Here is a 71,084-nt window from a genome sequence, read left to right as displayed (position 1 = left end):
CCCTTTGCCTAGAATAGAGGACTTGTTTGACCAGTTGAAAGGAGCTTGTGTGTTTTCCAAGATAGATCTGAGGTCAGGTTATCACCAGTTGAGGATTAAACCCAGTGATATTCCAAAGACTGCTTTCACCACTAGATATGGACTTTATGAGTATACAGTTATGTCTTTTGGGTTGACTAATGCTCTAGCTTACTTTATGTATCTGATGAATAAAGTTTTTATGGAGTATTTGGATAAATTTGTGGTAGTCTTTATTGATGATATCTTGATCTACTCCAAGACTGAGGAAGAACACGAGGAACACCTAAGGCTCGTGTTGCAGAAGTTGAGGGAACATCAGCTCTATCCCAAGTTGAGTAAGTGTGACTTCTGGTTGAAGGAAGTGTCTTTTCTTGGTCCTGTCATTTCTAATGGTGGAGTGGCTGTTAGTCCGAAGAATGTGGCAGATGTTCTTAAGTGGAGTCCGCCTCAGACTGTTGGAGAAATCAGAAGCTTTCTTGGAATGGCCGGTTACTATCGGAGATTCATTGAAGGATTTTCCAGTATTGCCAAGCCAATGACTGCTTTGTTAGAGAAGGGTAAGCCATTCAAGTGGAATGAACAGTGTCAGGCCAGCTTTGAGGAGTTGAAGAAGAGGTTGACTACTGCACCAATTCTGACTTTGCCTGATGTGACTAAAAGTTTTTCTATCTATTGTGATGCTTCCAAGCAAGGTTTGGGATGTGTATTGATGCAAGAGGGAAAAGTGATTGCCTATGCATCTAGACAGTTGAAGAAACATGAGGTGAATTATCCAACTCATGATCTTGAGTTAGCAGCTGTGGTCCATTCACTGAAGATCTGGAGACACTATATTCTGGGTCATAAGTGTGAAATCTACACGGATCACAAGAGTCTGAAATACATCTTCACTCAGAATGACTTGAACCTGAGGCAGAGGAGATGGTTAGAATTGATCAAGGACTATGAATTGGAGATTCATTACCACCCTGGCAAAGCTAATGTAGTTGTTGATGCTCTGAGTAGAAAGAGTCAAGTGAATATGTTGGAAGCCACGGAGTTACCGATGGAACTACTGGTAGAATTTGAGTATCTCAATTTGGGGATTGTTGCTAACACCCAAGGTACTTCCATGGACATAGAACCAACTCTTGAGCAAGAGATCAGAAAAGGTCAGAAAGAGGATGAAGAGATCAAAAAGATACTTAAGCTGATAGAGGAAGGTAGAGCACCTGGATTCAAAGTTGATCAAGAAGGGATTGTTTGGCACAAGGACCGATTGTGTGTGCCTGATATTCAGAGAATCAAGGATGTGATACTGAAGGAGTGCCATGAATCTGCTTACTCTATTCATCCAGGAGGTACTAAGATGTACCAGGACTTGAAACAAAACTTTTGGTGGTCTGGTATGAAGAAAGATATTGGTGAATATGTGGCATTGTGTGACACCTGTCAGAGAGTGAAGGCGGAACATCAGAGGCCAGCAGGATTGTTGCAACCGTTGAAGATACCTGAGTGGAAGTGGGATGAGATCAGCATGGACTTCATAGTGGGATTGCCGAGATCTCAACGAGGTTATGACTCAATATGGGTTGTAGTAGATCGAGTGACCAAGGTAGCTCATTTCATACCGGTCAAAACTAACTACCCTGGAGATCAGTTAGCAGAAAAGTATATGGAACGGATTATGTGCCTGCATAGAGTTCCTAAGAGGATTGTGTCTGATAGAGGTACACAGTTTACATCAAAGTTTTGGGAGAAGTTACATGATGCTTTGGGAACCGAGCTCAGATTCAGTACAGCTTATCACCCTCAGTCCGATGGTCAGACAGAGAGAGTCAACCAGATAGTAGAGGATATGCTCAGGTCTTGTGCTTTACAGTATGGAGATAGCTGGGATACTAGTTTGCCCTACGCCGAGTTCTCCTATAACAATAGTTATCAGACTAGTCTCAAGATGACTCCTTTTGAAGCCTTGTATGGAAGGAAGTGTAGGACTCCATTGTTCTGGAACCAGACTGGTGAAAGGCAAGTGTTCGGCCCTGATTCATTGAGAATAGCCGAAGAAAGAGTTCAGTTCATCCGACATACTCTAAAAGTAGCCCAGTCTAGACAGAAGAGTTATGCTGATGTGAGACGAAGGGAGCTTGTGTTTCAGGCAGGTGATTATGTATACCTGAAAGTGTCTCCAATGAGAGGTCTAAAGAGGTTCAATGTCAAGGGAAAGCTAGCTCCAAGATATGTTGGTCCTTTTAAGATTTTGGAAAAGAAAGGAGAGGTGGCTTATGAGCTTGAGTTGCCTGCTAGTTTATCCAATGTGCACAATGTTTTCCATGTCTCCCAATTCAAGAAATGCTTGAGAGTGCCTGAGGAACAGTTGCCACTAGAGGAACTGGATTTACAGGATGATCTAACTTATGAAGAGAGTCCTATCAAAGTCCTGGACACAACAGAGAGAATTACCAGGAGTAAAACTATCAGGATGTGTAAAGTTCAATGGAAACACCATTCTGAGGAAGAGGCAACCTGGGAAAGAGAATACGATTTGAAATCCAAATACCCTCAGTTATTCCCTGGTTCATCCTAATCTCGAGGACGAGATTCTTTTAAGGGGGTAGGTTTATAACACTCCGAATTTTTTGAATTTCAAATTTAGTTTAAATTTGATTTAATTTTGGCTCAATTTGATTTTTTGGAGAATTATTAAATAATTTACAAAATTAATTAAAATAAAATATAAGGTAGAAACGTGTTTGATTTTTGCATTCATGCTGCTGCATAATTTTTGCTTGATTTTATTTATTTTGCTGATGCTTGTTTTGTTTTGTTTTGGAGCAAGAAAAGAAAAAAAAGAAAAGGGAGAGCCCTCACCTGGCCGATTCTCGGCCCAGCGCCCCCGCACCCCTCCCCTCTCCCCTCATGCCCGAGTGGGCCGCGGCCCAGCCGCGCCGGCCCAGCAGCACCACCACCCGCAGCGCCCCAGCCCGCCTGCCGCCCGCTGCCACTGACGGGTGGGCCCCACCCGTCAGGGTCGCCCCCTACCTCCGGCCGAAACGGATTCGACGCAACGGCCGGCTCCGACTTCCGTGCCGCGCGCGGATCGAGGACCCCGGCCCGTCCCCACCTATTTAAAGGCCGCCGCAACCGTCCGCGCCCCCCCCAAAACCCTAGCGCAAAACCCCGAGCCGCAAGTTCGCCGCGCCGCCGCCGTTTTCGTCGAAATCCGCGCCGCCGCCGTCGAGCTTCTCTTTGCCGTCATCGTTTCGCGGAAGTGAGCCCTCCAACGCGCTCGTCTCGTCGAGCCACACCCGCTGGTGCCCTTGGCTCGCCTCCCCGCGCCACGAACCGCCGCCGTGGCGAGCTCCGAGCGGCGCCAATGGCGCCACCGCCGCCCGCCGCCCGCCCCTGCGCGCGCACGCGCCCCGCACCGGCGCGCGGTCCACCGTGGACAGCGGCCCAGCGCCCCCGTGCGGCCGGTCCACGTGGACCGGGTCCACGCAGCCGCCGACGCCTCTCCCGCAGGCGCGGTCCACCATGGACCGCGGCCGCCCTGCCCCGCGCCTCGGTCCACCGCACTGTGCCGTGGACCGGCCAGCCCGCGCGCCCCTGCCGTTTTGCAAAAAGGCCCCTGCCTTTCTTTGAAATTAACCCGCGGCCCAGCTGAGTTCAAAAATAATTAGAAATGTGCCCCTGGTTTTGCTTAATAGCCCCTGCAGCCGTCGGATTTTGCAGATTTAATCCAAATTCCTTATTAATTCAGTTTTAATTAGTTTTAATTACGAAAAATAGTTCAGTTTATCTGCAGAAATGCCATTCAACTTATTTTAGCCATATCTTTTGCATCGTAACTCCGATTTAGGTGATTCTGGTCGCTATGGTTTCGTTTCGTCGAGTAGAATACAGTAGTACATTTGTTTTCTGTTTTCGCATGCTTTGGTGTACTGTTTCTGATTAAGTTTGTTTGCTTGCATGTATTGTTCCTATGATTGATGATTGTCGCGTATAGCCAACGAGACGTTCGTGAAGGAAGAGGTTCAGGATTCCGCTGAGTTCGAGCAACCCGACATCGATCAAGGCAAGTGCAGAGACCGTTTGATCATTTTGAACCTATTCATAAATGTCATTTACTTTATATGTATGTGTCCAATGAATGCAAACCCTAAGGACATGACTAGCTTTACTTACTATTCCTTGTTCACCTGGGGTTATGTATATGGGTAGACTAGGCCCTACTAGGTTTGCTTAGCTGCTCTACTCATCTTATACACATGTTTAAACAAGAATTACTCTCTACTCAGCTTGATGCTTAAATTGTGCTGAACCTTTGGTCACTGCGGTGATGGCGATGAGGGATGCTTACGAGCATCGTGATGATGGTGGTGAAAGGGGGAGCGGGTACCGTTGGTGGTCCGGTTTGCCGGGCGTACCCGTCTCTGCTCTCCGTAAGGACTTAGTCAGGGAGCGGCCCCCTGGGACTTACAGTGCAGCTCCAAGCTATATGGCTCTGGCTTGACTAATTAGCAGGACCTCCACTAGTAGGGTGTTACTTTCCGGGTAGGCGTGAGGAAGTAACTTGGGTAATGAATATTAAGTTGTCGGTTGTTCGGTACGCCATGGCTATGGGTATCGACTGCCGAGCGCCCCGGCAAAAACTTGCGAGTGGCATCCTATTAGTTGGACCCTGTGAAAGGTCTCGTAGTGAGACCCTGCCTGCTCGCCTTGGAAGTGTTTTGGGGAGTCGCGACCCCGGGCAAATGGGAATCACGACTTGGAGTGAACGTGCACACCTCTGCAGAGTGTAAAACTGATATATCAGCCGTGCTCACGATCACGAGCGGCCCAGACCCTCACTTGATGAGCAAATTGGATTCACTGGTTACTTGGAGATGGAACTTGGCGAGGTTGCTACCTCGTGTTTTGGCGGAATGGCTATTCCGTGTTGGCAGGATTGCTATCCTGTGTTAATAATTGGGGTTAATCCCTGGATTACTATAATAATTAGGATAGTCTTTTAAAAGATGCTAATTACTACTTACACTAATTAAGGGTTGGGTTTATGCTACTCATATTTAGTAATAGGTTGTTCTAGTAATAGTCATAATTAAAAGTGATCAACTAAAATGCTACCGCAGCCAAACCAAGTCAGTTTTACCTTGTTTTAAGCCTTGCATGTCATTTACTTTCCGTCTGTGCTTGCTGAGTTCGACATGAGCTCACCCTTGCTATAATCATTAAAGGTTGCTCGGACGATCAGGAGTACATTTGCGATTTCCCTGAGGACTACCCTGAGTCTCCTGGTTGTTAGGCTCGTGTGGTTCTGCCGTCGACCTTCCTGTGGCAAGGTGGACCTGCTGCGTCGACGTCTAGTTTCCCTTTTATTTATGGAATAGTTTAGCTTATGTTTCCCCTTCGCACTTTGATAAACTTTTGGCTTGTAATAATGGTACTTTTACTCTCATTTATGTAATTCGTTTGAACACTGTGTTTTGTACCATTGATGATGTCGGTCCATGTGTGTGAATTTGAGATCCTGGCGCACATGTGATTTGGCACCCGAATGCTCTTTTACATCCGGGTGTGACAGTATCCTTGGGGGGAAAATGCGCCTAGTGCAGCAGGTAATCGTGTGGCTTTAGAAGCATGTGTACAACTCGTAATGAAGGGCATGATCTTGCTCTAATGAAATTATCAAAGTAGTTTGCAAATGTAGTGCCAAACTTGCCCTTGTGAAATATGGGAAATACGAAAGGAAATCAAATTTGACGGTTTCAAAGCGATGGATACCATATAAATATAATAAGTAGATAAAACAAGATATAAAGGTCTAAATAAAATAAAAAGGAAACAAAATAGAAAGAGAATGGTAAAAAGAAGAGTTGAATATGAGTGTTGTTCTTATGTTGCCTAAGGAATTCGAAAGTGCGGTCTGACCGTATTTCTCTTGAGTTGAAAGAAAAGATAGAAAATCTTTTTCAGAGTTATCGTCTCAATAGAAAAAATATTGATAAGAAATATAGTGTCATTTCATCCTCTACTTTTCCGTTCGCTTGTCTTATCAGCCGTATTTTTTCTGCCAGCCAATAATGTTTTTCTCTCACGATAAATCAGGGAACCATATTTTCAGTCATGGTTTTTCAGACCAGTGAATAGACAATGTCGTGTCTTAGAAAATTAGTCCTCTCAGCCAAACAAGGAGATGACGACGTCCCGTCTCAGAAAATTAGACTGGCATCATCCCATCCTTTCCTATCTCCAAATGAAACACAACATTAGAAGTTAACCGAAGATGAAGTGGATACGCCGAAAAGGTGGGAAAGAAATTGAGATGCTTGACTCACCAACGACGGGGACCCAAAACACCAGACGTATTTGTCCTTTAGGTAACGTTGTAGTTAAAGTGCTCAATACCTATTTTTTATCTTCTCCAACAATAAGACTCAAAGATAACCTTTTTACAATCGGTCTTCAGGATAGAGGATACTTAAATTTGAGGTATGCTTCTTTTGACATTCAAAATAGGTCTTCCATATAGATGCTATGTTAGAGACTATCCCGGGTTTCATTATTAGATCTTATCTTATTGGATTTGTTGTGAGCGCTGGTCCTATGGGTCCAATAGAAGTAAGTAGATGGAGAGATCACGTATTATGTTAGAGCAACTCCAGCAGGGCCCCTACTTCAGTCCTTATAGCTAAATATGGGTGCTCAGTCAAAAAAATGCAGCTCCAACGGCCCCCTACTAAAGTCTTCAATTTGGGGTGGGCACCCATATTTTACCCTCCAAACCCCATTCCTATGGGAGAATGGGGCTCACCCCAAGGACCCCATCCGGTCGTTCCCCACCTGTGCTCGTACGAGCGACGGGCACGGTGGCTCCTCCCTCCCCTTCGACACAAGGTTCGTAGCCCAGCGCGCTGGCCTCCTTCCTACCCTTCGACGCGGCAGTCGTGTCCGTCGTGGCCACCTTCCTGCCCTTTGATGCTAGCCTCCTCCCTGCCCTCTGGTGGCCAGTCTTCGCACAGACAAGTGACAGGTCAAGCTCTGGTGGTTTGGCCCTGCGAGCGTGATTGTGAGCCTGCATGGGATCTCTGGCGCCGCACCAACAGGATTTGGTCACAGCAACACGAGCAGCCCCGCCGTCGCTCCACCCCTGCACAAGCTGCAGGCCTACCCCTACCTCCCTGCCGCCTAGGCTCCTTCCCGTGGATCTCCCTGCCCTGTGTGTGGAGGATTGGAAGAGAAAGGTTTCACCCAATGACGAGTGGTCTCACGTCATTGTCTGCTCATATGGATTTGGGAGCTTTTGTTTAGGGTGTGTTGTTGGAGTTAAAACAAAATATTAGGCTAACAAAAATAGGGGGGAAGTACCTAAATCAAAAGTAGGGGCTTGATTTGTGTGCCTTTGCTGGAGTTGCTCTTAGAGACTCATTTTAGATTTAGATTCCGCAATGATTCTCCTGTTGAGACAACCTTCGAAATACGCTTCCTTGCAGCTGCTACGACTGCAAATAATTACGATACACTATAGCAAATACATGAAACAGCTGCTCCCCAGCAAAGCTTAAACGAGCAGGCTGGTTGGTGGCTCGATACCCTACCTTTTCCCAGATACTAACAATACGAACCATTCACGGCGCAGTATTTTTTTTAGCTGTAATTTTATATCAACATCTGGCTCCCAAGTTAATTCTTGACAGTGAATACCATACGCTAGCGAAGTTCCATCCATATCACACGCCACAAATCATCCAGCACAGAAAAAGAAGAGTAACTGACACACTAGCTAATATACTAGTACTACTCTAATCTAGCATAAGCATCCACCGGCACAGCAGGGATTATTACCACAGGACGGGCAGTGGCAGCATCCTCCTTTGCACCTGGAGCAGGAGCACACGCAGCCGCAGGAGCACTCCGGGCACGACGGCGTCGCCGCCGGAGCACCGAGGCACGAGCCGCGGCAGCACGCTCCCGTGCCGGTGCCGCGGCAGGACGACGACGACGACCCTGCCTCGCAGCACGACGACTGGCACTTGCAGCAGGAAGGTCGCATCCCGCTGCAGCACGACGACACGCAGCTGAGACACCGGTTGAGGGCGCCGAGGCAGCCGGCCGAGCACCCCGCGCAGGAGAAGCAGCCGGGGCAGCAGCTGACGCACGAGGGACAGGAGCAGGAGCACGGGCAGTCCGCGCAGCTGCAACCACTAGGACAGCAGTTGCCGCACTGGGTCCGGCAATGGCCACAGCCTGTGCAGCTGCAGCTGGGAAGGCTGCAGGAGCACCAGCCGGGGCTGCAGCAGCAGCTGCTGCACGAAGGGGTCTTTGGACAGCTGCAGGTCGGCGGAGTACAGCACTGCGTGGCGCGGCAGGTGCAGCAAGAGCAGCTGAAGCAGCACAGGCATGAAAAGCATGTGCGCAATTTTGATCTGCACAAGATTTCAGTTATCATGAATTTCTAACAGTTCAACTGGAGTATGCAAGAAATGAAATGCTGAGAAGGCAGCATAGCCTCATAGGCTTGGCTTTGCTGCAAAAATGTTTCAAAGCCACCACTAGAACAGACGTCGGACAGCCTGAGGAGTCACTTTGCCAGTGTTATGTACGCCTACTATGTGCTTGATGCTTCTAAATTCTACTACTACTCTACAGCTACCAAACTCTAGTATCAAATTTCTAAAAAAAAAGGTACAGAGAACGGAAATTCAGTCCTTTTAAACACGATGAAAAATAGTTCTTCAGCAACAGTGGTCTAAATTAAACAAGAACCTTTTTCTTGTCAAATAAAAAACAAGAACCTTTTAAATGGCTTTTCTTTCATAAAAAATGTTTTGTATTCAAAAGTAATGTTGATTTACATATTGGAGCAGGAACATAGCATCAAATTACTGGACCCCTATTGTATTGGTTTGTGGTGCTACTTCAATTGATGGACGTTTACTAGTTCAGTGATTCATTGTATCAACCAGCAATTAGAAAAACTTGAATATTCGTGCCATTCCATAATTTCAAAATATATAGTTTTCTAGGGACAAATGAAGTACCTGATCCACCGGGAGAAGCTGCAAGATCCATGTTTCCTTTTACTTCTGCAAGTAGCAGAGTCAACATATAAAAAAAGACTGATAAGCAGCATCAACGCATGGTTCTGCTGGCATGAGAAAATCAAGTTAAGAATTCATACACTGGTATCATTGGATCGGTCTTTGCACTGACAAACTCGTTGACACTGTCAAGAATTATTGGAAAGCATTACCAACTTGGTGAACGAAACATCATTAATCAAAGATAATCACAAGCATAAATGTATACTATTACTGTTGAATATCTTAAAAAAAACTGGCAGAGGACCTACTCCGTACCTATTGTATCACTAATATGTTCATTTCTTGATACACTAGCTTTTATCTTGCAACCTCAAATAGGAATATAAATGGAATCTGAGCTACTGTATGTGTGAACAGTCCAAATATGGAGCATCAGACAACCAGGACAAAGTATAATCATTACACAAACTAACGTTCAAGAAAACCACAGTATACTTGTCGCTGTTCATGTGAGTCTGTTTTCTTTCATTCAAGGGGAGTGGGTGGGGTCAAGGAATATCGAGCCACAAGGGAAGATATCCCCCCCCTTTCTCGTGACAAATGCAAAGTGGTAAATAGCAGCACATCACCACTGTAACTGCACATTTCTTAATATCAAGAGCAATATATAAGATAATTCTGAAATGAAATAGCAGAAAACAAACACTATGCTGTTTTTTAATTTTTTTTAAAAAAGGAGTAGTCTTGACTTGAGCATGAAAATAGCATGAACACGAAGGAGCATAGGCTGGCCACTTGCCCATCGAAGCCAAGCAAACAATCATTAGGCAGATGCAGTGATAAAGTTCCAGTTCCAGACGTGAAAAAGCAGGAAAGCTGATTACTCTTTGCAACATCGCGAGACGGGCTGAATCCGCTCGAGTCCACGTATCTCTTGCTGCAAAAGGCGAGTAGTCCCCGTCAGCCAGTCGGTCGGTCAGTCAGGGCCGGCCAAGCATGCAGACATGGTTCGTGCAGTGCAGTGCAGTGCAGTGCAGCAGCGCTGCTCCGTGCCATGTGCCATGAATGGAAGCGGCAGTGTGCTATGCACCACCCATTCATTGCCATGCCGTGCCGATGCCAAATGCGAGCAGCAAAGATATGAAAGGCTTTCTAATTGCTAGTAGAAGGCAGAAGAAGCTGATATAGTTCGTAAAAAAATTTACAAAATTTTATATAACATTAAATCTTACGGCACACATGTACGAAGCATTAAATATAGATTAAAAAATAACTAATTACACTTATAATTGGTAATATGAATCTTTAAAACCTAGTCATTGAATTTTTCCATTTAGGAACTAGGCCTAGGAGTATAGTATAAACTAAGCCATGAGTTGGCTTATGGCCATCCCTTTTCTTCGTAAGCCATGAGTCTTGGCGAGAACAAGACTGGCTTCCATCTCGAGAAAGGGTAAAGAAAAATCTTGGGACAAAACCCAGGTGAGGTGAGGTGACCATGCCGGGGTACCGTACATACTGCGCGGCACGTCGGAGGAGCAGGGGAGGGACACGCTTTTTGTCGCCTCGAGCCTCGCGACGAACTGCCCCGAGACCCGAGAAGGAGCTGCGGCCGCATCGACAAACTTTTTTCCGTGGAGATTTCCTCCGGTCCCTATGCGACGCGATGCGCTACGCGACCGCGTCGCTCCTCCCAAAGTCGCAGCCCGCGCACGGGATGGAGGATGGAGGATGGAGACATGGAGTAGAGCGCGCGGCGGGCGAAGTGGCGAACGGCCACGCACGCACGCGACGCCACCATTGAAAAAGAAGGAAGGAAAGCGATTGGTGTGGTGCGTACCTCGAGGAAGCCGACCTCCCGGTTGAGGATCTGCACCTCGAGCTGCAGCCGGCGGCGGCCGCACAGGTCCGGGTACCTCGGCGGCGACTTGGGCTGCGGCGCTTCCCCCATCGCGCGCCCCGCCCGCCCGCCCGCCAACTTATCGACCAACGGCCGGACCAGGAGTCCCTACGAAAACGAGGCGACCTAAGCTACGGGGCTGCTGGAGAGCTATCTACTCGTAGCTAGCTGCTCTATGCGGCCGTGCGCGGGTCCGGCCGGCCAGGGGAATGTGCCTGTGCCGCTAGCTGTGCGAGAGAGAGGGAGAGCCTGAGCCTGAGCCTGAGCCTGGGAAATGGGAGAAGAAAGGGTGGCGGCCGACGGCTGTTTATAAACCGGCTGGGGTCGGGTCGGGCCGTCCGTCGGGGCGAGAGGGGTGGCGCCGCGCGCTAGCCAGGGCGCAGGCAGTGGGGGCGACCGGGGAGCGTCTCTGCGTCTGCGCGAGCCGCAGCAGCCCTGCCCGCCCGCGGCTGAGGTGTACTCCAGTAAGCTGCAGCTGCGTGTCAGCGTGCGGTGCTCGGCGCGGGCCGGGAAGGAACCCCGCCCGCGCGCGTGCGTACTCTTCTTTGCCAGTGGCGGCACCGGCACCAGCACAAGCAGCGGCACGGCCTAGGAGCGGAGCGGAGCGGCGCGGCGCGTGGCGTGGTTCGTCGCGGCGGGGGGGGGCTACTGGCGCCGTCGTGCGCGTTTACAGGATCATAGCGACCGACCGATGGAATCCTTATGGCCTACTTTGGCAGCACAGGGGAGTTTTCCCTGGGAATCTAGTCCTACGCGTGGAAATATTTTGAACACCTCATTCCCCCATCTTCCCAGGGCAGACTTCCACAGGTGCGGAGTTTTCCCTGACGTTGTTTGGCAATAGATTGCCCTGAGCAAGGAAAACGTGAACTGTCTGCACAACAACACTTGTATGAAAGTATGCACTGTTTCTTTTAAAAAAACTGAGAACTTCTGCCAAAGTACGGCAATAAAACTGAAAACAATGTCTTGAAAATAAAGAAAAAACTGAAATTTTTTAATAATATAGAGAAATAACCTCATATCAATGCCGAGCACTTTTCATGAGCATAATGCATGGAAAATCACAATACTAATTATTTGACGTAGTCCAATACATATAAAATTAGTTCCAAGTGGCAAACTTAACTCAGTCAATCCATTCTTCACCAAATCACAGATGGTCACCATCTAGATATCTAAGACATAATTAAAAAATATATGGTTTAACTCTTTTTCATGGGTAGTGTTTGAGAAAAAAAAAACTCCTTTCCATGAGCTTCTCACATAGGCACTACAGCTAGCAAAACATTTTTCTTCTCAAATCATACAACACTTCCTCCACAAAGAGCACTGCAAATAAACAAAGGGCAAACATTAGCAGCTAAGACACACAAAACAGAACCAACATAATTTTCTGACTGAAAGATAGCATATATCTAACTGAAAGAGACTTTTTCTGAATGAAAGACTAGACAAAAATAAACTCGTCATCTACTGTGAAGAGCATCACTAGTATTATTTTGCATGAACAGAGCCAGTCTACTGTGAAGAGCACCATAGAGTAACAGCTAGCTATGGGTGTTGCATGCACATATGACAGATAACTAGCACACTGGAAACAACCTTACCATTTTTAATTAGATAGAAGAATCTTGCAAATTCTAATTGCTAAATGTCTAAGAAAGTAAATAAAACATTGAGGGCCAACCTATATAAACAATGTAGCTAGCCAGAACCAGTGCATCCACTGAACTGAAACAATATGCCCTTTTAAATAAACCTTCTAAATAAACTGCAAATAATAACTGAAACAATATGTTTCTTTTAAATAAATTGCATTCTATTTTCAGCAAAACCTTCTAAATAAACTGCAAATAATAAACTGCATCGAACATTGGCTTCTTAACAGGAGATGACAGAAGATACACCGGGGTTTGCATGTTTTTATTACTGAAATAGGAGTAGTATATTTTTAGGCATTTACAGAAACAACGCACTAGACAAAGATACAGAAACATAAGTGGATACTCAAAAAATAGACAGATAGACAGATAGTAAACCTTTCCAGGTTTCATATATGCTCTAAAATAAAGAGAAAGGAAGACAGGCAGCGAACCTAGATGGTGATGTACACTAGGAGCACAAGGATGGAGGTGAACAGGAACAGGAAGGTGAAGCTGAAGTCGTAGCCTCTGTAGAAACTGTAAGCACATTGTAGAAATTGTAAGCACATGTACAACTAAACAGGCTCTGTAAACAACAGTAAGTGGCAGTAGCTGGGCATGTCTCAACTAGTTTGGCCTTTTTTACAAAAAATCCTAATGACAACATCTTTCCTTGAAAATAGAAGCAGAGGCAAAAACAATATCCATGAGATTTTGGGACTTCTAAAACCTATGTCTGCTGCTGCTATATTGCACAGTCGATCAAAACTAAAAGTAGACAAAGCATCCAATGTTTTTTTCCAAAAAAAATACGAAAATTGAGCCCGTGAAGCACAAAGATTGGTTCAGACTTATCATCACATGGAAAGACACAAGTATTAGCTATTAATCATTTGGGACTGACTAATACCATCGATGAAAGACACAAGTATTATAAAAACTTAGACCACTTGTTGGTTTTGAATGGTTCACAAGGTTCAGATTTTGAACAGTTGAACTAGTAGCAATTTCAGAACAGCAGCAAGCATACATGGGACAAGAGTCTGAATCTTGGAGGGTAACAAGTAGCTTATATGTATCCATGCATTCATTCATCAAAAAAGAAAGACAACAGGCATGTTTACTTGATTGCAAGAATATCAGGGCTAGAGTCTCTGTCTAGAAATAAGAAGGGTTTCTAATACACGCCTTTTTACATAAACTAGATATATACTTCTCAGTGTATCCCTTTCTTTTGATTTCATTCGAGATAGCTCGGAACTAATCCCAACCTAGAGCATAGCATATAGCATAGACAGATACAGAAGAAGCTGGGTTACCTTGCTGCCCTGGATGGAGTAGCCTCCAATCCTTTGCTTCACTGGTGATACAGAGGAAGGCCTGACTGAAAAGGAGAAAGGAGAGGGTCAGGTAAGGAGGGTCTGAGCTGCCGTCGGGGAAGACAAACAAAGCAGCGGCAAGGTGGCGTAGATCCGGCCATGATGAGATTCAAATCGCATCCGCCGATTGACTGGCGCGGGACCAACCAAAATGGATGGCGGATCCGGCCGGAAATGGATCCGGTGCGGTGCGTGTAGACTACTCACCCGAGACGGAACGGACGGAAGGAGGGAGGGAGGGAGGTCGCCGGCGGAGAACGGACGGAAGGAGGAAATGGGATGTCGGGGCGTCGTTGAAGGGATGATGGGGTGGATGCGACTCGACGTGAAGCTCTCCCGGATGGAGACCGGCGGCGGAGCTTGGGCGAGCCGCGGCGGAGCCTGGGCAAGCCGCGGTGGAGCCTGGGCGAGCGGCGGCGGCGTTGCGAGAGGAAGGAGTCGGGCGGCTCGCGAGTGCACGGGGAAACTCTCCCGGACAAAAGGGTCGTGGATTTGTTCCCCGAGTAAAATACAGGGAAGCGGGCCGCATTCCTCGACTTCGTGGGCTGCCAAATGGTGCATAATTTTGGCCCGGGGGAGGCTGGCACGGGCCTGATTAGCCCATGGAAAAGGCCGGGATCCCTGCGGGATTCTGGGCTGCCAAAGAAGGCCTATGCGTGTACTTGGGGGGATGCCGATGGAGCACGGGATTCGGATGGCGGGGCGGCCGGCGTTGGGCGTTTGTTGTGTGTACGGGCGACGGATGTACTGGTGGTGGACGCGCACGTTGTGGCCGGCGGGAAGCAAAGCAATGCAAAAGCATGCAGCAGGGCGTAGTACTAGTACGGGACAGTGCTCAGTTGTGTCATCGTCGGGCATCAGAAACCACAGGGCGCGCCGAGCCGCCCAACCCCGCTGGGCCTACGGGCGTCGGGACGGAGATGGGCGTTTGAAGATAGGTACTCGATCGTCCACAAATAAATATACGTCTTATTTCCCAATAAATTAAATATTTTAAATTTTAATCAAATATATAAAAAATATAATAATATTTATCATATGTAATATATATCATTAGGTTCAACATGAAAATATACTTTCATAATATACTTTTTTACAGATATAAATATTAATACTATTTGATATTTTTTAGTCAATTTATAAAAATTTGACTCCTTAAAAAGCTGAGACGTGCATTTATTTGTGGACGAAGAGAATACATCTCCGTTTTTCAATTTACGTACGGAGTTGGGCCTAGTTTAGTTTAAAAATTTAACAAGACACCCTATTATATCGAATCTTTAGACTGATGCATGAGTATTAAATATAAGCGAAAACAAAGACTAATCGCACAGTTTGTGCCTTGTTTAGTTCACCCTAAGATCTAAAAAATTTCTAGTTCATCACTTCAAATTTTACGGCACATGTGTAGAGCACTAAATATAGATAAAAAATAATTAATTGCACAGTTTGCATGTAATTTGTGAGACGAATCTTTTGAGCCTAGTTAGTCCATGGTTGGATAATAATTGTCAAATACAAACGAAAATGCTACGGTACCAAAATTCAAAAAGTTTTCACATCTAAAGAAGCCCTAATTTGCGAGATGAATCTTTTAAGCCTAGTTAGTTTACGATTAAATAATAATTGTCAAATAAAGTGTTACAGTAGCTAAATCCAAAAATTTGTCAAATATCAATATAAGCGAAAACAAAAACTAATTGCACAGTTTGTGGCGGCGCGCGACGAGGATGCGAAGCCGAGTACGCGCGCATAAAGATGCGCGTAGAATGCCAAGTTACTAAAAATGTCAAGTTCATTTGCCAAACTGTTGGAGACTAATTTTCTTCTTTTGCCAAATTTATATGGATGCCAAGTAGATTTGCCAAATTCATATGCTAGGCATGAGTTCACACTAGGCCTTGTTTAGTTCGCGAAAAATTTTAGGTTTTGCTACTGTAGCACTTTCAACTTTATTTGACAATTATTATGCAATTATAGACTAACTATGCTCAAAAAATTTGTCTCACAAATTATAGATAAACTGTGTAATTCGCTATCTTTTTTATTTTTATTTAATATTTTATGCATGTGTCGTAAGATTCGATGTGACGAGAAATTTTGAAAATTTTTTAGAAGTAAACAAGGCTGTCATTGCAATTTTGCAAATTTGAAAAACACCATTACTATTCGCCTATTTGGAAACATGCTATCATAATTCTTTTTTACTTTGAATCGTTCCATTTTATACGTATTGGGTAGCATTGGGCTCATGTGCTGGTGCCTAAAGGTCTATGTATTCTCGTATGTCCCAAAATGCCCCTGCAGCTTCTCTCTCTATCTACTCACTAATGTGTGGGTCCCACATGTCAGCATCGTCTTCAAAAAATTTATCTCGTAAATTACAGGTAAACTGTACAATTAATTATTATTTTTATCTATAACTAATGCTCATACATGTGCCGCAAAATTCAATGTGATGAGAAATCTTTAAAAAAATTTGAAACTAAATAAGACCTCACTTTTCTGAGTTAGAACAGTGTAATATGGGTTGAAACTGCTGAAATCTGTTTTTTTTAATTTGAGTTTAGAATAATCCACGTTGGATTCAAACGGCAGCAAGGCACTGCTCCCTTCCCTTGTCTGAAAATCGTTGGCACTGGCTGCGATAGTGCCAGTACGGAAGGACATTCATGGCCGTGTCTTTTGCAAACCGTCATCTTTTGAGCCCCCAGAAAAGAAGTGATTGCTCTTCGTTGATACAGCACCACCACTGCATGCATGTACAGCCTCAATCCTATTTTTTGATTTGGACAATTGGACTATTATAGTAATTTTGTTTGTATTGTTAAACTATAAACTAACTAGACTTAAAAAATTTATCTCGTAAATCACAGATAAACTATAGAGTTAATAATTTTTTATTTATATTTAATACTCTACCGTAAAATTTGATGTGTCTTAAGATTCGATGCGTAAATCTTGAAAAACTACGTACAGCCGTGCAAAGGTGAAGTGAAAGGTGGAAGCACTGGCATTACCAAAGCTGATTTAGCTGAAACAGCAAACAAAGACCAGCCGCCGCCATGGAAGCACTAGCATACTTGTCCATATGTTTGAGCCGCGCGCACGCACGCGCACCCGCTTCAGTAGCGGCAGGCCGGCAGCTTCACCGCGCCCCGCTTTTTTACCACCGCCACCCGCCAGGTGCGCGCCAGCAGCAGCTGCACCGCCCGTTCCGCTTTGCCTGCGGCCGCAAAAGGATTGGCCGGGGCGGCCTGACTGCCTGCCTCTGACGCCGGGCCCGAAGCGGAAAAGCGGCACCGGCATGGCCACGTGATCGAGGGCTCTGCAGCCTGCCCCGCCCCCCGCCTGCGCTGCGCCTGCCTGCCGGTCGGGTCCGCCGCAGAGGGCGAGGGCGAGAGCGTCGGGGCCGGGGGCCTCACCCGTCACACCGCACCGCAGAGGGCGTCGGGCGGGGCGGGGCGGGGTCCTCGTGGTGGGAAAGGTGGCGCAGCCGGTGCTGGCGCTCCTCGGATGCCGTGCCGCCCGACGCCCGTGCTGGTAGTGGTACGGGCCCCCGGCCGCGGGACGTGCGCGGCGGCATAGGTAGGCGCGGACGTGTGCGAGGCAGGGATGCAACTTGCACGTCTCGCGCAAACTTTTTTATCTCGTCACTGCTGTGACCAACAACGAACGGACCACTCGTGGGTGCTTTGCAGCTTACGTCTGGCCGGGCTGTGTATATACTTCTTGGTTTTTTTACAATCGGGTTGTGTATATAGGCCTTGTTTAGTTCCAAAAAATTTTGTAAAATTTTTTAGATTCCTCGTCACATCAAATCTTTGACGCATGCATCGAGTATTAAATATAGACGAAAATAAAAACTAATTGTACAGTTTGGTCGAAATTGACGAGACGAATCTTTTAAGCCTAGTTAGTTCATGATTGAACAATATTTATCAAATACAAACGAAAATGTTATTATTCTTATTTTACAATTTTTTTTGGAATTAAACAAGGCCATACTTGTGTTTTCTTGTTCAACAGTGGCGTCGAAACTCGACATCGAAACCCATTTGGGTTCAGCAGCTGACAGAGTTCACTAACGGTCTGGCTCAAGAACGGCCCAATATGTTGTGTGGGCCGCCGATGGCTCTGGCCTTTTAGCCATGAGAAAAACCCATCTAAACTTTCTTAACTACCTTCTCCAATTAGAAAATTAGTTTTCTTTGAAGGGGAGGATTAATTATTTTAAAAATCAGCATATTTTATAATAATAATAATTATTATTATAAATTCACATAAAAATAAAATAAGATATAATACTCTCTTTAGATTCTTGCATTATCTTCTTTCTACTGGTTTTCCTCAATGTACCTGATGCTAGATACGAACAACGTTTTTTTCCAAGTACTTTATATATATATATATATATATATATAGGGTTTTACATATTCAAATTTATTTATAGAAATATTTATGTTGCATTGAAATATTTATCAACACTTCTATTGATTTTTTCAATAATTGATCATTTATTAATGTATATGCATGTTATTTGCACTAATATTGATTTTTAAGAAAATCTACAATGCTATCTTCGATATCCCAATGCGGATTCGAATTCGAGGTACCTATTCTGTATTTAATTTGTATTTGACAATATTTGCATTCACATTTAGATTCAAATTAAAATTTAATAAATAGTGCTACTCGGATTTGATTCCACACGAATCCAATCTGAATGCAGCCCTACATCACTAAGCCAAGTTCGGCCACTGTTACCTTTTGCTTGTATAAGGTGTCCGGCTGGTCGGATCTAATTTTGCTCCTCACTATAAAGCTACTAGTGACATGTCTTAGGATCCGCCATCTATGTTTTAGTTTTTATTGTGCATTTTCCTGTATAGAAGATACTTTTTTTAGACATTCTCTCCCACTTTCGAAAAGGCTTTAGAAGAGTTTTGATATTATTTGTTATATCTCCAATTTTTCTCTACCGTAGTTTTAAAATGGGATACCAAAGATATATAGTTAAAATGGGATACCAAAGATATATAGTGATCTATAAAGTACACATATTATTCTTTAAACTTGCTTAAGATTTTCTTTCCTAAAAAGGAGAGCAATAAATTATATATGCCATACCATTTTCTCCTTATTTTGCAAGTCTAAATGGCATATGTTTCTCAGTTTTTCTCCATAAACCTTTCAATGCATTGATCATAAAAAAGTTTCGATCAAGTGAAAGTGTTGCGAACATGTGCCTCTTCAGATAAAAGCTCTTTAAGATGCCTCTCTAAGTACGCATTAGCAATTGTCTTAGACAGTTAACATATGGCCACCAATGGAGCATGCATATACTGAATCATCAAATCAATGTAAAACATAAGTTCTACGATTTCTATTATTCACTTTGTCACGGAAGACTGTGCATCAGTGCATCAACATTCACCAATAGTATCCGCCAATAGTACTGATTCATGCGTGTAATTTAATACTTTTGGAGCACACCTGCTCCTTCTTGTCCGTTTCTGATCCAGCTAAACAAGAGTATAGATAGTACTACTCAAAAGTAGATACCAGTCGTCACTGCCCGCTGCTGCCGTCTTTGTGCTAAATCTATAAACAGGTGATGAGTACTCTGAACCAAAATTAAGAAACGACTCTGTGTGCCCAAGTCTTCGTGTATGCAGGCTCCATAATGAAATAGTCGACGTCTCTGCTCGACTGACCTAGAGGATAGCTATCATACACGTACTCGATGTTTACGAGTTAACAACTCATGGTACTCCCTCCTTTTTTAAAGTGTCACATTTAATTTATCTTAAGTTAAATATTACAATCTTTGACCAATTTATTTTTAAAAATTCTTATATTTTGATAATATATGAATATATTATGATAATATTTCTTATCATAAATCTAAAAATATAAATCTTATGATATGAAACTATATAAAATTTTTAAAATTAATGGTTAAAGATACATACGTTTAACTTAGGACAAACTAAATATAACACTTAAAAAACAGAGGAAATAATGAGAAGCAACAATATTATTTTTTAAAAGGGCTACACAAGTCGGATTTCTATTCTTTTCTGCTGGTTTCCTTCAATTAGAATTAGGTGCATTAAATCTCTTCGTCCGATCTACACTAAGATATACTCCTTTGTCTCTAAATATCTTTCGTTTGTGTTTTTTAAAAAATAACTTTGACTAAATTTATATTAAAAAATATTCAGATTTATGGTACATAATTGTAACACTCTCGTGTTAAGCAAACTAAAAAATGGGACATGTCATCATGAGCATTGCATCAAAAATATGTTAAGCACACACTAATGCATTAACCTAAAATAAGTTTATTTTGGATAAATGTGTTTAGGAATTTGAGTGTGTTTATTTTATGTGTGGATGCTTGTTTGGAGTTTAAAAACGTTGGGTGAGAGTTTTCCGAGAAGCTTAAAGGGGGGAAACCCTAGTTTCCAAAACCCTAAATTGCCCCCTTTTGTGCAATTTAAAAACCAAGCAGAATTTGAAGTTGAGTTTAAAAGCAAAGTTGTAGATCTTGTCAAGATGTACAACTTTGGTGTTTTGAGTTTTTGAAGTTTCAGTACAAAATTCAAAGTAATTTTTAAAATACAGATTTCCGAAAAGTGTCCCCTTTTCAAACTTAAATCTCCAATTCAAAATCTGTTTGGAATTTTGAAAACTTGTCAACATGAAAGTTGTAGAGCTTGAAAAGTTGAACAACTTTCATGTTGGAAGTTTTTCAAGTTGTTGTGTAAAATCAAAAGTAATTTCTGAAATTCTGTTTTGCCCCAATTCAAAAATTTGGAATTAAACTTGAATTTCAAACTGTTTGGCTCAAATTCATCCCTTTCCATTTCAAATCTGTCTTTGGTCATTAAAGATGTTTTGTAGCTTACAAAATTTTGCACAAGTTTCTTTTTGGTGAAAATTTGACTTCTGTTCAAATTTTTGTTGTTTTTCACAAAAAGGCAGGAGGGGCTTTTGGGGAAGGGGGGGGATAAGTCCTAGCCCCTGTTCACGGCGGTGGACCGCCGAGCTTGGGCCGGCGTTTGCCAGCGCGTGAGCGCCGTGTCACCTCGTCCCAGCACGCATCCGTCTCCGTGGCATCGAGTAGCAGCTGCTGGCGCCTCTGCTTGCTTCGTGGCGTTCCATCCTGCGCTCACCGACGCCATTTCTGCCACCGGAGCGCCGACGAGCAGTAACCCATTCCAATCCAAATTCATCGAAACCAGTGATCCTCATCCAAATTCACCGTGGACATAAAGTGGTTACTTCTTTGCGCACCTCCCGCACCCATCTTTCCCTTTTCTTTCACACCAGAGCACCGGAGTTCGCTGTTTTTCTCTCCGCCGGCGACAGAGCACCGCCGTGGGCACTTCATCGTGGCCAGGCCATCCCGTAAGGCCTTGAGTCGAGGTGAGGGGCGTTGGAGCTTCACCTTAATGTCCTTCAACTCATGCTCTCTCTCTTTTCCTTTGGGCGCGAGCAGGATCACCGGAACGACGCCTTTGAGCTCGGAGCGTCCGCCCGACGGCACCGCCCCCGTCGCCCAAAGCTTCGGTTAACTCCCCGGGTCTCGCAATGTGAGCACCGTGCTCCTCTATCTACCCCGAACCTCCCTGTCTATTTCGTTTGCTCTCTACCGGGCCCTAGTGGCCGGCCAACAGTCGGCCATGGCGGCCGCCCGCTCTTCTCGTGACCGAGGTGGTAGAGATAGGGTAGAGTGCGGTTAGAAGGTGCCAACGGGGTCGCTAATTCGAGGCGAAGCTGATGCGCGCGCGTGCGGGGGTCGAAGGCCTCGCTACCGGCCGTTGGAGCGGCGGCAGCGTTGCCGTGCGCGTTGAAGAAGGAACTGACGGGTGGGGTATCCCCGTCAGTGTCTTGCCGAGAGAGGGGAGTGGGCAGGTGGAGCGCGCGGGCCAACTTGGGCCGTGTCCAGGCAGGCCGATCTGCGGGCCGCTTTGGGCCGGGTCCAAGCAGGCCGACAGTGAAGCAGTGCTGTTTTTCTTTTTTCTTTTATACAGATTTTGTGTTATATTTGAAATTGTGTAGTAAATTTTGTGCTGGTTCAAAAATCATGGAAATATTTGTGTGGGTTCCAGATGATGTAAAGAGTGTAGGAAAAATATTAAATTTTGTTTTATGATAGTTTGTATATATCTTTAAATTGCCTTTGTTTATTAATGAATAAACCTTCCATGATTTTTAATAAATTATGGGTATATCCAAAAATCATGAAATTTAATATGTGATCTTGTGTTAGTATTATTTAGCTTCATGATTAATTTCAGCTCTGTTTGATAAAATATGCTCTGTCTATTAATAAAGTTATTTAAAATGCTTATAAAAAAATAGAAATAATTAATCCCTTTAGGGTTTGAGTGATATTTTGGATTGTTTGACAACCATGGTTACTTAGCATAATATGCTCCCTGGTTATGATTTATTTTCATATAAATAATCTTTATGATATGATAGATTCACAATATTGCCTAATAAAGATGATAAAATTTGTTTAGAAATAATCTATGTTTTTGGGTAGCTAAGTTAGTTGTTTCTATACCGTGAAGGTAAATTGTACTCGAAATAATCATAGTTTGTTGTTATTATTCAAGCACATATAACTTGTCTTTATCATACCTTGAGTATATCATAATCATGCATATGCACTTTTACGTATAGAATACGCTCCGGAAGAATCTGATTCCCAGTGGGTTTCTTCCGAGTTTGTGGATTCTTCGAGTGTTGTTGAGTTGCCGAACGTCCCTTCCGGTCAAGGCAAGCCCCGGACATTAAACCCTATCCTTGTATTTTCATAAAGTTATTTATATCACTTGAGTTAATATGATGCATTAGGTGAATAGGAGTTGAGTGGATCCTATTTGCTGCATTATCTACCTTGATAATTTCCGTATTAACCTTGATACCTGCTTTATGAAAATGCTTAGTATGCTTAGCCCTGCTTAGTAGATAAGTTTTTCAAATGAGAAAGTTTGAAGGGTTGTTGTGGAATACTTTTATGGTTAATGATGTTTAACTTGAGACCGGTTGGTGGACTTGCTTTAAGAATGGAGTCTTAAAGTAGTGTCTCCAACTGAGTCGATTAAGGACCGTACCGTTGATTGGCCTGTTGTGATTGAGACCTTTGAGTACAGCCCACATGCGGCGGTAAGCCTTACCTATAGCTATTCCGATACTTGAGAACGGCTAACCGCGTACTGGGAGTGGAAAGATGGCGAGAGTAGCGTGTACCCACCTTACGGATCTGAGATGACCGGGAAACATCTAGATTGGCTGTAGGATGGTGGTGTACTGTACTCTCGGGTGACGCTGGACCCGTTCTTGTATGGGAGGATCTATAGAAAAGGTTGACATATGCAAGATTAAGTTCTACATATGTCGTGTGGTACTGAATCCCCAGCTGGGTTTAATCGATTCGAATCGCCGTGTTTCCTCGGATATGGAGCCTCAATCCTCGTACCATCATCGTAGTAATAAGTGAATCTTTGGTATAAGAAAGAGATGAGTTGTTTATGCAAGTGGATAATGATCTTGGCTAGTTATAAGTGATAATCTTGAGTTAAAACTTGAAAGTAGGCTTTACATTTAGTAAGCTTTTATGCAAAAAGAAATACTTGATCTCGATAAAGCTTTACCTTGAATCCCTATAGCCTGCATACTTGAGTCTTCACCTCTTTTATTGTCGGTTAAGTCTTGTTGAGTACTTTTGTACTCAGGGTTTCTTAACCCATGTTGCAGGTGAATCTCTTGCTAATCCTTTTGATGGTCATGGTTACTTTACTCTTGTGGAGGAAAGTGACGATGAGGTTTCTGATGTGTGACCTTGGGCAAGTAAAAGTTGTTGTGTGAATCTATGGTTTATGTAATAATAAAGTTCCGAAGCTTTTATGTATCAAATACTTATGGTTTGTAAACTATGAACTTCAGTTTCAAACTATGTTATGTAACCTTTCCGCTTTTACTCTGATTTCTCTTATCTATGAAATGTTGTAATACTGTGATGCTTGATGAGGGAATTCCTGAAAAGAATGTTACGTGGATGATTCGGGTTTCCCGAGGACACCCGACAGACTTCTTGAGTCATTTGGAACTCGTGCACGTCGATCAGAAGTCTTTGGGACAATGATGTGTGCATGTGGGCCACTTAATTCAGGAGGTTCTGCCACAGCTGGTATCAGAGCCAGGTTTCCCTTAGAAAGTATAGCAGTATTCGATTTTGAAAACTTCAAAAGCTTTTGAGTCAAACTAAATTTCAAATTAGTTTGAGTCCAAATTGCTTCTAAGCTTGTCTTATGCTTCTAACTTGTCTCAATTCATTCTGTAGACTTATCTTTCTATCCAACTGGATATGTTCTTAGTATAATTATGGTGATATTTATATACAAGGAACGATGCTTATAATGTTATAATATTGCCCTATTTATGAAAAGAATGTTTATGCACTTTTATATCAAGTGACTAATTTAAAGATAATTACTTGTTTGATGTATGCTTTGTTCGTAAGTACGCTTCATGCATCATTAATGATAACATGTAATTAACTTTCCTCCTTAAAGTTGTTAATAACTAGGGGTAATATGTCCATCTAATTGTAAAACTCTATCCTTTAATCCTGGAACATATATAGTTCTAATATTCAAAATAAAACTATTTTGGCAGATGGCACGTACCCGCCTAACCGCTCGCAAGTCCACCGGAGGTCGTGTCCCCAGGCACCAGCTGGCACCAAGGGATCCGCCACCCTCCGATAGCAGCGACAGCAGCACTGACAACTCCAGCGACGGAAACGGGAGTGACACCAGCGGAGGTCCTCCTTCGCCAAGAACCTACAGGCTTATGAAGAATGATCTGCGCCTGATGCTCACTGACAACATCAACATGGAAGTTCAGCTGTACCATATGGCAGGGTATGTGGTCACTCTTGAGGCTTATGCCAACACCCTCCATGAGGAAGTGCACCAGCTGCAGGATGCCCTCAATCCACCCGAGGCTCCTGAAGCAGCAGAGGAAGGACCAGTTGTCATCCAAGTGGATAGTGATACTTCTGAGGATGAAGCAGAGGAGCCAGGAACCCCCACTCCAGATGAGGGTGTTACCACCAGTGAGTCGGAGATGGATGACGACTAGGTGTTGAGAAGGCAAGAAGTATGACCGAGTGTGATCTTCTGACTTTGTAACTTAGTTAGTCAGAAAACCTCTAGTATGGGAAGTTGTGTAAGATAGTGGTTTCGAGTAGTCCTGCCCAGGAGCGGACTTGTATGATAAATAAGATGAACTGTTTGTGCTATGTAAGCCATGATGTATGATGGTTAAGTATGCATGTTAATTAAAGTGTGATGTGTTTTTAAACAGATGTCTGCTAACAACCATGGAGCTAGTTCTTCCCAGGGTGGGGATGATTTTCCTAATGCACCACCAGTTCCACCCTCTTTGGCTGATGCAATTGCAGCATTGGTCAATGCAACAACTCTGTTAGCACAAAATCAGAATGCTGGTCAGCGTGGCCGTGGTCGCCATAACAGAGAAGAAACCACATATGTTGACTTCACAGATACTCGTCCCCTAGTATTCACAAAAGCTGATGAACCCCTTGAAGCTGAGGATTGGCTTCGCACTATGGAACAAAAGTTCAGTCTCATCAACTGTACTGAAACTCAGAAGCCAGCTTTTGCCGCTCAGCAGCTGAGAGGAGCAGCAGGAGTTTGGTGGGAAAATTTACTGGCTGTTCAACCAGCCCGCCACCGAATCACTTGGGGAGAATTTAAGGAAGCCTTCAGGGCTCATTACATTCCCAAGGGAGTTATGAAGATGAAGCTCGAAGAGTTCTTAGCTCTCCGTCAGGGGGATGACTCAGTTATACAGTATATCGGAAAGTTTAATCATCTGTCCCAATATGCAATTGAGCAAGTCAACACTGATGAAAAGAAGAAGGATTGTTTCATGAGAGGCTTGAATACAAAGCTTCAGCTGATGATGGCATCATGTGGCAATATATCTTATCACGAGGCAGTGAACATTGCTATCTCCAGTGAAGAAAAGAATCGCAAACATAAGGAGGCTAAGAAGAAGAAGGGGTTTGTCTCAGGGTCTGGATCATCTGGCGGCAACAAGAAGCGTCAGAGGCTTGTATATCACCCAACTCAACAGTTCCGCCCATCTTATCGCCCTTCTTATCAGCCGCCTCAGCAGCAGAATATGCAGAGGAATTTTGCAAGGCCGACAATGCCATTCAATGTTCAACGTCAGCCAAATGTTCCTGTCATCCGTCCGCCAATGTCACAAGCTGCAAACAACCCTTGTTACAATTGTGGGAAGAGTGGACATTTTTCTCGTGAATGTCCATATCCAAGGCAAAATATTCCAAATGCCAATGCACCAAGATCAGTTGGAAATCAGCAAGCAAATCCCAACAAAGGTAATGTCCAGAATCAGCAGAAGGGTAAGGGTACTCAGAAAACAGGAAGGGTTTTTCATACTCAAGTTGAAGCTATACCTGAGGGAGAGCCAGTGATGCTTGGTATGTTCCCTGTTGCCCAACACCCAGCACTTACACTTTTTGATTCTGGAGCATCACATACTTTCATGAATAGAGCATTTGCGGAAAAGTATAATATACCTATTGGTGCAACCAAAGATGAGTTCTTTATACAGTCACCTGGGGGTCGACTATGCACTAAGGAAATGGTACATCAGGTACCAATAGACTTGGGTGGATATATATTTCCAACATCCATGATAGTGTTAAAAGATCCAAGTATAGATGTGATCTTGGGTATGAACTGGATGAGTCAGAGAGGTGCAGTTATAGACACCTTAAATAGAACCATCAAGGTCAACTTACCTAATAGCAAATCTCAACTTCTTATCCATCTTCCTACCCTTAAGAGAGCAGTTGAGCAAGTATGTGCTACCTCTGTTAAGGAAATCAAGGATATTCCAGTGGTCTGTGAGTTTCCTGATGTGTTTCCAGAAGATTTACCTGGTCTGCCACCGGATCGTGATGTGGAGTTTGAAATAGAGCTCAAGCCAGGGACAGCACCAATATCTAGAAGAGCTTATAGAATGCCACCAAAAGAGTTAGCAGAATTAAAAACTCAGTTGCAAGAATTGATGGATAAAGGTTTTATTCGACCTAGTTCATCACCCTGGGGCTGTCCGGCAATCTTTGTGAAGAAAAAGGACCATACCTTAAGGCTATGTGTAGACTATCGTCCTTTGAATGAGGTAACAATCAAGAATAAGTATCCTTTGCCCCGTATTGATCTTCTCTTTGATCAACTAACTGGTGCTAAGGTATTTTCAAAGATAGACTTGAGATCGGGGTATCATCAAATCAAGATCAAGCCAAAAGATGTTCCGAAAACAGCATTCACTACCAGATATGGTTTGTATGAGTATCTGGTCATGTCTTTCGGTCTGACAAATGCCCCAGCACATTTTATGTATCTGATGAATTCAGTGTTTATGCCAGAGTTAGATAAGTTCGTGGTGGTATTCATTGATGACATTCTCATCTATTCCAAAACTAAAGAAGAGCATGAAGAGCATCTCAGGATAGTGTTAACTCGCCTGAGAGAACATCAGTTATATGCTAAGTTTAGTAAGTGTGAATTCTGGATAGATGAAGTTCAATTTTTGGGCCATGTCTTGTCAGCTGAAGGTGTTGCAGTAGATCCAAGCAAAGTTCAAGAAGTTCTTGACTGGAAGTCACCAACTTCAGTACATCAAGTTCGGAGTTTCTTAGGATTAGCAGGGTATTATCGCAGGTTTATCCCTGACTTCTCCAAGATCTCTAAACCAATGACAACACTGCTAAAGAATGATACCAAGTTTGTGTGGTCATCCGAGTGTGAAGAAGCTTTTCGGACCTTGAAAAAGTTATTGACCACTGCACCAGTGTTAGCTCAACCTGATATTGAAAAATCTTTTGATGTGTATTGTGATGCTTCAGGTAAAGGCATTGGGTGCGTACTAATGCAAGAAGGAAGAGTCATTGCATATGCTTCACGACAACTTAAGCGTCATGAAGAGCATTATCCAACCCATGATCTAGAGTTGGCAGCTGTAGTCCATGCTCTGAAGATCTGGCGACATTATCTATTGGGCAATACTTGTCACATATATACTGATCATAAGAGTTTGAAATACATCTTTACTCAGTCAGAGTTGAATATGCGTCAGAGGAGATGGTTAGAACTGATAAAAGATTATGATATTGAAGTACATTATCACCCAGGCAAAGCCAATGTAGTTGCAGATGCACTCAGTCGAAAGAGTCATTGTAATTGTCTGGAAGTTAAGCCGATAAACCTTACCTTGTGTTATGAATTTGAGAAGTTAAGTCTTGAGATGATCCCACAAGGAAGTCTTGCAAATATGACAGTTCAGTCATCTATCAAAGATCAGATTATTACAGCTCAGAGAGAAAATAAGGGTATGAGCTTTTTGAAAGAAAAGATCCAGTCTGAGCAGAATTCCAAGTTCAGAATAGATGAAGCTGGAGTGATTTGGTTCAAGGATCGTTTAGTAGTTCCAAAGGTCCCTGAACTCAGAAAACAAATTCTTGATGAAGCTCATGCAACAAGACTTTCAATCCATCCAGGCAGTAATAAGATGTATCATGATTTGAAACAAAGATTCTGGTGGACTAAGATGAAGCTTGAAATTGCTAGTTATGTGGCGAGATGCGATACTTGTCAAAAAGTAAAAGCAGTTCATCTTAGGTCTGCTGGAGAATTGCAACCATTGCCAATTCCATCCTGGAAATGGGATGACATTAGTATGGACTTCATAGTGGGTTTACCCAGAACCTCGAGAGGGTTTGATTCCATATGGGTCATTGTTGATCGTCTGACCAAATCAGCTCATTTCATTCCAGTAAGAAAGGATTATCGAGCTTCTGACTATGCTAAGATATACTTTAACAAAATTGTGAGTCTACATGGTGTTCCAAAGACTATTGTATCTGATAGAGGGACACAATTTGTGAATGCTTTCTGGAAGCATCTGCATAAGTCCTTAGGTACCAAACTTCTACATAGTACAGCTTATCATCCACAGACTGGAGGTCAGACTGAAAGAGTCAATCAGATCTTAGAAGATATGTTAAGATCTTGTGTGCTCAGTTATTCAGAGAAGTGGCACGAATGTTTGCCTTTAGCAGAATTCTCTTATAATAATAGTTATCAAGAGAGCATTAAGATGGCACCATTCGAAGCTCTGTATGGCAGAAGGTGCAGGACACCTTTGAATTGGTCAGAACCTGGAGAACATAGTCTCTTCGGGGTTGACTTAGTCAAAGAAACCGAAGAAAAAGTCAGGCTCATTCGAGAGAACATGAAGGTAGCACAGTCCAGGCAAAAGAGTTATGCTGATAAGAGACGTCGATCTCTTAGCTTTGAGGTTGGTAATTATGTATACCTCAAAGTGTCACCTATGAAAGGAGTCACTCGTTTTGGAGTAAAAGGAAAGTTGGCACCTCGATATATAGGTCCATATCAAATCCTTGAAAGATGTGGAAAGGTGGCATATCGTCTAGATTTACCACCACAGTTGTTATCAGTTCACAATGTGTTCCATGTCTCTCAGTTAAAGAAATGTCTTAGAGTGCCTGATCATATCATTCATGTTGAAGAAATTGAGTTAAAGCCTGATCTGACATATTCAGAGTATCCTATCAAGATTCTGGATCAAAAAGATCGAGTCACTCGCAGAAGAACTATCAAATATTACAAGGTGCAATGGAATCAACATACCGAAGATGAAGCCACGTGGGAATCCGAAGAGTTTCTCTTAGGAAGTTTTCCTGAGTTTCTTTCTTCTGTCTTACCCTTGTAATCTATAGTGTAATAATCTACCCCTGTTTTTGTAAAAGTTGGTTTTGGAAATGCTTGACAAATTTCCTTTTCCATTAGTTAGACTCTAAGGTAAATCTCGGGACGAGATTTCTTTAAGGGGGAAAGAGCTGTAACACTCTCGTGTTAAGCAAACTAAAAAATGGGACATGTCATCATGAGCATTGCATCAAAAATATGTTAAGCACACACTAATGCATTAACCTAAAATAAGTTTATTTTGGATAAATGTGTTTAGGAATTTGAGTGTGTTTATTTTATGTGTGGATGCTTGTTTGGAGTTTAAAAACGTTGGGTGAGAGTTTTCCGAGAAGCTTAAAGGGGGGAAACCCTAGTTTCCAAAACCCTAAATTGCCCCCTTTTGTGCAATTTAAAAACCAAGCAGAATTTGAAGTTGAGTTTAAAAGCAAAGTTGTAGATCTTGTCAAGATGTACAACTTTGGTGTTTTGAGTTTTTGAAGTTTCAGTACAAAATTCAAAGTAATTTTTAAAATACAGATTTCCGAAAAGTGTCCCCTTTTCAAACTTAAATCTCCAATTCAAAATCTGTTTGGAATTTTGAAAACTTGTCAACATGAAAGTTGTAGAGCTTGAAAAGTTGAACAACTTTCATGTTGGAAGTTTTTCAAGTTGTTGTGTAAAATCAAAAGTAATTTCTGAAATTCTGTTTTGCCCCAATTCAAAAATTTGGAATTAAACTTGAATTTCAAACTGTTTGGCTCAAATTCATCCCTTTCCATTTCAAATCTGTCTTTGGTCATTAAAGATGTTTTGTAGCTTACAAAATTTTGCACAAGTTTCTTTTTGGTGAAAATTTGACTTCTGTTCAAATTTTTGTTGTTTTTCACAAAAAGGCAGGAGGGGCTTTTGGGGAAGGGGGGGGATAAGTCCTAGCCCCTGTTCACGGCGGTGGACCGCCGAGCTTGGGCCGGCGTTTGCCAGCGCGTGAGCGCCGTGTCACCTCGTCCCAGCACGCATCCGTCTCCGTGGCATCGAGTAGCAGCTGCTGGCGCCTCTGCTTGCTTCGTGGCGTTCCATCCTGCGCTCACCGACGCCATTTCTGCCACCGGAGCGCCGACGAGCAGTAACCCATTCCAATCCAAATTCATCGAAACCAGTGATCCTCATCCAAATTCACCGTGGACATAAAGTGGTTACTTCTTTGCGCACCTCCCGCACCCATCTTTCCCTTTTCTTTCACACCAGAGCACCGGAGTTCGCTGTTTTTCTCTCCGCCGGCGACAGAGCACCGCCGTGGGCACTTCATCGTGGCCAGGCCATCCCGTAAGGCCTTGAGTCGAGGTGAGGGGCGTTGGAGCTTCACCTTAATGTCCTTCAACTCATGCTCTCTCTCTTTTCCTTTGGGCGCGAGCAGGATCACCGGAACGACGCCTTTGAGCTCGGAGCGTCCGCCCGACGGCACCGCCCCCGTCGCCCAAAGCTTCGGTTAACTCCCCGGGTCTCGCAATGTGAGCACCGTGCTCCTCTATCTACCCCGAACCTCCCTGTCTATTTCGTTTGCTCTCTACCGGGCCCTAGTGGCCGGCCAACAGTCGGCCATGGCGGCCGCCCGCTCTTCTCGTGACCGAGGTGGTAGAGATAGGGTAGAGTGCGGTTAGAAGGTGCCAACGGGGTCGCTAATTCGAGGCGAAGCTGATGCGCGCGCGTGCGGGGGTCGAAGGCCTCGCTACCGGCCGTTGGAGCGGCGGCAGCGTTGCCGTGCGCGTTGAAGAAGGAACTGACGGGTGGGGTATCCCCGTCAGTGTCTTGCCGAGAGAGGGGAGTGGGCAGGTGGAGCGCGCGGGCCAACTTGGGCCGTGTCCAGGCAGGCCGATCTGCGGGCCGCTTTGGGCCGGGTCCAAGCAGGCCGACAGTGAAGCAGTGCTGTTTTTCTTTTTTCTTTTATACAGATTTTGTGTTATATTTGAAATTGTGTAGTAAATTTTGTGCTGGTTCAAAAATCATGGAAATATTTGTGTGGGTTCCAGATGATGTAAAGAGTGTAGGAAAAATATTAAATTTTGTTTTATGATAGTTTGTATATATCTTTAAATTGCCTTTGTTTATTAATGAATAAACCTTCCATGATTTTTAATAAATTATGGGTATATCCAAAAATCATGAAATTTAATATGTGATCTTGTGTTAGTATTATTTAGCTTCATGATTAATTTCAGCTCTGTTTGATAAAATATGCTCTGTCTATTAATAAAGTTATTTAAAATGCTTATAAAAAAAATAGAAATAATTAATCCCTTTAGGGTTTGAGTGATATTTTGGATTGTTTGACAACCATGGTTACTTAGCATAATATGCTCCCTGGTTATGATTTATTTTCATATAAATAATCTTTATGATATGATAGATTCACAATATTGCCTAATAAAGATGATAAAATTTGTTTAGAAATAATCTATGTTTTTGGGTAGCTAAGTTAGTTGTTTCTATACCGTGAAGGTAAATTGTACTCGAAATAATCATAGTTTGTTGTTATTATTCAAGCACATATAACTTGTCTTTATCATACCTTGAGTATATCATAATCATGCATATGCACTTTTACGTATAGAATACGCTCCGGAAGAATCTGATTCCCAGTGGGTTTCTTCCGAGTTTGTGGATTCTTCGAGTGTTGTTGAGTTGCCGAACGTCCCTTCCGGTCAAGGCAAGCCCCGGACATTAAACCCTATCCTTGTATTTTCATAAAGTTATTTATATCACTTGAGTTAATATGATGCATTAGGTGAATAGGAGTTGAGTGGATCCTATTTGCTGCATTATCTACCTTGATAATTTCCGTATTAACCTTGATACCTGCTTTATGAAAATGCTTAGTATGCTTAGCCCTGCTTAGTAGATAAGTTTTTCAAATGAGAAAGTTTGAAGGGTTGTTGTGGAATACTTTTATGGTTAATGATGTTTAACTTGAGACCGGTTGGTGGACTTGCTTTAAGAATGGAGTCTTAAAGTAGTGTCTCCAACTGAGTCGATTAAGGACCGTACCGTTGATTGGCCTGTTGTGATTGAGACCTTTGAGTACAGCCCACATGCGGCGGTAAGCCTTACCTATAGCTATTCCGATACTTGAGAACGGCTAACCGCGTACTGGGAGTGGAAAGATGGCGAGAGTAGCGTGTACCCACCTTACGGATCTGAGATGACCGGGAAACATCTAGATTGGCTGTAGGATGGTGGTGTACTGTACTCTCGGGTGACGCTGGACCCGTTCTTGTATGGGAGGATCTATAGAAAAGGTTGACATATGCAAGATTAAGTTCTACATATGTCGTGTGGTACTGAATCCCCAGCTGGGTTTAATCGATTCGAATCGCCGTGTTTCCTCGGATATGGAGCCTCAATCCTCGTACCATCATCGTAGTAATAAGTGAATCTTTGGTATAAGAAAGAGATGAGTTGTTTATGCAAGTGGATAATGATCTTGGCTAGTTATAAGTGATAATCTTGAGTTAAAACTTGAAAGTAGGCTTTACATTTAGTAAGCTTTTATGCAAAAAGAAATACTTGATCTCGATAAAGCTTTACCTTGAATCCCTATAGCCTGCATACTTGAGTCTTCACCTCTTTTATTGTCGGTTAAGTCTTGTTGAGTACTTTTGTACTCAGGGTTTCTTAACCCATGTTGCAGGTGAATCTCTTGCTAATCCTTTTGATGGTCATGGTTACTTTACTCTTGTGGAGGAAAGTGACGATGAGGTTTCTGATGTGTGACCTTGGGCAAGTAAAAGTTGTTGTGTGAATCTATGGTTTATGTAATAATAAAGTTCCGAAGCTTTTATGTATCAAATACTTATGGTTTGTAAACTATGAACTTCAGTTTCAAACTATGTTATGTAACCTTTCCGCTTTTACTCTGATTTCTCTTATCTATGAAATGTTGTAATACTGTGATGCTTGATGAGGGAATTCCTGAAAAGAATGTTACGTGGATGATTCGGGTTTCCCGAGGACACCCGACAGACTTCTTGAGTCATTTGGAACTCGTGCACGTCGATCAGAAGTCTTTGGGACAATGATGTGTGCATGTGGGCCACTTAATTCAGGAGGTTCTGCCACAATAATTAATATCATTGAAAAGATATTTGAATCTAATTTTTTAAGAAAATTATTTAAAGATACAAATGTTATATGTATTTTATATAAATCTAGTCAAATTTGTGGCACATACACCAACAACAACACATATTTAGGGACAGAGGGAGCAACTACTAAGACACGGTGAAGCTCATCACCACTAGTGCCATATATTATTTTTTTAACCGTCACATGGGATTGAATCCTCAGAATATATATTGATATACCGTGGAATAACTCTTGACATTTCTTAACGTTGCTGCTAGAGTTACCAACATCGCCAAGAAATATCCCGATGATAGTTATACAGAATGAGTCCGCAAGCACATATAATTATTGTTGTAACATTTCACCTAGAGGTATTCAGAGTATCCATACATTCGGAAATAGCCATGCAAAGAATAGCAAGTAATCATACATATGCATGGTTAAGAGTTAGGGCTAAGTGTGAGATGGGTTGGGAGACCATGATTTAGACTCCTACACTCTAGACGAACGTGGAGGATTACAAGGAACAAACAAGGTTGTCACCACCTGTTGCCTACCCCTAAACCGAAGAAAGGGAAATGTATCTGCCTGTTCCCTTGTACCCAAGCACCATGCCCGTTTACAAAGAAACTACCCACATCCCCCTCGGACTCTGACCCTACAAATTGACAATAATAGGATATGGGCACACCCGAAGGCATGACAAACCGCCACCTCAACTTAGCTCTAGTACTCATCATATATATAATATGAAAAGTTTAGCATAAAACTACAAATGATAAGTTCATAACATAACAACTATACTCTAATTCATATGCTAAGATCATAACATAAGAACTATACTCTAAATCATCAGCATAATTGTAATAAAGATATGAAGAACTCTTCATAGTAAAATTTATACCATGATGATTCTCTTCTTCCAAGGAGACAAGATCTCCTTGATAGATTTGCCTTGCTCTCAAATGTTGCTACAAAACTATGAAAAAGACTACAAGAGATGGTAGTGAGGTAGGGCTCCAAATGTTGTGTGTTGAATGGAGAGCTCCACCCCTCTTTTTATAGTGGTTGAAGGACGGTTTGGCACAGGTAAAAATGGTAACCAACGTGAACCGCTTTTGTATGCTGTCATCCAACCGCTAGAGCAGGTTGTGCCCGAGAGGAGCTGAGGGTGGTGTGGCACACCTAGGATACGGGGTGCGGCCGCACCCTGGGCTCCCCCTCTCGCCACCGCCTTGCTTTGGTGGGCTTTTGGGTGAGCCTAGGCCATGTCCCCACTGATGTCTTGCCCTGGTTTGGCACGAAGGTGGGCTTTCTCAATTTATCCTTGTTAGCGCATTTCTGAAATATGTTTTCTGGATGTGCTTTCTTCTTATTTTGTATATTTCAACTTGATTCTCGATATGTGTCTAATAAAAAACATGTTTCTTCGAAAACAAGTGGAACTAGGTCAAAGTATATGCATATGTGTCAAAAGATTGTTTATTTCTCCTATTTTGGATATATATTGGTGGTTAGAAATATGCAATAGTGACCGCCAACAATAACCTTATAAACAAGCTTGTTTTTGAAGAAAATGAGGCAAACCTGTTTCGTACAGTTAATTTTAGAAAACAGGATTAAAATCAGTACAACAACCCCAACATAGAGGTGAGTTTGTGACATATACACGAGTAAGAAAAAAGAACAACACGCCCCAACGTAAGAGTGAAGGTGGCACAACCACAAATACCTCAAAACAAGAACACCATGGCACTAGAGCACTTCGACGATGCCTCTAAGGAGATGAATGGCACCATAACGTAATTGTCGTCATCCAAGCAAGGAGCTTAGCAGGCTTTCGCATGAATCTTGTGTTGAGGAAACCGCATTAACCAACACGATCAAGGAGAGGATGCAGCGTGATCCTCTTCAATGACACCTTCAATAAGGAAATCATTGTTGCTTGTCCAGTCAAGAGCTGGGCTGAGCTTTCATCCAGAACCCTCATAAGCGCTCCTACTTCTGACGCCGCGCCGCCACCACCATGCTATCACCGCCACTACGATCATAAGCATGGGCGACACCGTCACTTTGGAGAATCGACGCTCTACTCTTCCCGGCAAGAGGCACGGGGGAAGGGTGCGTGCGGATATGCAGCCCTGCCACCGGCTCGCCCATGGCCAAACTACGCACACTGTGCAAGCACATATAGAAGACGCACCGCTGCCAGAGCACAACCTGTGGCCCATGTCTAAGCAAACAGTAGCGGCTCCACCAGATCCGGATATACGATCACGGGATTCGATGAAGAGGAATCCCATGAGCACACAAACCTACTGCCAGCGTGCCCACGACCAAATCGTGCGCCCGGGCTCCTACACACGCCATGAAGAACACCATACCACATAGCAGCTTCACTAGATCATGGACACGACCATGTCAGGTCACGGTGCGCTGCAACAAAGAACTAGTGGGTGCCAATGTTTTTCTAAGCATTAAATGGTAAACAGGCGGTCACTTGCCGTTTAGCCATTATTCGAGCTAAACAGTCTATTAAACGGGCTAAACAAATAATTAAATAGAAACAACATACTAGTGTGTAGCGTTTATACGGCGTTTGCAGTCTAAACGGCCATTTAGGCAAATAGTGGTGCTATTTTCAGGATCCTAGCGGCAGGGGGTCCGTGGCCATATTGGCAGGTAAGCCCCCGCTGAGGCGGGGAGGTGGCATGGATCTGGTGGTGGAGTTGGTGGATTCGGGCCCTGGGTGGTTAGATCTGCTTCGTTGGCTGTCGGAACTTGCCAGAGACAAAGAAGACGGGGTGCACTCTGGATGCCAGCAAACCTGTTCAAGCAAGGGGTGGGAGCCGGCCATGACAGGATGCCATCCGAGATGTCCGTGCCCAGCTGCGTTTCGGCCTCGGCCGCTGAGTGCAATCATCCCTATACAGTGAGGTCAGTGGCGGAACCAGCGAGTTTAATTAAGGGGACCGAACAAATATGACTATATTTTTTAGTGTGATAAAATATAAACAATTATATGTTTGAAGAACTTTTAAAAAATATGTTACACTATTTCTTATCAAAATCATCATATTTGAAAAAAATAGATAAAATTGATATTACTTATACTATAAATATTAATATTTACATAGTTATTTAAAGGAATGACTGGGCTAGGGCAGCCACTGCCCCTGCTAGCCCCCTAGTTCCGCCATTGAGTGAGGTTCATGACCGTTTTGGACGAAGGGCCTACTGCCGCCATCCTTGTGAGGCACGCTCCCTCTGGCATCGGTGAGGTGGAGGGAGGGATGGAGTTGCAACAGCAGCTAGGGTTTCAAGCTGCTCGAGAGCCACTTGTGCGGCGCGCGGTGCGTGTACTCCCTTGCCATATACTATGATGGTCGAACAAGGATGATTTCTTCTCTCTCTCAAAATGAAGACGATTTCAGAAGAACGCAAGAGTGCGCAAAGAGCGATGAATCACTTTCTTTCATTATTATTTATCCCATAACATTAGGCTATACATTTCGGTAATGATACAGACCGAGCGTCCGGACCGTCGGACGCCGATTCCACGCATCCACTCTTTATTCTATCGCAGATATATCTGACTTCGCACTAACTGTACGTTGCTTTCCTCATTCCTTATCCTTTTCTCCACAGCTCACTTCCATGGTGCTTGCACCTCTCCGGTTGCCGCTTCGCCTGCTCGTCACGATAGACGCCGCACGCCACTTCGCTGCAGCCCCGTGCCGCTCGTCGGCGCTCCCTCCCTCCCAGTGCTCGCGCCTCTCCCCTTGTTGCCTTGCCTGCTTGTCGGGACAGACGCCGCGCGCTGCACGCCACTTCGCTACCGCCCTGCGCTGCTCATCGATGCTCCCTTCCTCCTCCACAACTTCCATGCGAACTTGCTCCCACTCTCCCTACCGGAGACAAGGACGATGGCGGTGGCTTTGACGAGGTAGGTCGATTTTCTCTGGATCTGAGCCCTCCTCCTCCCTTCTTTCTCCTCCTTCTCTTTCTCCTCCAGATCTGAGCCCTCCTCATCCTCATCCCCATCCCCATCCTCTAGATCTGAGCCTCCTCCTCCTCTAGATCCAAGGCACACAATGGTGGCTAGGGTTTCGATGAGATCTGAGGTCCTATTTCCTCATTCATCCTGCGAGCTTGAAGGTGATGGGCCAGGGCTAGAGCATCCTGGTCCTCGAAACCCATCCCCTTGCTATTTTGTACGTTTTTTTTGTTGTTTCTCTGTGTTGTAATAGTTTTTTGGGGATGTTGCATAAGATGATTTTCAAATGTTGCAATAAGTGTGAATCATATGTTGCAGAAAGTGAGTACTATTTGTTGAGATTGTTGCAATAGGGTATTTCAGTTATTGAAATTACCATTTACAAATGTTGCAGCATTGAAAGGTAATTATTGAGTTGTTTTCATCTTTTCATGTTTCATGTTCAATTTTATCATGTTGCAGTACCACTGCATGAGATGTTGCCGTAATACTATATGAGATGTTGCATTAGTTTTTTTTCTGATGTTGCACCTTGCATTGCGCTTTTTGTTTCTGTCGTTGCAGTAGCTTCTTGCAACAAGTAATTCTTCTCTAGACATGTTGCAAGCGTTTTGATCTGGACGCTGCATGGTGTTTTTTTGTAAGTGTTTCATTAGCATGTTTCGAGTGTTTTAGCTTTTTCGTACTAATGTTGCAAGAGTTTCATTTAGATGTTTCAAAAGTATATCCGGTGTTGCAGATAGTGTGTTTTAGATGCATATTTCATATGTTTCATCTGCCTTCAGACGTATGTTGCAAATGTGGTATCCGAATGTTTCAAAAGTAGATCGGGTGTTGCATTGTGTCTTCGCTTTTCTCCTTCCTCACGTTCCGTCTCTTTCTCTCCTTTTGGCACTGACTGGGCATGTCACCTCCCCCCTCCTCTGGATGCTGGCTTAGCCACCTGCGCGTGAGCAGCGGAGAGGGTGGAAGCGAGGACTCCCCAGGATGCAGTCGGGGCAGTACGGCTGGGTCCAAGCGGTGCGGGCCTATGTGGGCGGACGCGGAATGCAGGCGCTCGGGGGGAAGATGTAAGCGGTGCGGGCTCATGTGAGGGAGTGCAGGATGCAGGCGCGCGGGAAAAGATGTAGTATAGACCTAACGTCCGGATACGTGTGTCCGTTCGGATGTCCGAGCGCTAGCAAAACCGTATACGTTCGGTCACCTTTCAGATGACGTTGAAGAAAACAAACTCAAACTGTCTGAGTTACGAGACAGGAGACAGACGTAGCCCAAGTCCAGTTCCAGTCCACCAACAGACAAACGACTGATTGTTCGGAAAAAAAAAAACAACTGACTACAACTGTCACCTAATTTATATCTCTGACTCTGATAATAATATCTGATCTCTTGCCTATCACCCGGCACGCCTATGGCTGAAATAAACCCTCACGCGGCACGCCTGTCGCTTGCCTACCTGATCTCTGACTCTGATAATAATATCTGATCTCTTGCTCTTCACTTTTGCACATTGGAAAGAAGTATATATCAATGCTATAATCCTTATATAAGTAGCACAATGCATGTTCACCCCCAAGCTAGATCTTACATCCCGACGCATTCCAAGGCAACCACAGATTAATTGATGCCACCTCCTGCTCCTTTTTCAATCCCGATGGAGCTACCACCACCACTGTTACTCACCAGCTTTGCCATGGTGCTCGCCATCGTGATTTTCGGCCGCAGACTGAAAGGCAGGCCGTCCCGTCGTGTCTATCGCCTTCCGCCGGGTCCGAGCCCATGGCCTGTGATCGGCAACTTCAACCTGATCGGCGCGCTCCCGCATCGCTCCATCCACGAGCTTTCCAAGAAGTACGGCGAGCTCATGCACCTCCGCTTCGGCTCCTACACCGTCGTCGTCGCCTCGTCGGCCGAGATGGCCAAGCTGTTCCTTAAGACCCATGACCTGCTCTTCCTGGACCGCCCCAGGACGGCCGCCGGCAGGCACACCACCTACAACTACGGCGACATCACGTGGTCGCCCTACGGCGCGTACTGGCGCCACGCGCGCCGCATCTGCGCCACCCAGCTGTTCATCCCCGGCCGCCTCGCGTCGTTCGAGCACATCCGCGCCGACGAGGTGCGCTCGCTCGTGCGCGGCCTCTTCGCGGCGTCGGCGTCGGGCCGCGCCGTGCGCCTCGGCAAGGACCACCTGTCCACGTTTAGCATGAACGTGATCACGCGGATGGTGCTGGGCAAGCGGCTCTTCGACGCCGCCGGCGGGGAGAACGCGGCGGCGGAGGGGCCGGTGTCGTCGCTGCCCGAGTTCATGTGGATGATGGATGAGCTGATGCTGCTCAACGGCGTGCTCAACATCGGCGACTGGATCCCATGGCTGGACAGGCTCGACCTGCAAGGGTACGTGCGGAGGATGAAGAGGGTCGCGGAGAGGTTTGACGCGTTCTTAGAGCACGTCCTCGACGCGCACAGCCAGCACCAGCAGCGGCGGCACGAGCGCGACGGCGAGAGCTTCGTGGCGCGGGACATGGACATGGTGGACGTGCTGATGCAGCTCGCGGATGACCCCACCTTCGACGTCCAGATCGGCCGCGTAGGTGTGAAGGCGTTCACGCAGGACCTCATCGTCGGTGGCTCTGAAAGCACGGCCGTCACCGTGGAGTGGGCCATGTCGGAGCTCCTGAGGAACCCGTCTGTCCTCGCCATGGCCGCCGAGGAGCTGGACAGAGTCGTCGGCCGCGGCCGCTGGGTGACGGAGAAGGACGTAGCCCATGATCTCCCCTACCTCCAAGCTGTTATCAAGGAGACCATGCGCGTGCACCCCGTCGCGCCTCTCCTGCCCCCGCACGTCGCCCGCGAGGACGCTTCCATTGCCGGCTACGACATTCCCAAGGGCACACACGTCCTCATCAACGTGTGGACAATCGGCAGGGACCCGGCTGTGTGGGACGCGCCGGAGGAGTTCAGGCCGGAGAGGTTCGTCGGGAGCAAGGTCGACGTGAAAGGGCAGGATTTCGAGCTGCTGCCGTTCGGGTCCGGCCGGCGGATGTGCCCTGGTTACAACCTGGGGCTGAAGGAGATACAGCTGAGCTTGGCTAACTTACTCCACGGGTTTACTTGGAGGCTGCCGGAGGGTATGGTGAAGGAGGAGGATCTGAGCATGGACGAGTTGTTCGGGCTATCCACCACGCGCAAGTTCCCGCTCGAGGTCATCGTCCAGCCCAGGCTCCCTTCTGAACTCTATGCATGATGGGTTTCCAAGTAGATTGAATGGTTGCTGCAGGTTGCAACATGTTGGTGTCAAGATATATGGTCTGAATTTGTGAGCGCGTAGTGCTGCTGGCGTACGCGAGTTCTTGTTGCATGAACGTGATTGGGTCGCTGTAGGGTTCATGTCACTTTCAGTGCCGACCTCGGCCAGGTCGCAAAATTTGGCTATTATGTAATAAGAGTGGAAAAAACTCCCCGTAGCTAGGGCCTGTCTGGTTTGTGAAAATGAGGAGAGCTATTTTGGAGATTGAGCGATTAATTGTTATTGCTGGAGCCTTAGCTAATCCTATCTTCGATCGATCTTTACTTGCAAATCTATTGAGTGAGACCAAACCCTTTATGTATTATGAGTTCTGTGAATGTACCATTTCTCACATGCCTAGAGTCCGTAATGTTGTAGCTAATACACTGACGGTCGTAGACGTGAATTGTATGAATAAATGGTCCTCTATTATGGCAAAATCATGTACCAAATTTTGTAGCTTTGTTGATGTCCAACGATTTGCTAGGAACACGTGAGTGGTGAAACTCTTTTATCCACTTCAAACACCACCCTCCTCAGGCGGTTCGGGAAGAGCAAATGGATAACATAGTTCCATCACTAGAATTACAGTTGGTGAGGGTTCGGTTCGGTCCAAAGGTTCTTGAACCGGCCTAAAAAATAGTTTAAATGGGCTCTATTTCTCGCCTACTAAGTCAGTTAAGGTTAGTGGTTCTAATTCAATCGATCCTTTGGATCGAGAGGTTCGATCCTGCGCCTTCCGGCTGTCAGTGCAACGGTGCCGACCCTGTCGCTACCCTGGCTCCCGGCCACCGCGGCCACCCCGTCTCCGGCCAGAACCATGCCCGCCACCCCGGATCCTGCCGTGGCGCCGCCCAAGTCGACCAGACTAAATAGCGAACGTTCATTGAAATGGATCCTAGCGATCATTTTCCGACATACTTTTATTTCCATTTTTAGAAAAAACTAATTCCACTTTTACCTATTTTGAACGGCGCGGGTGTGCTTCATTATCTTTTGGGTTCTCCGCTCACACACCCTCATCCTCCGTAGGCTGATGTCAGCGCTGACACATGCAGAGAAAAAGAAAATGTTTATTTTAAATTACTATAACTTTTGAATGGTAAATTTATTTTTAATTCCGTCTGCACCAGTGTGTTCTACGCGATAAGATGAATAAAACTAGATCCCACTTGTATGTATTTCGAAGATTTTTTCTAGTAATAATTTATGCGTACTAACTTATAATATATAACTTATAACATATAACTTATGTGAAAAACTTAAACTCAAGAGTTATCAAAACACAACTTATCTACAAAGAGTTATTAAACATAAAGGAACGATACTGCCGTGTTCTACGCGACGAGACGAATAAAAATAGACCCTAATTGCATTTATTTTCAAAAAATATTTTAGTAGCAATTTATGTATACTAACTTATAACACATAAAAGTTGAGTACAAAAGTTATATGAAATAACTTATCATAGTAACTTATATAGACAAGTTATATAGAACTACCTATGTACACAAGTTATTAAACACAAAAGAATAAATTAAACTTATAGCTTATGCCAGTGCAAACATAAAAAGTTATTAACGCACAAGGGAAAGAGTTAACTTATAACTTATACTACAATTTAGAAACACAAAAGTTATAAAATATAATTTATGTACATAATTTTTTCATATAACTTGTGCAACTAAGTTATAGTTATAACTTATATGTTATAACTTATATGCTATAAGTACTTAGTACAGATAAATTATACTAAAACAAAGTTTTTCAAAACATATATAAGTGGGATCTAGTTTTGTTTGTCTCGTCGCGTAGAAAACATCGGTGCAGACAGAATTGAAAATGGATAAACCGTTTAAAAGTTATAGCAAATTTAAATAAATGTCTCGCTTTTAAAAGTGACGTCAGCATAAAACCAGCTGATGCTCCTACACTATGTCGGTTCGCTGAGTTCATTTTAAATGAACGATCGTTATAGTGGAATTGGGCGCCCCATCCACCCCGAAGGCATCCTCTCCCGCCCCGGCGCCCAAGGCCAAGGCCACCTCGCCCGCTGCCTCGCCGCCTCCCCAGTCCCCACAGGTTGCCGGGCACTCCTCAGTGCCCTGGACGGCGTCCCTGACGTACTAGACGACGTCGGCCGCGGCCGCGCGGTGTAGTCGGACGAGCCCCCTCGCGCGCCGGGCGCCAGCCGTCCTCTGAGTCCGACGTCGCGCGCCGCCGCGATGGGGTCTGCTTCCTCCTTATCTCCTGCAGCTCCCGCTCCAGCGCCACCTTGGCCTCCTCGGCCAGCTCGGCCCGCCGCACGGCCTCCTCCAGGCTGAACCGCAGGTCGCTGATCTCCGTGCGCGCCTCATCCAGCTGCTTGTCCTTGACCGCGACGTCGGCGCCGGCGTCGCTGCCCTTCGGCACGAGCACGTGCCCGTCCAGCTGCTTGGCCCCCTGCCCTGGCTCGGGCTCCAGCTCCTTTGTGTACAACTCGTCCTCGTCTTTGGAGACGATCTCCGTGGCAAAGGCGCAAGTATCTGAGCTGCCTTCTCGCGGCGTGGAGGTCATCGGAGCTGCGGCCGGCTCCGCTCGTGGTTCTTGGTTTGACGCGCTCGTGACCTTATCAACCTCGGCGATGCTGATGACGTCCTTGGCATCAGAGTGCACGCGGAAATCGTCCTTGGAGCTCTCAAGGATAAAGCTGGCATCTGCCCTCGTCTCTAACGTGACCTTGAACATGGCATCGTTCCCTTGGCACACCGTGAAGTCTGGAAGTGCGCCATCCGACTCGATCAGCTGGTTCCTGATTGTGTCAGCTTCGATACATTTGAATCTGACACATGGTTGATTGGCAAGGTTATCTTCTCTAGAGATTTTAGCAACAAGACATCTTGTCTGCACATACCGTTGCTTAGACTTGTACATACACTTGCTTGGTCCTTATGTGCACATGGGGTGGGTCGAACCATGATATTCATTGGTGCATCGCGGGTCAGAAATTTACTTAAGTGGCTTAGCCGGTGCTCCATTTGACAACAAATGGATTCAGTGGTTCGGTTACAGTTTGATCCAAGGTTGAACCACCTCTATTTTGAACTAGAATAATATGGAAGCAAATCACAAATGGACATATCAACCCTTAAAATGGTAGTAGAATAACTTGGAAGTAAAAACGAGGAAACAATTATGTAAAACTCCCAAATTCAATGAAAACCAGCCTAGCCAGAATAAAATTAAAAGATCCGGCTAAAGCCAAAATCAAAATCTAGCTTCCAATTTTGGCACTATTAAGGATCTTTAAAGAAAACATGATTTCACCAAGAATTTCATAGATATTGAAGATGGACATGAAAGAAAGCCAAAATTGAAACTAAATCGAACAATCCAAATCCAAATATTTCTTCACTGTAGCTTCTCCATCCCCCTGTTAAATCGGAGCCCAAATATCTTTTCAAAAAGATTAGTTTATCATCTTTCATTTCTAAAAAGGAAAATTTGTGGAAACTTGAAATTCGTGGTGCTCTTGGATATGGTACGGGTTCTAAGGTAGATGTTCACACATGTCCAGATAGACTAATTAAGTACTCCCAATAAATTACATCAAAATGATAGTCAAACCATATGAACTAAATTGAAGCCAATAACGGCTTCAAAAATCCTAAAAAAAAGCTCAGGACTGATGAGAGATGTATTCTTTTGTAGGAGAGAGTATTTTTTATATGTACAATTTAGCTATTAGCGGTCGTTTTAGCGAACGCAGTTTTTTTTGCCCTCAAGGGCATATGCTCTCACTCTCTCCACCACTGGATTCGCATTGAGAAGTGTACAAACACACATCTCAAAGCAGATTCGCATTGAGATGTGTGTTTGCACACTTTTCAATGCGAATCCAGTGGTAGAGAGAGTGGAAGCACATGCCCTTAAGGGCAAAAATAACTTTCTCTCGTTTTAGCCTGTTATAGGCAGCTATTTGCTGTTTCTAAAGGTATATAGATCGTTAAATGCCTTAGTCGGATATTTAAAACACTGGAAAGATAGAGTAGGGTCATGTTGGAGATGATCTTAGGGCACTCACAATGCAAGACTCTATCACAGAGTCCAAGACAATTAATTGCCTATTATTGATGATATTTTGCTGATGTGGCAGCATATTTATTGAAGAAAGATATAGAAAAAATAAGACTCCAAGTTTTATTTAGACTCCAGGTCCACATTGTTCGAGGTAATAAATAACTTTAGACTCTATGATAGAGTCTGCATTGTGAGTGCCCTTATGAATGCACGTTATTTCTTGCAGCTTTGAAAATAGCAACACACGTGCACAGAAATTACAACCATTCATCATTTTTTCGCGATCGCGTATTTAGCCCGTTTTTCATTAAGAGAAAAGTAATTTGAAATGGAATACACCAACAATTTGTAATGATGGCGAAGAGCCATCATCAACAAACCAGAGAAGCCCTAACTACGGGAGTTTTTTCACTCTTATTACATAATAGCCAAATTTTGCCGAGGTCGGCACTGAAAGCAACATGAACCCTACAGCGACCCAATTGCGTTCTTGCAACAAGAACTCGCGTACCCCAGCACCACGTGCTCGCAAATTGAGACCATATATCTCGACACCAACATATTGCAACCTGCATCAATCATTCAATCTACTTGGAAACCCCATCATCATGCGTAGAGTTCAGCAGGGAGCCTTGGTTGGACGATAACCTCGAGCGGGAGCTTGCGCGTGGTCGATAGCCCGAAGACTTCGTCCATGCTCAGATCCTCCTTCGCCATACCCTCCGGCAGACTCCAAGTAAACCCATGGAGAAGGTTGGCCAAGGTCAGTTGTATCTCCTTCAGCCCAAGGTTGTAACCAGGGCACATCCGTCGGCCGGACCCGAACGGCAGCAGCTCGAAATCCTGCCCTTTCACGTCGATCTTGCTCCCGACGAACCTCTCCGGCCTGAACTCCTCTGGTGCGTCCCACAGAGCCGGGTCATAGTCCACACGTTGATAAGAACGCATGTGCCCTTAGGAATGTCGTAGCCGGCAATGGAAGCGTCCTCACGAGTAACGCGTGGAATGAGCAGCGGCACGATGGGGTGCAAGCGCATGGTTTCCTTTACAATGGACTGGAGGTAGGGGAGATGAGCTATGTCCTTCTCAGTGACCCAGCGACCATGGCCGACGACACGGTCGAGCTCCTCGGTGGCCATGGCAAAGAGGGAGGGCTTCCTGAGGAGCTCCGAGATGGCCCACTCCACGGTGACGGCCGTGCTTTCAGAGCCACCAACGATGAGGTCCTGCGTGAACGCCTTCACACCAACGCGGCCGATCTGGACGTCGAAGGTGGGATCGTCTGCGAGCTGCATCAGCACGTCCACCATGTCCCGCGCCACGAAGCTCTCGCCCTCGCGTCGCCGACGATCGTCGTGCTCGTCGAGGATGTAGTCTATGAACTCGCTGAACCTCTTTCCGATCCTCTTCATCCTCCGCATGTAGCCTTGCAAGTCGAGCCAGTCCAGCCATGGAATCCAGTCGCCGATGTTGAGCACGCCGTTCACCAGCAGCAGCTCGTCCATCATCCACTTGAAGTCGGCCAGCGACGAGACCGGCCCCTCCGCCACGTCGTCGTCGTCGTCTCCGCCGCCGTCGAAGAGCCGCTTGCCCAGCACCATCCGTGTGATCACGTTCATGCTGAGCGTGTACAGGTGGTCCTTGTTGAGCCGCACGGCGCAACCCGACCCCGACGCCGACGCCGACGCCGCGAAGAGGCCGCGCACGAGCGAGCGCACCTCGTCGGCGCGGATGTGCTCGAACGACGCGAGGCGGCCAGGGCTGAACAGCTGGGTGGCGCAGATGCGTCGCGCGTGGCGCCAGTACGCGCCGTAGGGCGACCACGTGATGTCGCCGTAGTTGTAGGTGGTGTGCTTGCCGGCGGCCGTCTTGGGGCGGTCCAGGAAGAGCAGGTCATGGGTCTTGAGGAACAGCTTCGCCATGTCGGCCGACGAGCCGACGACGACGGAGTAGGAGCCGAAGCGGAGGTGCATGAGCTCGCCGTACTTTTTGGAGAGCTCGTGGATGGAGCGGTGTGGGAGCGCGCCGATCAGGTTGAAGTTGCCGATGATAGGCCATGGTCTTGGACCCGGCGGGAGGCGGTAAACACGGCGGGGCTTGCCTTTCAGTGTGCGGCGGAGGATCACGATGGCGAGCACCATGGCAAGGCAGGTGAGTAACAGTGGTGGTACTGGTAGCTCCATTGGTGGTAAGTACAGTATGTTGCAACGCATGGGAATGTGGGATGAAGTTTCGGGGTGAACATTTTGTGCTACTTATAGAGCATTATGATTGATACTTCATAACGGTGCAAAATTGGACAGCGGTGTTGTTGAGGGTTTCAGCCTTATGATTGGCAACATAGTAGTATATTAGTGAGTTGGTGTACTTGGTTTCTCGTCTTGTCTCGAATGTGTCCTGTATTTATCTCGAATGGGACCTAATTATTTGTACAGAAGTACAGTCTTGTGATGTGTATAGTTCCTACAAAAAATGTATTTGTGTCGGATCTCGATCCTTGAGTTGTTAACTCGTAAACGTCGAGTACGTGTATGACAGCTCTTTTCCCATGACGCAGAGTCGTTTTTGCTTCAGAGTACTCACTCACCTGGGGCCTAGGGGTACTACTACAGTTATTTAGCATGAAGGATGATGACTGGAACCTACTACAGTACTACTCTTAATCTCACTTATTTAGCTGGATCAGGAACAGACAAGGGGGAGCAGCTCTGCAGTAGGTGATGGATGTGAACGGATCGGAGCGTGCCGTAACTCGTAAGCAGAAGACACTGTGCCTCACAGTGCATCACCCATCATAGTGTCCGTGGAGTGATTCTGGTCCGTGCGTGCAATTCAACTACAGTACCAAAACCCAAAGGCTCGAAAAATTCGAGTCCTAGCGAGTAGCGATGGCGCCCAAACATCTGGGCCGTCTTTACGCCAGACCTGGGCGGCTGGGCCACAATCTGACCTCCGCATCACCGCACCATGCTTACAAGTTATACAAGTCACAGACACCAGAATGACAAGCAGCAGCAGAATATGAGAAAAGTAATGGACAAACAGGATAAGCTCTGCACGATCGATGGCCAGATTTTAACCATGTGAAACCTTACAAGATCCTACGATGCTCTCCTAGCATCGAGCGACAGTTTCAGAGTTTTGCAAAAGCACCTCCAGTTTCAACATCAAGCCCAGCTGTTATTCTGTTTCAATGCACCAAATGTTCAATCTGTACCACAACATATAGATACAGTTTACTGTCTACACGATTGTAAAAGCAGAACCCTCATGGAACCACACTAAAAACATCATCCGTACTGTAGGCAGTACAGAGAATCTAAGAACCCATCCAGAATCATCTGAGGCCGCTCAGGAGTTACTCGGTAGAGGGAATGAGGAACTTGAGGAAGGGTTCAGCCTTGGGAGCAATGGAACTCACGTCCTCAAATTTGGCCATTTCAAAGTCCTCGTATTGGAAGCCAGGGGCACAGGTGCAGCCAACAAGGGAGTAGTGCAGCTCGGGGTCCCTCTTTCGAGATTTGACGAGAACGCTGCCGTCAGACGCGAACGACTCGACGTCTAGTGTGGGGAAGGAGCCAAACCACACGTTCGGTGGCACCGTATACTGGGGGCGCTGCCCAGCCTCGAGGTGTGGGCCAATGACAGTAAGGTCAATGTGACCATCGTCGTGAAGCTCAAAGACCTATGACAAACACAGACTGGCCGTATTAGATCAAAGCATGCCAACTAGTTGCCTAATGATTTAGGCGTGGGATAGCAAGAAGGTAGCTCAATGAGGTTGATCAAATAAATGGTGCTAACCGTGAGAGGCTCTCCCTTGTAGAAGTGCCAGGTTTCAGCACAGGGAATGCGGTGGAGACGTGAAACACTCCCTGCAGGAAGTAAGAAGTAGATTGCAGTGCTAACAGCACGGTCAACCTTGTCTGCAGCATACATTGAGGGGATATTAGAGACATATAAACCTATAACAGCTTGATTTCATATTCATGTATGATCTAGTTTACCACTCATTCAATGTCTAACATTGCACTCACAAATTCAAATTGGTGGTATGCTGAGAATAACTTGTCTCCATAGAAAAGATCTGCCCACCCAGTAATACCTTTGACATCATGACCTACACTTCAACACTAATTACTGGGAAAGAAGGGGCAGCCATCTAGAACAGATATTCCAATTTAACACAGGGGAAGCCTAATCCTATCTTTTGTCTATAACTCTAAATAATGAAAGCTAGGATCAATCTGATACTAATGTACACACAAGTTCTTCATCCTTGACAGAGCAGAAACAGAGAAGCAATGATGCAAAACATTCAGTATTCTTAACATCTGCTGTGGTTTTCAGATGGTGATACAAACATCTCAATCACTGCAGGTTCCATTATAAATCCTAAAGACTTGTGCCAGAAGTATGTGACATGAAAAACAAAAGGGTGTTACTCCTAGTTTGTGGATCAAAGGTAGCCAGTATACCTAAGCAAGCATGCAAGGTCACTACCACAGAAAGGGAACAAATTATCCAGCTTTTTCACACTACACGAACCATGGTAAAAACAAAATTTATGCTGCCCATTTGAAACTTCAATTCTAAAGGGACTTATTCAGTCCAACCTTTGTATACAACCATTAATTTTAGAGGTATCCAACCTGTGTACACTCATGCTATGTGGAAATTTAAAGTACCCTGTAGAGTCCATGTATTCCTATGGCTATCTAATAGTAGGCTCTTGAACAGAGATAGTTTGACCATTAGGATAAAACTGGATAATACTATGACTTGCCTGTTTTGAACGGAGAATGAAACCATTAATCATCTGTACTTTTATTGTTGTGTGGCTAACAGGATTTAGCGTTACATTTCTGAGATAAGTGGTAAACCATAAACAGGCAGGAACTGACTTTGAGTCAGTGGCAAGGTGGTGGGTTAGCATCAGAAAAATGCTATTTTGAACAATGTTTTGTGCAGCAACTCTGTGGACAATATGGAAACTAAGAATTAACTTGTGCCCTCGTGTTCAGCTGTAACAGAAGACCTCGAATCTGGATCTGTTTGGCGTTCCAATCCAGTTCCAAGGTTGTCAGGGTTAGTGGAAGAAAAGCGGGAGAAGTGCTGATGAAGATTGCACGAACGATAAGATGGAGAACATTATGCAAAGAACACGATTGCCCTCGAGTCAAGTGGATGTTATAATTTCTGGTCTGGACGACAAAGCAAGGGCACAACTGGAAATAGCAGGCCCAGACTGAGCTCTAGCATCAATGTCATGGAACTCCAAAGCTGTGACGATTTCAGGAGGAATCGGCAGCAGAACAAGGGGGGAGCTACACGCGCAGCAGAGGTGCATCAGTCTGATGGGGTGGCTTCACAAGTAGGCTTCACTTCTAGCAGTGCTATGCTAACCCTGTTGGCTATGGTAGTGTGCCACTTTTACCTCTTGATGAAATGTATGGCACACTCGCCTGTGCAATAATACTATCTCATGCGTCTAGAAATTGAAGTACAGCAAACACATCCCTGCGCCGTAATCAAACGAATCGCGGATGCACAGTACGTACAGTGGGGCGGGAGCTGGGAGGTGGTGAGCGTGACGGAGCCGTCGCGGAAGGTCTCGGCGTAGAAGCCGCCCTCCGGGTGCGGCTTCAGATCCAGCAGCGCCGCCACCTCCGTCGCCTTCATCTCCTCCGAGGCCATCTCCTCCGCCTCCTCGCGACAGCCTGCGAGCTTCTTCGGCCACGGACCCTCACCTCACCCTAGATCCGGTCGACCGGCGCCGTGCCCTGCTCGCCGCGGACTTGTCGGATTTTCCTCGGAGGATTTGAATGGGTTTCCGAGCAGTGCATCAAGTTCCGCTTCCAACTGTTCTGTGCGTGGAACGTGGCGCGTGGCGGCTGCCGGCTGGGGAGTGGTTGGTGACTCGGCGGTGGTGGCCAACATTTTCTTCCGCCGGTCAACTGGATCTGGTGTTGAAACTTGAAATGCTTTGCTCGTTAGAGCAACTACGAAAGCATATAGAGTTTTTCTTTCTACATGCAGATTGATTTGTTGGTTTCGTACAAGTTTTCTTCATTTCTCTATAGTCTTTTCATGTGTATTTTTTCCTTCGCATTTAATGCCTACATACGCCTTACAGTCCCTAGTATTCACAAATATAGTCCTATTCGTTTGAGTTTATTAGCCGAATCAGTCAGTCATCTCGTAACAAATCAGCCAACAGTACTTTTTGTCATAGCTTATCAGCCAAACCAACAAGACGTCCTTAGTGCAAATACTCTTCACAAGTCTTTGGGACCACTATACCATATCCATTATTATGACTAACCAATATGATTATCCGTCGTAAAACACATGATATTTCGCAAGCATTTATGTTCTCAATTACCAAAACCCCCAAATCATCCACCTGGGGCCTAGATGTGTTGAAAGGGTCATAACTCATAAGGCGTTTATATACATCATGGGGATTAATAATTGTACACATTCTCATAAAAACATAGTTAGTCCCTAATTTTTGTGATCAACACACTAAAATCCACATAAAGTTGAGTTTTGATTTCATTTTTGTGAGGTAAGGCCAGTCTCAATGGACAGTGTCACTGCACGGTTTCACATATCAACACGTCATCAAGATTGAAATGAAACCATCTATGAAATAACCCCAGCAATGAAGCATTTCAGTTTGTTGTTTCCAAGGCTAAGCAAAGCATTTAATTGCTGCAAAATAAATGGATCACATGCAAGATGGTGAAACGATCTGGCCCTCGGTGGGGATTTCATCCCGTTTCACCGCGTGGGAAACAACGCCCGCGGAGTTTCACCATGGTGAAACTACTTCCTTCTCTCTCCTCTCTGTTTCATGCAAAAAATACAATTTTGCTGACATGGCGTTCTAATAAATGTGCATGACATCCTGGTGAAACCCCATTAAGACTGGCCTAACAGCGGACATCATAACTTCTTTTTAAAAATACATTTAAGAATTTTCATTATTAGTGTTACATACAATTTTGTATTCCTAGTGTTTATTTAATATTAGATCTCCCAACCTGCCAAAATAATGATAAAAATTTATGGTATATTTTTTAACATAATTTATGGTGTAAAATTTAAAAACTAAAATCAACCTGAACATGGAGGGAAAAAGCAAATCTTGCTAAGGGAAAAATCAGACCAGCTGAAATAGTTAGATGGAGTAAACTGATCAAATGTTTATAAGGTTATCTTGGATATAAAGCCAAACTTAGTGTAGTAATTTGGACTTTTTTCATTTTATTTAATTTTATAAAACAAAGAGGCACGTTATAGTTTTTTTAGCAAGGTGAGATATTTGTTTGACATACCCGTAAACTAGGCTGTTCATTTGGGATGATAACATGTTTTGCCTATCGCAGTAGTTCCAGGTTAAATATAAGGGCCTGTTTAGATTCCAAATCTTTACATTTCAAATAGATGTTTAGATGTTTTCTAGATTTTTTGGTCTGCAACACACAAGACACGGACCTCTAAGTAAGTTTACATATTTTTGAAGCTACAAGGTCCCAAATTCTAAATCTTTACTGCCTAAGTTTTACAGGCGCATGTTTAGATCCATTCTTTCAAAAAAGTACTTATTTCTCTAAAAGTTTTGGCTGTTTGGCTGCCAAACTCAGACTATTACGTGTTTTTGTGTGCCAAGTGGCGCCAGTGGGAAGAGCAACATGTCTGCCTCGTACGCATGAGACAACAGCACGATCCGCACGCATGGACGGCGGGCGGAACCCGCTGGCGTTGATATCGGCTCAACGTGCTGCGACCTGACACCGCTCTGAATCATCCATTCGTCATTCCTCGAGTCCAAATTTCCAAGGCTCGGCGGGGTTAGGCTTTATTTAGATGCGAAAAGATTTTAGATTTTTACTATTTTAGCACTTTCGTTTGTTTGTGGCAAATATTATCTAATTATAGACTAATTAGGATCAAAAGATTTATCATCGTGATTTACAGTTAAACTGTGCAATTAGTTTTTATTTTCATCTATATTTAATGCTTCATGCATGTGCCGAAAGATTCGATATGACAAAGAATCTTGAAAACTTATTTATTTTTTGGGTGAACTAAACAAGGCCTAAGAAAACGGCCACGAAAAGCCAAGCAAAACCCAGCCATTTTTTCTCTGATTCATTCACACACGGGCGGGCACTACAACAGAATAGTTCGGCAGAAATGCCAGAAAATCCACCAATAATTGAGCAGAGCAAGCAAAGCAAAAGCAAAGCAACACGGCAACGGGTGCCACATGATCATGATTGATGATTTGTAGAACAGTGAGCCGTCACGTTGTCCCCTGATTAATATACCAGTATTTTATTTTCGGATCGGAGAATATCCCCATTATCGGCGAATTATTCGGTGGTTAAGCTTGATTGAGCTTAATCAAATGGACTTACGTAATTATGCAACGAGAAGAAGATAAAAAAAAAGAATTAAACAAGTAAGCTAAGCACGAACGGTTCACCTGCTGGAGGGAGCCTGACTGCAAACGGGGCTTGACGCCTGAAAAACAGCATCAGGATAACTCAATCGCAAGAAGTTATGTAGAGCGTATATGACTCAAAATTTGCATCAGGCTGAGACAGCTCGTACATTTCAAAGTTGAAACATGAATCTCAGCATATACAGCTTTATTCACGGGAAGAAATAAGAAAGGTGTGAAATTGGATGGAGAGTCAACTACAGCAATGCTAGTGCTAGCATGTTACCTATTCAGTGCCATGTAATGTTCATATGCAGAATTTTTCTAAAAACAGAGGAAAGGTAAAAATTAAGAGTACAAACACTATAGATTATGTACTCATGAACCATGTCTGATGTCAGATCAAACTGCTGCCGCTGTAGAAAAAGTCAGTATCATAGTGACTCAAATGTGAAGTGAGAAGTATCCACAACGCATTACTTCCATGGCATGTAAATATGTCCAAGAAGATTACATGTACTCAAACATTCTTTTATTTTAAAATAAAACAAAAAAACACAATGTTCTGCCCTCTCCACGAAGGAATACCTAATTAGCGAACACAGATTTGAGCCCTTTTGCAAGCAATAACACAGACCTGTGCCTATGTTACTTGCAAGGTAAAAAAGGAAAACGAGAAGAAATAATGCAGACACCAAGCAGTTGTAACTCTACAGGACTACTGGATACAAACCTCAAGTCCCAGCGCTATACTACCATGGCTGCTGCTGCTACTTGCTCTGTTGGTGCTACAGTAACATGTGAGGAGGCTACAGCTGAAGCAGCAGCAGCAGCACTTTTTAGCTCAAGCGAACAAGAATGCAACTGGAAGGGTTGGCCAGGTAGACAACTAGACACTCAGATTATAGCTATACAAAATTCGATATGCATACAAAAAAATGCCAGGATACATGCTGCCAAATATGATGGCCAGTTCGAATCAAAAAATATGACAACAAATCTTTCAGCTTGCATTGTTATACTCTTCAAAAGATCACGAACATTATAAGCTCAAAAGGGCAATCAGCTGGTACTGCATCAAATTTTTGTTCCTGGCAGGTTACACATATAGCACCGAACACTTGACCTCCGATTCAATAGTTTATTTATTACATCATAGGCAATGATGGATCATGTGATTCCAGAACATATACAGCAACAATATATATGGACAGGCTATTTTCAGTTGCACACATTGGTACATCAATATATCAATATTGTGCATTTATAAGTGAACAAAATCATAAAGATAGGTGTGTAAACACATTTCACTAGTCCCATACCTGCAGAAGGAAATGGAGAGTGCAATAGAGTAATTTCTTGTACCTGATAACAACACAAAACAAGCTAATATGGATTCATGGTATGCGGTTTCTATTTTTGAGAACAGGTACATATGTTTTTCAAACAAGAACCATGGCAAGCATGACATTTTGGACTAATTATTATTCTTCTTATTTATTTCCTTATTAGTTCCATCTGTTTTTCAGTCTCAAATAAGCACAGCTTTGACATCCATGACCCATCCCAAAAGAAAAGAAGGGGCAAAACAAAATGATTGGGACATAGAAGACCTCTCTTTTATAGCTTTTTCTCAGTATGTTTTTTTCTACAATCAACTTCTCAGGGTCAGGGACCACGAACACAACTAGTAAAAACATGCCTTTCAGAAGGACAACAACCTAAAGTGGTGTGTACTGGAAAATAATCACACAATCGAAACTTTGAAAACATTCCTTCCAAATAGCATCCATTTCCTAACTCACTGATCATATACTAAAATAGTAACAAAGTGTATCTTATGGAGGAATCAACAATGCCACTTTAGCAGTTCATCTTTATATTGGTTTTAACAGCTGAAAAGAAGTGCGCCATGGAGAAGACTTGAAGTTTTCTTTTGAATTTGTAACAGCATGATATTATCATATTACAAAATCATGTGGTACATAAGAGTCATATAAATCTTTTTACACCTAATCCACAAAAGCATAGACCCTTCGGATAATTGTTAACGATGAAAAGGGTAACAAAAGCTGGTGCAAAACAGGAATGCCATGAGTTCCAACTATCCAATGTTACTGAAAGAATTTCCTATATGGACATGCTACATGCAAAATTTATATAATAATAGTGTACCAAATGAACAACTTCTCTTACAGAGTAGGAACCACTGGGCCGATTGACAGCTTCAGAAAGATCCCAAAATGTATTCATATTTGCCATCTTTGATTGAAGATCACCAAATTTATACTCACATCTATCAGGACAGCAGAAATCGAGCCCAGATGCCAGCACCAGCTTTCCTTGTGAAGAATAAAAGAATAAATAGCAACATCAGCTAGTTGAATACATGAGGAGGTACAAGTCCTTCATCCATGTGATCTCCTCCTGTTATGTGGGGAAGGAGGAACACCCTCAAAGAAATCACCCACAGCTATCTCAAGGTCCTCAACAGAGTACTTAATGTACAGCTCTGGATGCTTCCCATTCTCTATATGATGTCGAAACCTGCCAAGGAATGACCGGTATGCTGGCAGCAGCTTCTCAGCAATTGAGATCCTGAGCTCCTCCCTCAGCTGGTTATCTGGCACACACCACCCTGACTGCACCCTATGTGCATCCTCAAATGCAGCATTGAAGGATTTGAACCGCTCCCGCAGCGCCGACTTGGATATCCCTGACGAAAAGCCACCACTTACATGGAGCCCCTCATCACGCAGACAATTCAAGATCTTCAGCCATGAGGTGCGCTGGTAGTTTGTGGCCGCCACTGTGAACTTGCCAGTAAGCCGTTTCAAGTAATCATCACCGATCATGCCCCAGAGATCTGGCGAATCTTTCACCTTGTGTACAATGTAGTGTACATTGTTCATCATGAACAGATGCGAGAGAGCTGGATCCTTGTAGAGTGCCGCCTTGCCCTCCAGGTTGTGTTCAAGAACAACAATGATCCAGACAATGTGAGAGGCAAGCGGTAACCGGTTCTCAAGCTCAGGGAGCTCGAGGTCGGCCAAGGACGGCGCGAGCTCATTGCCCTCAGCAGAAAGACGGGCACTAGCTGATGGACGCGATATGATGAGCTCGGAGAGGGTGACCTTGTAGTCGCAAATGAGGCTGCTATAGTTCATCACATACCGAGTGAGCGGGTGGATGGTACCGCCAGGCACCGCGGTCTTGGGCGGGTCGCGGAGCACGGCGTTCTCGAACTCGGAGAGTATCCCTCTGACGGCATCGGCGAGGCGCGACCGGATCTCAACGGCCTGCACGTATATGGACTCGGCGACCTTGGAGGCGGCGAAGATGTCGGAGACGTCGGGGAGGAGGTCCGAGAGCGCGTCGTGGAGGTCTATGATCTTGAAGAGCTTCTCAGGGGAGCGGCGGCCGATGCTGATGGCCTCGGCGAAGCCGAAGAGCTGCAGCGCGGCGCCCTTGACGGCCTCAGCGAAGGGGGTGTCGTGCGTGGCGGGCGCTGAGGCGGCGGAGATGGTGGCGCTGGAGATGGGAAGGTCGTGGAAGATGTGGAAGCAGAGGCGGCGCTCGCTGGCGAAGACGCCGCGGACGGCGGCGCGGGCGGCGCGGATCCACCGGCGGATCTTGGCCTCGAGCGCGTCCCACTCGAGGCGCTGGACGTCGCCGATGCTGAGGCGCTCGACGCCGAGCCGGCGCAGGGAGGCGTCGACGGCGGGCTTGCGGACGGAGGCGTACACCTGCGCGCACTCGCGGCCGTACCCGGCGGCGGCCATGCGGGACGCGATGGCGCGGAGGTCGGCGACGGCGTCGTCGGGCAGCAGGTCGATCTCCCGGATGCTCCGGAGCGAGCGGTAGGCGGTGCTGCGGCGGCCGATGGAGGAGGACACGGAGTCGTCCTCGTCGGCGGCGGCGGGGAGGTCGGCGGAGGAGGCGGAGTTGGAGCGGTCGCTGTTGATGGAGAGCGAGCTGAGGTCGGCGAGCGCCTCGATCTCGAGGTCGAGGGCGCGCGACGACAGCACGTGGCGGAACTCGTCCTCGAGCCGCGCCATGGCGACCTGCACGGCGCCGCTCCCCGACGCGGAGGACGACGAGAGGCGGCGCGGGCTGCCGACGGCCGCGGGCGACGGCGGCGCGAGGCGGCGAAGGTCGTCGACGGCGCGGAGGAACCGGTCGGCCTCGGCCCGGTCCCCGCCGCCGTCGAACAGCATCGGCTCGTCCGCGCCGGCGCCCGCCGAGGCCGAGTCCCACCGCATCACCACCCGCTCCGCCGCCTCCAGCTCCGCGGCCGATCCGTCCATGGCTGGCAAGCTGGGTTGACTCCTCGCCTCCACCACCACCACCTCCTCTTCTTCCTCTCCCTCGATCCGAAGCTGGCCTGGCTGGCTGGCTGGCTGGCTCTGCCGCGGCGGCGCGAATCCGGGAAGCCGCACGTGTGGGCGCGCGCGCGTGGGTGTGCGCGATGGCGCACGGGGCAGGGGCAGAGGGGGAAGTGATATAGAAGTGGAGGCGACGCGAGGCGAGCTGGCTCCACTCTGTGCTGCTGCTCTGCTCAGCTCAGCTAAGCTCCGGTCGCGCGAGACAGGCAAGCAAGCGCAAAGCCGGTTCGTTAAGTTTCTGCGTGCTCGGCGGTGATTGTGAACTTCTTTTTGTTTGGACTCGCGACGACCAGAGAGCGAGAGGCACGAGCCCACGACCTTTCCTCTTTTTTTTTTTTCTTTTCTTTCTTTCTTTCTTTCTTTTATTTATCCAAAACCTTACTTCTTTATATGATTTGTATAGCAAAAAAAAAAAAGAGCCAATACCTCATTACTCATGCAGATAGTTTCCCAAAGTCTTCTCACAAAATGGTTCTAGAAATTTGTTTTACATAGAGCATTTTTTAACAAATTTATAAACCTTTTCATAAAAGAGATTTAAAAATCACAGAATTGAAATCTAAGAAGAGTTCTTTTGTATAAATTTATTTTTAAAACTCAACAGTTATTCTAGTGTTAACTTCATATTTTTAGCTTGCTCAATATCATGGTCCATAAAAATAGTCATCATCTGCAAATTGTAGGATAGATAATCCTTCTTCCACTAAGTGAGGAATGGCACCTTTTAATTTGGCCACCATCGTTAGCCCTGACAATGATAGTAGCTATCATATTCACAACTATATTAAATAGAATTGGGGGTTAGGAATCACCTTGCCTAAGATCCTTCATCGTTTGCGCCTTAGCTGATCATTAACCTAGTCCCATCACCTCTTTGAGCAAAAGATTTCATATAATTACACCAAGTTTTGGGAAAACCTTTTATTTTAAAGATTTGTTGCTAAAAATCTCAATTTAACTTTATCAATAGTTTTCTAAAAAACAATCTTGAACATCCTATCAAGCATTTCAAGGGCGTCAATTTTGAAAAAAAAGAGTTTATTTTCATCCATCTTCATATGCAAAAGTTATGCATTATTTTTTAATGTAACTATTTATAAAATTGTCATATGCATATATCTGAAAATTGATTTTAGAGACGGACACTTAGAATGACCACCTTTGTTAATAGTGGTTTTTAGAGATGAACATCTTAATCTTAAGATATTCACCTTTGAAAACTAATTTGTAGATGTATATATCCTGAGATGACTGCCTCTGTTAATCGACCTATAGAGACAGGCGTCCTAAAGTAGCTATTTCTATTAATCGATGATTGTCATAAGACGTCCATCTCCCCTGATCATTTATGGAGGTGATCACTAGATGTGCTTGCCTCTATTAATAATCAGAGAGGTTGTCTCCTAAAATCATTTTTTATAAAGTAACGTCTTTTAATTATTTTATCATATTATTATTGAACATGATTTGTTCTAACTTTTATGAGCATGAATCCAGGTCACGTACGGAACATAGGGGGCACAAAGATAGGATTGTTGTATCAAAATTGGATTAGATTTATTGACATGTGGAGAATGGCTCTGAGGTGATGAGTTTCTAGAAGCGTTAGAAGAAGAATTTTCGCTCTCTTCAATATTCTACTAGAAAAGACTTTCACTACTAAACTATTATTGTCGTTATTTTGGAACCGAAAGTGATAGAGCACCACTGCCGAATCATGGTTTCATCCGGAATAATGATGGGTCCACCTATCACTGCCGGTGTGATAATTCACTTTATATTTCGACTGAGAAGATCATTTCACTATCACTACATCATGTGTTATACAGGGGATGATCTAGGCCCTGGGCTAGGGGGGTTGTAGCCCAGGGTGCAGCCCAAATTTCCTATAAACAAGTCTTCGAAGCCCATAGAAGTCCCCGATATTTAGCCCAAGATAACTCATTCTGCAACCAGTCCAAACAATTCTTTACTAATTACTTAATTAGCCCCTGGATGGTGATTATAAATCCGCCCCAGCCGTTATACATTGGTGTAGAATTTTTATTTCTACTACATCATACATCAGCAACGCCTTTGGATGGTAGCTAGGGGCAGAGACACACTAGTGTTGTATGGATCTCATCTCAGAACGTCACTCGGAGTGCCAGCCATGTCACTCAGGACCAGGCCCGGTGCGCTGAATCGAGGTGGTTTGGCCGCCCAAGGCTTGTTAGCGGCATAGTTTATTGGCGCGACAGTGAGATCGGCGTACGCCCGGCCGGGGCTGTCCTCGCGTTGTACTCTCGTGCTGCATGCGGGCTTGCTTGCATGGCCTCGATCAGCCCGGGGGGGCAAAGCAGCAGGCTGATGCGATCCTGCTCTGAGCGCTTCTCGATCGACTCGATCGAGCACCGCCAGCGCTCTTCTGCTCGTGCACAGAACCTAGGCACAGGCAGGCAGCATAGACAATGGTAAAAAGAAATGTTTAGGAGAGGGCTATCTGTTATAATCATTGTTAATTAACAGAGTAATTATCTCCGAGAGGTGATGGTGCCGTCAATTATTCGCCACTGATCTTATCGCAGGGGGGATGGTTTAGTTTAGTTTAGTTTATCTGCGTTTGCATGTGAGGTGACAACTCATCGAGGTTCAGAGTGATCTAGCGGCGTGTCATTTTCCAAAGCCTTGTCAGCTTCGTGTCGCTGTAAGAGCCGGTAAAATCTCGTTCACTACCGGCTAGTAGGTCAAATGCATGCGCTGTGTTCTGTCTCTGATTACTACGTACTAGCTAGAGTTTATGGGTTCATCATGCAGATTCACTCATTCAGGCAGCTGTGGACCTTGGTTTTTGCTTCAGGCCCTGTTTAGATTATAGATGAAAATTTTTTGGATGTCACATCGAATATGTCAGAAGGATGTCGGGAGAGGTCTTTAGAAACTAATAAAAAACAAATTACATAGCTCGTTAGAAAACTGCAAGACAAATCTATTAAGCATAATTAATCTATCACTAGCACATATGGGTTACTGTAGCACTTAAGGCTAATCGCACTTAAGGCTAATCATAAAGTAACTAGGCTTAAAAGATTTGTCTCGTAATTTTCAACTAAACTGTGTAATTAGTTTATTTTTTTATCTATATTTAATGTTTTATGCATGTGTCCAAATATTCGATGGGATGGATAAAAAAAATTTTGGTGGAGAACTAAACATGGCCTCATTCTTTAACCTCACGCATGGCATATACTGCATGAACACGGGAGCGTGAGAGCCCAGAGAGCGAGGCAGAGATCTTCAGGGATCAAAGGTCCTACCAAGATCATGGGCGACTGTACCAGTGTGCTCTGTAAAGGAACAAATGCACTGAATGCTTGCAAATCTGATCCCTTCTCGCTCGATCGCGGCCGTCCTTAATCCGTATGCCTTGGAGCGAGTTATGGGCCTACGGAGGTACACCGCATGCCACTGTTCCCCTCGAAAAAGAAAACCCCCTCTCCCTACCATTGATGATATACAGCTTGTTTGCTTAAGATTATCTATCTAATTTCATTCAGCACTGTTTTCTTTTCTCATAATAAATCAGCGAATAATTATGCGACACACAGGATAGCAATTGGCAAGGGCACCAGATTAGTACGCCATCATCTCTGATGAGTGATGACTGATCTAAACATTGTTTCCTTTAAGCTAGCTTCTTTCTGAGACCAGTGATTCTCATGCGTCCACGCATCCGTCGGCAACGAGATGACAACCATGTGGCCGGCGGTCTCAAGTCCTAATTCCTAATCAATCGGGTCTCTACAGAAAACGCCTGCATGCAGCTAGGCCGGGATTATTCGTTGCTGAAACATGTCCGGGACACGACGCCTCCGCCTGTCTTTCCGTTGTTTGACAAGAGGCATCTCTCCAGTGTATTACGTGTGTCTTGCTGTGCGAACAAATGGAAGCTCGCTCAGCGGCAGACTAGCTACCTAGTGTGTAGCAACATGCTACTGATGACTGTTCCATGCTGTAGTGCTGGAGGTCAGGCATTATTCTGTTTTTTTTATTTATTTTAGAGAGCATGCATGCATGCACCATTTCATTCGGGGCATAGACACACAGCTAGCACGGTTCACCACCTAGCATTCAGCTAGCTAGCTGACAGCTCCTGGCGTCTAGGATTTTTCATTTCTTGTTTTCTTTTTTTTTCTTAGGCCTTTAGTTTCCGAGAAATTTTGTAAATTTTTTTCAGATTTCTCATCACATCAAATCTTACGGCTCATACATGTAGCATTAAATATAGATTAAAAAACAACTAATTACACAGTTTATATGTAATTTACGAGACGAATCTTTTTGAGCCTAGTTAGTCTATAATTAGACAATATTTATCAAATATAAACGAAAGTACTGTCATATCTATTTTGTAAAAAAATGTAACTAAATGAACACGGCTTCACATGTATTTAATGTTTTCAGGGTCTTTCCTGTCTTTCATCGTACTAGATCATCCAATCGCTCAGGAACCTTCGCAACAGGAGCTACTCTTCTATGTGTTATCCATGAGAACCATTTGCTTTGGAGGTCGTAGCGTAGTACTTCCTCCATCTAAAATTATAATACGTTTGATTTTTTCATCTCGATCTCATTCAAAAAAATTATGCAAATATAGTCAAATTTAATTATTCGTGAAGAACCTTGATTAATAAACCAAGCCACGACAAATGAAGTGATATTTTACACAATTTTTTTGAATAAGACAAGTAATCAAAGTTGGTGTTAAAAAAGTTAAACATCTTATAATTTGAGATGGATTGAGTACATAATTCATTCACTGTTACTAGCTGGCAAAACGTACAAAATGCAGTTTGAGGGTCTGTTTGGAACTAATAACTACTCTCTCCATACCAAATTATAGTCATTTGAACTTTTTTGTGAGATACTTTGCCTCTCAAAGAGTTAAAATGACTTATAATTTAGAACAGAGTGAGTCCAATAGAAAAGACAAATCCCACAGGAAGATAGGTTTGTAGTGTAGCAAAACAGAGAAATGGCAAATATAGTTCATTTCATTCAGCATCAAGCGCCTTTGCTGAAATAGTCCATTTCCAATTTTCCATCATTCCGTTCTCAATGGACAAAAAAGAATTGATATTAGTACTTTCTTAAATTTTTACATTAGATGCTCGACACCCATGCAAAGATATAGTTGGCCATGCAGCTCGTGACCCGTTGGCCCGCCATTTTGGCTCGGCCTGAGCTCGGCCCGACCCGACGGCTACCGGGCCCAGGCCGGCACAGCCCGAGGCACCAGGTCGTGCCTGGGCCGCCACCGTGGTCGTGGCACGGCTCAGGCACGGCCCGACGGCCCGGTGCTTAATGGGCTAGTAAAAAATGTAGCCTGCTAATTCTTAAAAAAAAAAGAAATGTAAGGCCTAGTAAGAAATGTAGTCTGCTAATTTAAAAAAAAGAAATATAGGCCTGCTAGCCTGCTACTGGCCCATCCAGCCATCCTGCTGGCCTGCTATAGCATCAGGCACGAGCTTGGTCTGGTGGCCCGCCGTGCCTTCGGGCCGTGCCTTGGGCCATACCTCCGACACGAGGCACGGTGATGGCACGACACGACCGGCACGACGGCACGGCGCGGCACGATGTAGATAAGGCACGACACGCCGTGCCGGCACGACCCCATGGTCACCTATATGCAAAGAGAGGAAATCGATTTGATTCGAGTAAAATATTTTTATGCCCCACCATGAAGGCATCAAGCCATATTTTTTTAAGATGATTTATAAGAATATATACCTAAGTAAGATCTTTTGGAGGGCGTTCTTTGTTTTTTTCCTTTTTTAATAAAAACTGATAAGGAACATTTTGGGAAACTTTTTTCCTCCATTTCTTTTGAATAATGTGACAATGAACGCCTATGGCGTCGACAGTGAGCGCACAAACAGCAAAATGACTGATTATTATAAATATGGCAAAATAGCCATTTTAGTCCCTCAACTATTATTCAAGGCTCAATTTCATCTCTGAACTTTCAAAACGTCTGTTTTAGTCCTCAACCTCTACTATTAGACTCAATTTCATCCTAGAACTATGAACATGATCGTTTTAATCCTCAAACTTAGTTGTTTGAGCTCAATTTCATTTAAAAACTATCAAAGTGTATTTTATTCTGTAAACTTTTATTTTTAACTCGACTTTGTCTATGTTGTACATGAAACGCTGCACTATTACACATGATTAGCTCCAGCGATTCAAGATAGAAAAATAATATTTATCTAAAAACTCTTTCGTGGCCATTCATAATTCCAAGTTGTTATTTTTAGTATTACCTTATAATTGTACCATATATATATATATATATACAACCAAATTGATATTTGTGGGAGCAACTATAGTTGCATCGAACACTATTTATTCTTCAAGAATACATGGATATATTGAAATAATAGCAGATCTATAATTTTGATAATTTATGGATGAAATTGTGCCAAAATATAATGTTTTCTTTTCAAATAGACAAAATTGAGTTCGAAATAGAAGTTAAATGCAGTTTAATAGTTTATGGATGAAATTGAGCTTAAAATGCAAAATTTAAGGACTGAAACAATCATCTTCATAATTATAGGATGAAATTGAGCCTAAAACTAAAGTTTGAGAACCTAAATGGCCGTTTTAAAAGTTTAGGGATGAAACTGAGCCTCGAGTAATAGTTGAGGGACCAAAATGATTATTGTGCCTATAAATATTATATATGGTAAGAATAAGATACACAAATGCGAATATTGGGGTTTGTCGAGTAATGTTTTTTATTATCATAATCACAACATAACTTGTTGTTCAGAATGTATATACGCCTATCACTTTGGGAGATATTTTCCGTTTCTTTTAAATAATTTGACAAGTGAACACCCAAAAAGTTGCAGATCTCTAGACTGCACGGGCAACCAGTTTAAACAACTCTATGATGTCAACTTGTGCTGCTTATAATAGAACACAGTTTTTATGTTGTGTTTCATTTGCATTACTAAAATGGAGGAAAATAAAGTTGTCATGCTAGCTAGTTGGATCAGCAATGTTTAGGTAGCGCATGGGCAGGTATATATTTGCAAGATATGCAAGAGCATTGGGTTGACTTTTTGTGTCGCAGCGGTTCATTTTTAAATATTACCTGTGCATACACCGCACAGCGCACATGCCGTTTGTTAAAACAGCATTAGAAAATCTTCTTCCTGAGATCTATATTCCATTTAGAAATATCTACTGCCACTGTATTAAATTTCCTTGATGATGGAAGAAACAGTCAGAGTGGTAATGCAGTATACTGGAGACAGTTGTGTTGGCCATTTATCAGCTTCTTGATCGGTAGATAAACGTCCAGGTTCCAATAATTTGAATCTGAAATCACGAAAATACCTGATGATCTCTTGCTTTTTAGAGTTAATCTGGTGATCTGACGTTAGCATGGGATGCATTCATTTGTATGAACATCATGTCCTTGTTGAAACGAGCAGCTTTTAGCTTGATTGTGAAACGTTAGTATCATGGGCACTGCTGACTGCTGATTATTTCAGATAAGTCGTACGACATGACCTCACTTGATCTTGTAAACATCTTAAGACCCATGATCAGTACCATCCAACAGGTTGCCATCAGATTTGATTTCTTGTTACCTTGCTATTGATCTTATCACACAACTAATTAGCTGGCAGGTTGGAGCCGGAGCTGGCATTTTTTTAAAAGGAATGATTCTCCTTTGGACTGCATGCTTGATTGGAAGAAGATTTTGCATTATTTTCCTGTGAAAAATTTTAGCTGCAGGCATCTTAAGGCTGCTATCTGGTATCTATCCTCAGATTTTGCAAGCGACTAAGTCTGCAGTACTGAAAGATTTGTTCCTGAAATAATTGAAGAAGGTACACAAATGCTTGTTTTTTATAAGCAATAGTACGCCTATCAAAGCTTAAAGTTTTAGAAATTGATGATACCTTGAAAGATCTCAAATGTTATGCTCCAGGATTTAGAATTTATGGTTCTGAAAATGGTAGTGAGTTTGTGGTTGCTGCTGAATGTGGTTGGTGTCTCATCGATAAAGCTGTAAAGTTGGTGTACTTGAAAAATCATTGGGGGTTTTCCCATCAGGACTAATTGTGCAAAATTTTCGACAAGCATAGTCCTTAAAAGTTTTACCCGACTGAAATGTACTTCTTCTTTTTTTATAGTGAACTGAAAAGTTCAGAAGTTCAAGTTGCCAGAAGCAATTTTCTGGCAAATAAAAAGAGCAAACAGAAGTCTATGTCTGTAGATGGGACAAGAGATGAACAGGGGAAAATTTTCCTGTTTTTGTTGATTCCATTGTAGACCAACTATTCCACTGATTTGCAAAAGATGAGGATCTTGCTTTTTGTATGTACAATCCTCTTCAAAAGATTACGTTATGGTTTTCTCCATATAACTAACTGTTTCTGAACTGAACTTTGAGGCGACGTTTTGCTCCTTGTTGCAAGCAAGATCATCTGATGAAATCAGTTCAGAAACTGTAGGCTTTTATATATACACACACGTATTGAATCAGTTACAATGCCAAAGATTCAGAAGAAGTGCGGACTTGATCGACAGCTCTCGGAGGAGGAGCAACAAAAAATGCGAGAGGAACGAAGCACGCGCAGCGCAGGCATACTCTCCTTGCAATCTAAACAAAGCCTCTAATCAACATCTCCTTCCTGTGTCTCGATCTCGACCGGCCGCAGCCTGCCGTCGTCACTCCGTCTGTGCTTTGCCCCTGTACGGCTTGAGGATCTGGAACGAGCAGAGCAGGCTGGCGTCGACGTTCATCAGCGCGCCGGCGTTGTTGAACTCGCCGCAGTAGTTGGGCGCCGAGAATATGGTCACCAGCTGCCGGTCGGCGAAGAACTCGTACCCGTCCTCCACGACCTGTTGTTGGCAATGGCAATGGCATTGCCAATTTGCCATGGCAAGAAATGAGCTGTGATGAGTCGATCGACGAGCAGGCTGGTTCTGCATGCAATTGCAATCAGCCAGGAGGACGGAGGCTTGCCTGGTGGGCGCGGCAGACGAGGTCGAGGTCCTGCTTGTTCAAGAACTCGGTGACCTTGTCGGCGCCGAAGGTGAAGGAGACGCCGCGGTCGTTGTCGCCCCAGCCGGAGCTGTCGCGGTCGGGGTCGGACCAGAGGAGGTCGCAGAGGAGGCCCTGGTCGGGGACGTCGACGGGGCGCTGGATCTCCCTGATCCGGTTGAGGTTGTCGAGGTCCGGGGAGAGGCCGCCGTGCATGCAGAGGATCTTGTCGTCGATGACGGCGGCGACGGGCAGGCAGTTGAAGCAGTCGGTGAAGAGCTTCCAGAGGCGGACGCTGAAGCGGCGCTTGCACTCGTCGTAGAAGCCGTAGATGCGGTTGATGGAGGCGCACTCGTGGTTGCCCCGCAGCAGGAAGAAGTTGTCCGGGTACCGGATCTTGTACGCCAGCAGCAGGCAGATGGTCTCGATGCTCTGCTTCCCGCGGTCCACGTAGTCGCCGAGGAACAGGTAGTTGGCCGTCGGCGGCAGGCCGCCGTACTCGAACAGCCGCAGCAGGTCCGAGAACTGCCCGTGGATGTCACCTGCAAGCATGCATGCATACATGCGCGCAGATCGATCATATCAGCAATGGCGGCATTGGCATGTGCATCGCCGACCGACCACCGCCGGCAACGAGGACACGCACGCATGCTTGCTCACCGCAGACGTTGATGGGGGCCTCCAGCTCCAGGAGGTTGGGCTGGGAGAGGAAGACCTCCTTGGCGGTGACGCAGAGGTGCCGGATCTCGGGCTCCGTCAGCTGCACCGCCTTCTTCCCCGTCACCTTGTGCTTCTTGCCGTCCAGCAGCCGCCGTATGAGATCCTCCACCGTGCCCCCGTCCATGGCGCGCGTATACCCCTACCACCAGCAGCGACGTGCGTACGAGCCTCTCTCTCTCGTCCTTGGTCCAGGTCCAACCAGCAGGCAGCAGGCAGCCTTGCCTTCTTGGCCGGGGGGGGGTGCACAGGACAGAGAGGAGGACGACGCCGACGAGGGTGGTGGGTGGGGCACGGACGGGACGGGGGGGCCAGCGAGAGAAACCCGCGTGTCGGGTTGTGTTCACCTCGGTTTTCGTTCGATGCCGAGCAAACGCTTGGTTTCCGACGACTTGCCAAATCGGGATGGGTGGCGAATGTGAAGAACGAAGCTCTGGGCCGAGCCGTTTGTTCTTGTTGGACCAAGTTGGAGCCTCAAATAGGCCAAGAGGTACACGGACTATGTTTGGGCTGGGCTCATATTCTCTCACGTCAAGCTGAGTTTGCAATTCAAATCTTAACAAACTACGCTTCCTTATCCGTTAATCGTTATTGTCAAGTAAGCCCAAGATAAGGGTGATGGGCTCGTGGCTGATGGGGACGAGTGCGGTCGGTAATACCGTGCGGCCTGCCAACGGTTTGGTCCATGTTCGAGAGGACAATTGACGGGCTTGAATGTTGGACGACACAGACGTGGCACCCATACGAGGAACGATCTCCATGTTGTGTATCCAACCACGTGGCACTCTACCTAGCTAGTGACGACAAGCAACCGAATCTCGAGATCAAAATCTTATGCCACTTGCTTGTAAGCAATAGAGCAGTAGTAACAGAGTAGCATGAAGTAGATAGGTAGGGATTCAAGTATGGTTTACAGAGGTAACTTGGAATTATATAATAAATTCCACTCGATTTGTTTGGGTTGTATTCAGTATCAGGTGTGGTGCTGATATTGCACTCATTGGTTTGCTCTCTACTACATTTGTTTTTACATCCCATAATTGTACTTGTTTATTAGTAGCTTACGTACCTGGGCGGATACACCGGATATTCATATTCCATGAATACCCAATTTTTTATACATTAAGTATATATATAGATATATTTATATATATGTATATCAAATATATTAGCATTTCTATATTTAGCAAATAAAATTTCTCTCTCATTCTTTTTAATCTATCCTTGTATTTATTTTTTCACATAGGTTCTATGTTAGCTCAATTACCGAAATTATTCTATTTTATTGTTTCTGCAAATGAGAACCTAATTATTTATTTTCAGACCACATACATATTGACTCATGCCACCAAATATTAGTACAAATCATATCTTGTTTCTAAACTCTTTTTCCAAGATAAATCGGAATATACACATGGCAACATGTATAATAAAAGTATTTTTTTTCATGTGAGTGAACGAGACATGAGTGAGAGATTCCATAATCCTCAATCCTAAATCTCTAACCCTAGCCGACCAGGCATGATGTGGTGGTAGCACTGCTGGTTCCCAGTGTCCTAAGCTCCTGGCAGCGCGGGACGTACGTGCAGTGTGGGCGCGGCCTCCATCTCTATGTTGTGCCTACATGGCGACTGGCGAGGACGCACGTCGGTCATGAGGTTAGAGATAACAGCTAAGTGACGACTCACCAGACACTAGCAAGGGAATACCCAAGACTCAAATCCTGGCCCCGCCACTGCTTACGTAGCATTAGCTCTCTTGTGAGTAGAGTAGTTTAGTTGCTTTCTTGTGTAGCTCACTAGTTCTACTCTTGCCTCTAGTAGCTTGTTTGGTTTAGTTGTATTAGCTAAACTTGCTACAAGACTTATGTAGGCGGCCTTGCTTTCTAGTGTATAGGCTAGGAAAGTAGTGGCTATTAGTACTCTTTTGTACTAATTGATTAAGTTACCTAGTGTCCTTGTCATTATAGAGAAATTTAATAGACTATTTACCCCATCTAGCGATCTATAGATCCTTTCAATGAGGCACCAACACATCAAAGATAGGGTTGCTGAAAGGATCTGTGGGTGCTCACCTAGGAATATGATTTAAGTTTAAAACTAGACACCTAATTCACCCAACTCTTGGGTGCTCACAGGTCCTTTCAACCATAGGACTCACAAATGTCATCCAAAGGGTATCTTGGGGAGCAAGAGCTAATTTCCAGAAGGTTCAAGAATGGCTAGGACATGGTGTTGTCTATGATGGAGACATGATAGGAGAGAAAGGAGATCTGAGGAGAGATAATGGGTGGCTGATGTGTGGGTCCTCCCATAGGATCTAGCTATTGGCACAAGAGTGTGGAAAGAAGAAAACAACAACATTGTGAGGTCGTCGTGGGCCGAAGCCTAATGGCTTTGCAGATTCGACCAACTTAGGAGGAAGAGAGGGAAAAGGGTAAGGAAAGGGAAAGTGGGCTAGCAGTATGGGTTTTATGGGCCAAATTCCGTTTGAGCATGTGATTCAACAAAGAAGGTTTTCCTTTTATCTAAACTAGAAAAATACACCACATGTTGTACCATTGTATGTATAATATGATGCCAAATGGGTAAGCTAATGGAAGAATCAAACGAAACACTCATAGCATATTAGACAGAATTATAGGATAATGTGATGGCCAAACAAATAGTACAACATGGATGCCTTGTATGTTGATAGAGTGAAAATAGTAATTGCATTTTGTGTAAGATGTTGTAGCACTTATTAGGAAGACGATATGGCACTTAGTGGAGTATGACATGTAGATAGCTTGTATGTGGAGATTGAAAGATAGTGGGGTTTGCTTTTATACAAGATATAGATATAGCTTAATTTTCTAAAATATTTTTGCTAAGTTTGAATTATATTTCAATATCGACCTTGCATACTCATTCATGAAACTAAAATGGACCCAAATCATAGTAGGAAAAATGTAGCTCACTTGTACATATGTATAAGTTAGTTTAGGAAGTTAATCTTGAAGAGAGGGAAGAAAGGAGTTACTTAAGGATTAAAGTAGCTTTTGTTTGGATTTGATTTTGATGTCAATTCCAAACATAAGCTCATGCACTTTTTAGGTTTTTTTTGGAGACGATTCACCTCGGAAACATGTCTTAAGGTTCGGGCTTAGAAACAAAACATATCTGAAAGTAGAATTGGTGTAAAAATCTTAGTAT

General features: G+C 44.5%; 5 protein-coding genes, 1 long non-coding RNA gene and 1 pseudogene across 6 annotated transcripts; 1 reads left to right on the top strand and 6 right to left on the bottom strand.

Annotated features, from left to right (window-relative positions):
• Positions 7,642-11,250, bottom strand: LOC8080637 (keratin-associated protein 5-2). Its single transcript, XM_002444424.2, has 5 exons — positions 10,885-11,250; positions 9,929-9,981; positions 9,182-9,226; positions 9,042-9,086; positions 7,642-8,426 (listed from the first exon to the last, which is right to left on the bottom strand). The coding sequence occupies exons 1-5, from the start codon at positions 10,993-10,995 to the stop codon at positions 7,808-7,810; spliced, it is 873 nt and encodes a 290-aa protein (XP_002444469.1). The 5' UTR covers positions 10,996-11,250; the 3' UTR covers positions 7,642-7,807.
• On the bottom strand, positions 11,742-14,615 carry LOC110437389. The gene is made up of 4 exons (XR_002455490.1): positions 13,910-14,615; positions 13,043-13,127; positions 11,963-12,276; positions 11,742-11,818 (listed from the first exon to the last, which is right to left on the bottom strand). It is a non-coding gene; the product is annotated as an uncharacterized LOC110437389 (long non-coding RNA).
• On the top strand, positions 39,406-41,508 carry LOC8083501 (flavonoid 3'-monooxygenase). The gene has a single exon (XM_002445550.2). The coding sequence runs from the start codon at positions 39,564-39,566 to the stop codon at positions 41,184-41,186; it is 1,623 nt and encodes a 540-aa protein (XP_002445595.2). The 5' UTR covers positions 39,406-39,563; the 3' UTR covers positions 41,187-41,508.
• On the bottom strand, positions 45,554-48,203 carry LOC8083499 (annotated as a pseudogene).
• Positions 48,335-51,224, bottom strand: LOC8083498. Its single transcript, XM_002444421.2, has 3 exons — positions 50,849-51,224; positions 49,092-49,213; positions 48,335-48,972 (listed from the first exon to the last, which is right to left on the bottom strand). Exons 1-3 carry the CDS (start codon positions 50,982-50,984, stop codon positions 48,646-48,648), a joined length of 585 nt encoding a protein of 194 aa, XP_002444466.1. The 5' UTR covers positions 50,985-51,224; the 3' UTR covers positions 48,335-48,645.
• On the bottom strand, positions 55,672-58,355 carry LOC110437378 (exocyst complex component EXO70B1-like). The gene has a single exon (XM_021465838.1). It carries the CDS (start codon positions 58,047-58,049, stop codon positions 56,151-56,153), a length of 1,899 nt encoding a protein of 632 aa, XP_021321513.1. The 5' UTR covers positions 58,050-58,355; the 3' UTR covers positions 55,672-56,150.
• Positions 66,586-68,255, bottom strand: LOC8078397 (serine/threonine-protein phosphatase PP1 isozyme 2). The gene is made up of 3 exons (XM_002444420.2): positions 67,834-68,255; positions 67,156-67,715; positions 66,586-67,031 (listed from the first exon to the last, which is right to left on the bottom strand). The coding sequence occupies exons 1-3, from the start codon at positions 68,015-68,017 to the stop codon at positions 66,858-66,860; spliced, it is 918 nt and encodes a 305-aa protein (XP_002444465.1). The 5' UTR covers positions 68,018-68,255; the 3' UTR covers positions 66,586-66,857.

This window comes from Sorghum bicolor, chromosome 7, assembly GCF_000003195.3.
Source record: "Sorghum bicolor cultivar BTx623 chromosome 7, Sorghum_bicolor_NCBIv3, whole genome shotgun sequence".
In the NCBI taxonomy this organism is placed as follows: Eukaryota; Viridiplantae; Streptophyta; class Magnoliopsida; order Poales; family Poaceae; genus Sorghum; species Sorghum bicolor.
The sequence above is the reverse complement of the archived record's forward strand: the minus strand, read 5'-3'. Positions and strand labels throughout refer to the sequence as shown.

Excerpts from the sequence above, each read along its gene's own strand:
- LOC8083498 (XM_002444421.2), bottom strand. The coding sequence starts at position 50,984 with ATGGCCTCGGAGGAGATGAAGGCGACGGAGGTGGCGGCGCTGCTGGAT. Across the intron at positions 49,214-50,848 it reads CTCCCAGCTCCCGCCCCACT|ACAAGGTTGACCGTGCTGTT; the intron begins GTACGTACTGTG and ends TGTATGCTGCAG. Across the intron at positions 48,973-49,091 it reads ACAAGGGAGAGCCTCTCACG|GTCTTTGAGCTTCACGACGA; the intron begins GTTAGCACCATT and ends TGTTTGTCATAG.
- LOC110437378 (XM_021465838.1), bottom strand. The coding sequence starts at position 58,049 with ATGGACGGATCGGCCGCGGAGCTGGAGGCGGCGGAGCGGGTGGTGATG.
- LOC8083501 (XM_002445550.2), top strand. The coding sequence starts at position 39,564 with ATGCCACCTCCTGCTCCTTTTTCAATCCCGATGGAGCTACCACCACCA.
- LOC8078397 (XM_002444420.2), bottom strand. The coding sequence starts at position 68,017 with ATGGACGGGGGCACGGTGGAGGATCTCATACGGCGGCTGCTGGACGGC. Across the intron at positions 67,716-67,833 it reads GGCCCCCATCAACGTCTGCG|GTGACATCCACGGGCAGTTC; the intron begins GTGAGCAAGCAT and ends GCATGCTTGCAG. Across the intron at positions 67,032-67,155 it reads TCGTCTGCCGCGCCCACCAG|GTCGTGGAGGACGGGTACGA; the intron begins GCAAGCCTCCGT and ends TGCCAACAACAG.
- LOC8080637 (XM_002444424.2), bottom strand. The coding sequence starts at position 10,995 with ATGGGGGAAGCGCCGCAGCCCAAGTCGCCGCCGAGGTACCCGGACCTG. Across the intron at positions 9,982-10,884 it reads GGGAGGTCGGCTTCCTCGAG|CAAGAGATACGTGGACTCGA; the intron begins GTACGCACCACA and ends CGCCTTTTGCAG. Across the intron at positions 9,227-9,928 it reads GTCTCGCGATGTTGCAAAGA|TGTCAACGAGTTTGTCAGTG; the intron begins GTAATCAGCTTT and ends AATTCTTGACAG.